Source organism: Melozone crissalis, unplaced genomic scaffold, assembly GCF_028551555.1.
Source record: "Melozone crissalis strain CALT ecotype California unplaced genomic scaffold, PUWL_Pcris_2 ptg000034l_1, whole genome shotgun sequence".
Classification (NCBI taxonomy): Eukaryota; Metazoa; Chordata; class Aves; order Passeriformes; family Passerellidae; genus Melozone; species Melozone crissalis.
In genome coordinates this window covers 20,189,344-20,261,432 of record NW_026535812.1, presented here as the reverse complement: position 1 = coordinate 20,261,432, position 72,089 = coordinate 20,189,344, and the positions used below count along the sequence as shown (strand labels likewise).

Sequence of the window (72,089 nt, the reverse complement as noted above, 5' to 3'; positions counted from 1 at the left end):
GTGCTCCTCTAAACTCCTCACAGCCTGCTCAATAGCTGCTGCTCTCGTTTACATAAACACTGGAAGTTTGCTTGTGCTGGTGCTGTGTCCCAGTTGCAGCTTCTCAGTTGAAAAATTAAAGGCGGGAGGAAAGAAGATTCTCTTCTCCCTCTCAGAGGCCCATCCATGGGGACATCAGTTCCTACAGAGGCTGCTGTGTTTTGTCAGACCCTAAAAAGGGCCACATGCGTGGCCCTGTGTCACCTGTACATGAGGCTCATGGCTCAGAGTAGTGCTTAATCTGATTTTCATTTTTTTGCTCTAACCCTTTTGAGGAAAGTGCTGAGAGAGGGGATCAGATCTCTCTGTTTTTTATCAGTGACAAGCTCAGATTCAGGCATATTTGAAAAATGAAGATTCTGCTTCCTTTATTGTATCTGTTTAGAACAGCAAAGAGAAATTATGTTCCACTGATGTTCAGTGTCTCTAATTGTAATTAAATTTCTGACAGTGATCAGCTGAATTTGTACTCATAACTAAAGAAAAAAGTTTGCTATTTCAGCTGCCTGTTTTTCATGAAGTTGACTGAATTGGCATTTAGAATAAGAGGCATCACAAGGAAAAGGCATCTCTTCTACTTATGGGTAATAAATCTTGATTTCTTTTAAATATTATTTAAATGAGACCCTTCTGGCCATATCCATTCCTGCTCTCATTATAACCAGCAGTTTCAAAAGCTGAGTGAATGACTGTAGTCCCTTGTTTTTATGAGCTGCAGTTAAAAATCCATGAGTTTCTTTATAGAAATGGTGCCTTTTGAAGCTATTCATGAATTGCCTTTTTTTCCCTAGGTTATAGGAACCACTGAATTAATCCAGAAATTCAAAATCCACATCCATTTCTATCATCATTGCTGGGTTTGCTTAAGTTTAATACTTTCCTTGTCAGCTTCTTTTGTCTACTTTAATATAATTTTTATTTACTCTGTAGCAGCAAATACCCAGAACACCTATATTTGATTGAAACTTTACCATCTGTGATCTTCATATGTGTGGAACGTGTCTGGTAAATCCAAGTGTAACACTTTCCTGTTTTGCTCTGGCTGCAGATGGGAATTCCTTTTTGATGAGCAGTTGATTTTCCCAAGGTGCTGTAGGATCATAGCCCTGCAAGGTACCCTTGGTGTCCTCCAAATGTGAGTCCTCAGTGTTCTCCAAATACATACCCCTGACTCAAGGAAGCTTTCCTTGAGATTTTTTTTCCTCCCTTCATTTTAAAGAGAACTGAACAGATTTTACAAAAAGTTTTAGTGGAAATTTCCTCACATTTATCCCAATTACAGCCCAATAGCTATTACTTAAATGGCAAGAAAATTAGATTCCTAGAAAACCTGCTGTGTCTCTTTTTTTTATTTGGGGCTAAAAAAAAATGGCTTTTTTTGCACGTGATGTGTGTGTAGGGTGGGTGGATCTGGGTGTGCAGAGTCTGGAACCAGAATGTGGGAAAATCCCATGCACAGGCACCGGGTTTGACTGCATGTGGGCCAGGATGGGTACAGATACCAGCTCTTCACCCAGCATTTATCTATCCCACACTGTTTCCACTCCTCTTGCATATCAGTGGGTGCAAACTACTACCCTTATGACTGTTGTTATTATATTAACTAAAAGCAGACCAGATCCTAGTGCTTTGTGGTAGAATTCTGTGTCTGGGATTGTCAGCCTGAAGCTGGAGATGGGAATTAGGCTTTTTTAGGCAGGATTGGGAATGATTTTGGAGAATTTAGGAATCTTCTGCTTGTCAGGAGTATGGTTAATTTGATGAGTCAATGGAGATGTATCCAACCCAGCTCCTGCAGAGTTTTGCTTTATTGTCCTTGATAGTATTAAAACTGGATAGTAATTTTGGTGAACTTCTTTGCTATGTAGGTATCTATGTGCTGAGTGGTATTGCTGAAACAAAAGTAAGGAAAATGTAAGGACTTTTGAAAGAATCAAGAGAAGCATTCCAAATATTCTCAGAATATATTAAAAATATAATTAGGAAAGGAAGTTGTAGTTGTCTTCCTCCCAGAAAATACATTGCACTGCAGGAGATTTATAGCAGTCGTTGGGTTCAAAAGTCTGAGATGAATCCTTTCAGGTACCTGTGGATATCTGTAGGAGAAAACCTCCTCACCCTCCATTGAGAGGATGGTGAAAGGACCAGGATGCTGAGATCACAGGCTGTATAATCAGCACCTTCATAATGAGAACCTTTACAGATCCTTTGATGATGCTATAGAATGAACATCCATCATATTGCATACACACATTCTTGGGGAGAGAAGGGAGTCTGAGAAGGAAAAAAAGTACAAGTTTTAATTTAAAAACCACAAATTTTGCATTTTAAGAGCTCTAGTTGATTTTCAAGTGTTCTGTGGAATTTGACATATGATGTTATTAGGTTAGCACAATTATCCTGGAACCACTTACGGACAGCACTGACAAATGCAGCTCTTGGGAGTGTGATTATGAGAAGACACTCAATGTTTCTCAAGTGTTGTCTTTAGTAGTACTTGAGCAATTGACTTTGCAGAGTAATGAGACATCATCTCCAGACTATCAAGATTTAGCCAAGTAATTATTTCTTGAGCTCTAGTTCTGTACAAATATTTAGAGGCTTTTGCAGTGCAGTCACATTTGAATTTTAAGGGATGTTCCATGACTGTAGCTGCACAGGGATGGGTTTATTTACGTGGGATTTTTCAGGCAGATGTTGGAGCACTTCAGCAGGCAGATGTGATGTTTGTTTGGTTGAAGTGCCAAGCTGGCCAGGAGCCCTGTGGCTGCAGCAGAGCTGTTTTGAGTTCAGGATAATTCACTCTGCCTTCCACAGGCTTTGGGAGCTGGGGCTCAGTGCCCTGCTCAGGGGGCTCAGCTCTGGAGCTGGCTGGGAATGTGGGGAGTTTACACCACACGCCATGTGGGCTTACCCTGTATCTCCTTCTCTTCCCCATGGCCTAATCCAAATCCCAGTGGAGTGAAAAGGTGATTCCCCATTTCTTTCATTGGTCTTTCAATCAGAACCTGGTAGAAGAAGAAATTCGCCAGGACTAGGGTGTCCAGGCATTCACACAACTGAGCTTAGGATGTTTGTCCTTACTGTGTCACATTTCTCTGATGTTTCCTTCCTTGATATAAGATTTTATGTTTCCCATCATTACAGCAACTACAATTACCACTTCATTTCAAGTATTTTGCCCATGACTAGTTTTAATCTGTTTTAAGCTGCTTACCTACCAATGCCTAATAAATTCTGAATGTGCAGTCAGTTTTTACCAAATCTAAAATGGCAGAAGTTATCTCAGAATCACTGAGTCTATAAAACTTGTAATAATAATAACAATAATAATAATAATAATAATAATAATAATAATAATAATAATAAGTAGTAGTAGTAGTAGTAGTAGTAGTAGAATTAATAGTAGTAGTAGTAGTAGTATTATTAATAATAATAATAATAATAATAATAATAATAATAAGCCAAGGCAGGTGGGAAACAGAATATGTAAACTTGGTGTTTATATGTGACAGAACAGGGGCAATAGGATCTTAGATTCCTGTGACTGAAGAGTCAATATAAAATTCCCATTAAAAAAAAGAGAACTGATGAGGATTTATTCAACATGGAGTAAGCCAAAAGCAGAGACTGTTACTTTTGCTTTACAAAAGTCCCTTAATTTGTACATTATCAAGATTTGAGACTGACTTTTGCAGGACATTAATATGGAATAGGGTGCAACTTGGGCTGTTTGCCTTATTTAATACATTTGCTGAAATATCTACATATTTCAGTACAAATTCTGCTGATAACTTTAGTAACTATGTAGATAATGAAAAGTGTGTTAGGGCCATGGACAGTCAAAAAAATTATGTCCAAACTTCTCGAAGGTTCACCTTGTATTATTCTACCCATCTTGTTTAATGGCTGAGGCTGATGGGGCTAAACAACATGATTATTTTGCTTTAAGCACTTAATTTTGAAAATTTTGTTGATAAGAAAGCAAGACATAATTGAAATCATAACAACCTGGACTAAGGAGCTCTGACCTGACACTCAGGCAGAGTTGGAGTTGGTGAAATCCCCAGCAGGGCACCCCTGGTCCAGCAGCACAAGGCTGCAGCTCATCACACCAAGCCATGGTGAGCTCAGCAATCTCAGCCTAACTCAGAAAAGCCCTGCAAGGGATATCCCAGTGCTAACCACAGGAGTCAACCACTGCTCTGAATCAAGAGCAGTGTGACAAACTCTTGCCTGGAGTTAATGTTTATGGCTGGTTTTATAAGCTGCTGGAAAGCAGGACGTATTGCTACACCCTGAAATATAATGGTGCCTCTGACTGGTGCTATAATAAACTGCAGAGCCTCCTCCCAACCTTTTGGATTAAGTAATAAAAGAAAATGATTAAGAGTGAAATCCCATCATTTATCTTTTGTTGAATAAAACACTTTTTTTTTTCCATCCCAGCTCGCTCACAGCGACAGCCATGAAAATGAATGATTTGGCTTCACCCGAAATGATGGATAATCCTGCTGGAAGAGCATGACAATGATAGACAGACATCTTCTGAAGGAGAAGGTAATAGAAAAGACTGACACTTTGATAGGCACCATGATGAACAAGGCCTGGGGGGGCGGTGAGTTAATAGGTTAATAGAAGTGCTCCAGCTCTTCCAGCCCCTTCTATCTCTGTGCTCCTTTTAGAGCTTTTTGGGCAGCAAAATAACATTGGGAACACTGGGAGGAGAGATGCATTTTGTAATTCACCAATGTGCTTTTTTGTGTATTGCTTAATGCTGTGGTGAAATTAGAATTAAACTGCTTCCTTAAGTGAGGTGTAGGGAAGGCCCACCCTGCCCAAACCTCATCAGAGCTTTGCTTTCACCTCTTCCATCTCTCAGACTCTGCTTGCAGGTAATACAATGTCCTGAGGGTACTGCACATGTTGAGTTTAGTCACCTGGGAAATGGATTGTTGGAGCCCTGCTGAAGTTGATGGTGGGCCACATTCTGACATGAACTAAACCAGAATTTAGCCCAAGCAGTTTTATTGATGTCAACAATATATGTGCCTGGTTTCTTGGTCACCTACAAACAGAAATATTTGAATGTCAGGAAAATAAAGAAGTAAGATTTATTCAGATTATTTTTAATTTCTCATAGCTTTCTTATTTATTTCCATTTTTGTCTTTCATAAAACTGTAATTTTTTTCTGATAACACAAAATAACATTTATCAATGTGTATTTCATTACTTTTTTACTTTTTTTTTTCCTTATTAATGTCTGTTTAAAGAGGTTAAGACTTTGCAAACTCCACCACCTTGGCTAGCAATTAAGCTAACATATGTTTTACAAGCGTTTTATGTCTTTTGCATTATGGAATATTTTGGTTTGAGCTAAGAGTTTCTTACTCAGTTTTTGCAACCAACTACAAGAACAGGTCTTGACATGAATGGCTTGTACAATTTTACAGTTAGATTATCAATATAAGTCAGGCTAACATGAGAAGAGTAACATAAGTGAGTAATGAGGTAAATAAACAGAAGAAATATAGTGTCAATAAGGAAGCTTTACAACTAAAGGAATTTAAGCCAATATATTTCTGAGCAAGAGAACGTGATGCACAGTTGGCAAAGTCTCTCTGAGACTATAATGAAGAGTCATAATGAAATACTTGTCTCTGTTACTACTAAGAAATAATATATGGCTCACTCTGTGGGCTGGTGGAGGACAGATCAGCTCCCTGACATGCTGCATTAACTGGGACATACAAAATCCTTCTCTGTATTTATCTTTTCCCCTGCTTATTTATTTTTAATGCTCCTGGACATGGATTTTCAACATGTCTGCCTGCAGATGGCACATTTCTGTATAACCTTAAAAGGATTCATGTAATCCAAATAAGCTTGGGGGGTGTATTCTGTAAGCACATGACAAATGCCTTTATTGGTAGACTTGTAGTCTGGCTTCAGGACACAGCTGACATAAAATATACAGTACATGTTGAAAAGAACCTTTTAATTAGTATAGCTAAGCTTTTTATTTGACTGCAGATATGTTTAACTCATCTACCAGTTTTTATTGACTTTCTTATTTAAGTGTTTTCATTAGGTGTATCTATTAGTTTCTTTTCATGTACAGGGGCATTTCTGTTTCTGTAGGATGTGTTATGCTGTTATTTGAAACAGTGCAGAGTGACTACATCAGGTGTAACCCCAGGTTTAGTGAAGACCAAGCTGGTTTACATCACTCTCAGGTATTACTTGGCTTTCTATACATGACTGCAGGCTGCTAAGCAGGAGCACTGTGTGCAATTTCATATGATGGAACAAGATCTTTCAGAATTACAAATCCCATTACCCTGCTGGCCTCTGGCCTGACCCCGCTACACCAAGCCACAGGTTATAGGAATGTTAAAACTAGGTCAGAACATGTCAGAGCAGAATAATTCACAGCACAAAGTGTGTCCTGCTGCAGAGAGTGTGAGGGCACACTACAGACCAGAAAGGGTGGCTAAATTGATCTCTGTGCTTTTGAAAGTTATTCTGGTCCCAGACAGTGAGGATGAAGCACACAGCAGATTATGAGGTTGAATCTGTTTTATTTCTTCTCACAGGATATTGCATAATTTTTACTCTGCTATTATTATAAATTAATCAGAAGTGCCTGTGGATGGTACCACAATTAAAGCTTCTGCTCCACGGAGTTTACACAAATAGAACAGAGGACACAACAACAGTGCGTGCTCCATAAAGAGAGCACACAACAAAGTGCCAGACAGGTACAATGATTACAAAAGAGGTGATCCAGGACTGAACCTCATGGGTATCATCCCCGAACCTCATGGGTATCAACCCTGCCTCATTTTCTCTCTAGCAATGAGCTGGTTAATTCTGTCTTTCATTTATAGAACTTAAAAATGTTCATTTCAAGGGGCTATGCAAGCTTGTGTTATATTATATTAACTAATGATCCATGAAAAAGACAAGTCATCCATCTTTCTGGAGCAAGTCACTCCATGCTTTTGTACCTTAGCCTTCCCATCTGTAGAATCTAAAGAATGACTCTGAGTTTCCTCTGTAAAATGCCTGAAAGATGCAGAGGAGGAGGAGGAGGATGCCACACTTCTGCAGTGTCAGCACGGATGCCCTGGTACACAACTCACTGCTGTAGTACATGGGAGATGAAGAAAAATTTGATTTCAGCTTGCTGCCCTTTCAGCATGTGCAGGCAGTGACAGTCCTGGCAGGGCCATCACAATCCCTGTCTCACTGGCAAGGGATGGAAATGGAGGGGCTGAACCAGCTCTGGGATTTACTGCTGACAGAAATGTGGAGCTCCGATGTACTTCTGGCTTCATGCAGATCCTCAGGGCTGTGGTGCATTACATGGACACTTCAACTGCAGACTGATTTAGAGCTTATGTTTTTTGTGCTATTTTTAGCCTAAGAGGTTCATGACTGAGCCTTGTATCTATAAAGACAATTCAAGTAATAACAGTAATGAGCTGTAGATATCTGTGTTTTAACAGCATACTGGCTGCACAACCCATTGGTACTTGAAAACAGAAATGCTTTTGAAATAAAACCCACTACACCTTTAGTCCAGCACAATTCCCAGATCACAGATTGTCCATCTCTTTCATTTTTAGTATGCCCTCAATGTCAATTACCTTTTTAGTTTACTGCTTTTCCCCCAGAAAAACAGAGTTGACATTAAGCTGTGTTCTAAAAGAACAAGCTGATCTGAATGCTAAATTAATACATATCTATGCATGCACATATATCTGTTTTCACTGCGAGGCACATATTTCAAATGTATCAAAAGATTTTGTCATTTACGTATGAAAATTAATTCATAAATCTTTTTTGTATTTACAGCAGCCCTGGCAGAGTTTATCAAAAATGAGCTGCCTTACAGAACTATCAATGGATTAATAAAAAGAATCTGATCTAATATTCATGACACAGGAGACAAATGTAAACGGTCAGGCAACTTCATCTTTTTATTCTTGGAGAAATGTTGTTTTTTTCATAACTTTTCCTTGTAGGTTTTGTTTTCTCATTTCATAACTGCTTTTACAAAAGAACTGTGCCATCAATTTTGCTAGACTGCATTATTCATGTGGAGGTAATACACACCAAATTCAATGCACAAAGGAAAGAAATACAAAAGAACATTCTATATTATTATTCATATAAACCCAAGAAAACTTCCAAAATCATGCTGTCCTATTATATTTATGACCCAATAATATTCTTTAGCTGTGTAGTTCTTAATGTCCAAACACATCTTGCTGCCCTGTTGCTCAGAGGAAATCTTGGTATCTATTTGTTTATCCTGATTACCTTTACAACTTGATTTTGCTCTGAGACCCAGGCAGCCAATAAGTAATTTGGGGAAAGGATCATTCTTACACTCAGGTCTGTGACCTGAGCTGCTGATTGCAATGGAAGCTATTAGCCTATTCCAGAGGAATGGAAAAATGAAATCTTTTGTTATGATTGCACTCATGCTGGACTCTCCAGACACTTTTTGAAGGCCATTTTTGTGCTGATGGTATTAACTTTGGGGTGATCCTGGAATGAGATTTCCTTAGGTTCTCCTAGAAGCAGGCCTGCCTGATCCAAGGGGTCTGCTCAGATTCCTGCTCTTATTTACCTGTCAGCCTGCTCCTTTCCTGCCGGACCTGGCTTAGGGGGAACTCAGCAGTGCTGGGCTAATGATTGGGCTCAATGATCTTAAAGGCCTTGCCCAACCTTCACCTTTCTTTTCCTGACCTTCCTTAATTATATTTCTGAGAAACCTCCCAGTCTCACCTAGCTGGGTGCTTGGGAATTTATTGAAATCTTTGTTTGACTACTGCATAATTCACAGGAAGGTGCTCAATAATTTCTGGGCCACATTCTCTTCTGGTGGAAAAGGGTGTGGATGTCAGGCAGGCAGCTCTCCTACCCCAGAGTGGCCATCTCAGAGTCACTGCTGCTCTTGGACTATGGGAGATGCAGCATTCAGCTTTTTGGTCTGCTCAGGTGGTGTTGCCTTGCATTCAAAAGCAATTAGAGTCCTCAATATTGCACACATACCATTTACTTGCTTTCTAATTTAGTACTATGCTGAGGACAAATTACTTTCCAACAGAAAATGTCAATGGTTCCATAGCAACCAGAGGTACCTGAGAGCTTTCCTTTCATGTTAAATCCCATTATAAGAGCATCAAGCCTGGTGCTTTATGCCTCATGTTGGTGTGAGAGAGTGGCTGCTGCATCCAAGCAGCAGAGCCAGTCCCTGGAATCTGCTCCTTGCACGTGCTGGAACCAAAATCTAAGAGGCCACCATCTTGTTCTGTCAGAGGTTGGGTGCTTTATTTTAATTGACTTCAACAGACAGAAGGTTGTTTTAAATGGGTTTCATCATCAGATCTTTTATTTTGTGGAATGGCTTGATTTCGTGCTCAGAAAGTGTGAAATGAGAAGTTACTGAAAAAAAAATCAGTCAATATTAACAACCTTTCAGCTGCTTTCCTACTGAAACCAAATGGTAACCAAAGCTGCAGTCTGACCCAACACAGACTATTGGAGAGGCAAAAATAATCTGGTTTTTGTTTCTTATGGTTGTCAAATGCGTTGTGCCCTGTAGACTGTTTTTGCCATGAACTGAGCAAAGACTATCTGCATGGGTTTTAAACTGGGATTCTCCTGGGGAAAAGCCAGCTCCTGCTTGAGCAGCCTTACCCTGGGGCTGTGCACTGGTGCAGAAGGCAGGGAAAGCAGAAAGAGATGGGAAACCATTGCACTGTGAGATGGTGACAGGTGATTCCTTTTGTTCCTGCAGTACCTGGGATGCACAATGACACGAGGTTATATCTGCCTCAGCTATTGCCTCAAGATAAACATTAATTTTCAGTGATTTCTCCAGTTTTATAGTTCACTCTCCAACTGCTGTGTGCAGGTTGCTTGGCCTCATTAGGCCCAGCACTATGTGAGTTTGTATTTTTCTCCCCAGAAAAAGGAGTGCATTTGGAGACTTGTCCCTGAGCAGGTGCTGAAGTTCAACTCAGCACCCAAATGATCTGCAAATATGCAAGCAGCAAAAACATAGGAGCTTGCAAATGCTTTATATTGGTGGTATACATACTTTTTTCTCAGCTCTTAATACAAATTAACTGTTTAGTTAGGATTTTATTGACTGGCTCTTACAGTACTGAGGAAGTTTTGGGGTCAATTTAATGAAAAAAAAAAGGGACTGACTTCTGGCTTTGCTTCTTTGGTCAAAAATGAGTTATGGTCTCAATAAATCAGAACATAAAGTAAGAAATTTGTCTTTGTTGAGCTTTGTATGTGGAAAGAAATGAGCTTCAGCTGATGTGGGATTTGGTAAAATTAAATATGCCTGCTGGGAAAAACTGTTATTGGATATTATAAGAAAAGATTGATTTCAAAAAGCTCAGACTGTTGTATGAACAATCACTGAAATCAGTATTTTTATACAGCAAAGGTATAAAAATTCCAATGAAACAATGAGTCACAGTTTCTTCATAGAAACAGGATTCCAAAATACCTTGAGAAGAATGAGGCAGGTGCCCCAGGGTTGGCATAGTGATGAGCTTTCCTCTTGCTGTACACTTGAACAAATGAACAAACTAAATGTGCACATTGCTCAGCATGGCTACACCTTCTGTTGCCTTTTCTGCCACCTTTTTCAGTGCTTTTTTTGTGAACATGATTTTATTATCCTAAATGAAAAGCATATTTCATACCATATCTGGACTCTTCCTAAAACTTTAATTTCCTTACCTTCAGCTTTACACAGCTTATAAAAGATAATTGGGCTGCACTTGGGCAGACCCTGTGCACTTGGATGTGCAGAAAATTATTTTCCCCAAATAAAGCACCTCAGAGTAGACAGGCTGTGTTGTCATGTTGTTTGAACTTTGATTGTGTTCTGGATAATCCTGAAGTGATCCCTAATTTTTTTTTTGTTTATCTGAGTCAGATTTGGGGGTTACTCATTTACTTTCACTTAATTGTGTTGTTGGCCATGTGAGGGATAAAACCAAGCATTTAAGTCTTTGACTGGCAGCTGTGCTTAGCTAGAAGTGCAGTTATAGGTTGTAAAAGTAGACTAAGGGTCTTTTAAAAATGTTTTATATGTCGTGTTTGTATGTCACACATCACTTCATTTTTTATAAGCTCAGAATTATACTTGTGGACTGTGACTCATAATCCATAAGAAATATATATAGGTATTTAAGATTTCTAACAGAAATGAAGCATGACAGTTGCAGAACTAAAGCTGATTCTCGTAAGAATAATAAATCCATAGAAATCATAGAAACACAGATCATTGCACAGATAGAGACCAATATAACAAACCAATAAGCATAAGGATGCCCAAGGAGAAAAGTGATTATGAAAAATAACAAAGAACTTACGCTATTCCTAATCCGTAAGAATGAGAACAAAAGGAAGAAAGTATGAAAATTGACTTGAATATTGGTACTTTGGCAGAAAAAATAGTTCCCCCAGGCAGCTGTCCATCTGGTGCCCAGTTTGTGTCACACAAACCAAGGTCATCTTAACAAATGTGTAACATATTCATGGCTAACAAGATTTGTAACCTGCATTGTTTGTTATGTTTATTTGATTGACCGTATTCCATTAAAATTAAGCTGTGATTTCATAAGCTTCAGAATTTGTTCTGCTTCTACAAATTCCCCACCTTCCCACCCAGTAATTTTGTATTTTAACTTTTTATGGCAGGAAAAGCTGAAGTGTTCATGTTTCTAAAAAGTCTTAGGAAATGGTAATTAATTGTGTGACCACCTTCAAAGTCTGCATTAGGCTGCTGGGGAGCAGGGTATTTATTTGGTCATCCCTTCAGCTTTTGGGATATTAGAAAAATACCATTATAATCATAATATCAAATGCAAAACCAAGGCTCTGTCATAGCCATAATGTGTTCAACTGAGTTATCTTTCTCCTCCTCCCTTTCTAGATCACTCCAAGATATGATTTGTTGAAAATGTATGCATGCTTTTCAGGTAAGGAGGCAATGCTTTTTCCCAGTACTATGGGAAAAAAATTGTAACGTGTGGATTGCTTATACAGCTTGCTCTGCAGGTTAGTCTATTGGGCTCTAAATCTGACCTATTATTTTTGCTTCCTTCAGTACATTGGCTTGCATTTAATGCCTCATCTCTTTTCCCTCATGATTTCAATGGCAAAATTTGCTCAGTTTTCATTATGGTAAAAATTCCTTTAAGGTTATGGATAAAAACAGAATTTAAAGTAGTGTGGTGATATTAAAGTCTCTAACCATTACAGATGAATAGCAGAATGTTGGGAATGTTCCTGCTATCTGTGCTGCAGGAAAGAAAAAAAAAAGAAAAGGATATGTACAAAGTGGAGGTTTGGAGGGCAGAGAAAATGCTTTCCAGTGGGAGATTTCTGTTGAGCTTATAAAAAAAGAAAGTTAAGCCTGTATAAACACCTTTCTGTGAAGAAAACATGAAATACTACAGGATTCTTTAATCTACCAAAGAAACATATAGCAAGAACCAGTAGCTGGGAGCTAAAGCAAAACAATTTCAAATTAGAAATAAAGCACTGCTGTTTTCTCTCTGTTTCACAGAGATGGTAATTAAACTTTGGGGCAGGCTAAGTTGCAGTAGAAAATGGTAGGCGCCATCTCTGGGGACTTTCAAACACAGTCTATATACTTTCTGAAAGTTATTTTTTGCCTGAACACAAGTAATGCAGGGCTCAATATCAGAGGTAATTGGATGGAATATAAGCATCTGAAACAAAAACTCAGTGTAGATGAACTAATCTCTTCTCGTGGCCTTAAATGTATGAAAATATAGATTACATTACTGCAATGTGTTTGTTTCCTACACCTAATTGGTTTTCTTTCAAGGCTCAAAAATCTTTAGTCACTGCAGCTTGCATCACTAACCTTTAAGAATTCAAAACAATGCTCTTTACTTTGCTGAATTGTCACATACTATATGTCTCTGAATCCATCTGAATGTGCAATTTCCAACTCCTGATTAGCACCAGGAGCCCAGTCAAGGATGACAGAACAGTGTTGATCTCTACTGCAATTACAACAGTCAAAAGCTGCATAAGGGCCATCCTACAGCTTAAGTCTTTTCAGAAAAAACTGCTTGAAAACCTGTTATATCACAGGGCTTATTGATGGGAATAGGGTGATTGACAGGAAATTTTCAAAAACCCAAACCTTTCTAAGATGAATTACAGCACAAATACGTAACCCACAGAGAATGGAGTGACTTCAGTGTCAATTCCTGTGGACAAATTCCCCACAATCACTGGGTAGAAAGTGCCACCAGACACTTGCAATAGTTCCGATCCCAGAGCAAGATGCTTTCCTGTTTCCAAGGACACAGTGATTTAAATGTTCCCTATTCTCCCTGAGCAAGTCAGAAATTGCACTGGGTTGGATGTGCGACAGTGAGTGCTCAGACAAATTGGTGGGGTGGGGTTAAACCATAAACTGTGTCCAAAATGCCCTATCAAGGAACTCAGAGGATTATTTTCTGAGGAGTGTCAGCTACTGTTGCAGTGCTGATTTAATACAAAAATGTGTGCAACTACTCTGCCCTAATCCCCATTCTTCCTTCTTATGCCTTGTTGAGTTTTCCTCCAGCAGCTCTTCCTACCAGAATGTGATTCCACTCTTTCAAACACTTTATTGCTTGATTCACTTTGTCTCATAAAGTATTTATCTTCTTCCTATTTCTGATTGCCACTGATGTCCTTTCTCCTGGAAGATATATTCATCTATTCATATATTCACTATTTTTTCAGATTTTATTTATATCAGGTCGGTAGAAAAATATAATAAATTGCTGTGACTCAGGAGTTCTCAGAGGAATAAATTGTCCAAGACTTTTAATAAAACTATACTGTCTTCTAAGCCAGGGTCTTTGTAAACAAAGGCATTACACCAGAATAAAACTTTCCTAAGCTCTGATGCCAGGTCTTGAGGATGCCATGCTTTGGTTACTCCAAACTTGAATATGAATAGATCATTGGCAATTGGCTTTTCCCAAACCCTGTCTGTAAGGAAGTTTTCATGGTCAGTGCTGCTATCAGCCCTAACTCCATGCACTCCTGATCCAGATTTTGTCCCACTCAGGACAAAGTGAAGAAGGAACTCCCACAGAAATGCCAGTGGTGCTTTACTTTCCCCAAAACACTTTCCCCTTGAAAAGCAGAGCTGTAAAAAAAAAAATTTAAAAAATAAATCAATCAATCCTGACTAATCTAAACCTTCAATCCCAAATCAGTCCACTTTGTGGGTGTGACCTGGCAGCTGGTGGGACTCCTGAAGTTCAGAGCAAGTGTCCCAGCTATTTTACATGTTTTAAGTAGGGAATAGATAGTTCACCTGAGAGTGCAGCTAATGCTAATTTTTTTTAAACTCTTCATTAATTTGAATTCTAACTCACACATGTTGTTGTCAATTGAATGCATTATCTCCTTTTCCCACCACATGCTATTATATAGGTACTTCTTGGGTAAGAAATTGTCTCTATTAGCATTTCTGTCATGCAGAACAAGCGTACTGTCAGTGTTGGCAGCTCTTTTTTACTACAGGTCTCAAATGTGAATTGAATTTTATATAAATTTCATGCTGTGACTTAAATTATCTCCCTTGAAGAATGACTACCTGTAACACTCCTTTTAGTGGAGAGTCCTCAAAGAATCCCAACTATGGGACTTGGTAGTGGAGTTAAAAATCAAGAAGGGGATTTTAGGTGAAAGAACATTTTATCCAAAGCATTTGTCACAGTAATTTCAGCTGTTTCCATCATAAGGAGGAGGTCTAGCTATGATTTTTTAGAGTTCCAGGTATTTCTGATGTTCTATATTACTAAATATCAGTTCCCAGGTGTGAAACTTGGCACTAAGTTGTTAAGTCCTTCTGCTTTTGAAAGCTGCTTCAAAATATCCTTCAAATGTAAGGAAGGATAATTTTGGAAATCCAATCAGCAACACATATGGTGTGCTGACTGTATTTTTTATATCTCATATGCCTGCAGAAGACATGGGAGAAGCCCAGGAGAATCTTACATGGATTGTTAGTGCTGCCCAGGATTTCCCTCACAGAGAATTGGTGGCGTCACCCTTTAATAGTTTTGTTCCCCGAAATCCCTCTTTTGAAAATTAACAAAGGCAAATAACTTCAGTCTCCTCCTTCCTGTAGAGGAGAGAAACTGGAAAAGCAGTTGCAGGTGAGTGCACTAGGAAATTATATGATAGGAGCACTTTGCAAAACGTTTTTTAAAAAGCTTTTATCATGTTAACTGGTACAGCACCCAGCACAGAGTTGCAATCATGTTCCCTGTTAAAGAGAATTGACTTAATTCATTTTCATGTTGTGACCTGCAACAGTTTAATTTACCTGAGAGCATTCTTCCTGTCAATACAGGCTGGATGGAAACATGATAACTTCAGGTTATGTTAAGTGTCTGATTTGTGATGCAGTTTACCTCTGCAATGACTGCACTGTTCAAATTAATTAATACCAGATCATTATCTTTAGATGGCAGGCAGATGTTGAGGTTATGGTGTTTGTGAACCCTAAGCCTGTCTTTTTTTTCTGTACAGATAACCAGCAGTTGCTATATAAATTGGAGAGCCAAGGTCTAGGCCTTCTGGCAGTCAATTGGTTTTGTAATTATCTTAGTAATAGTTCTCAATTATTATTCAGTAAAGGTCATCTTTTCTCTGCTAATGGGTCACGGCACCCCCTCGGGATGCAGAGATGGGCCAGTTCTCCTTTTTATCATGTAAATGACTTGCCATCTGTGTGCCACCCAGGTTCATCCAAGGCAGTTCTGAAAACACTGACTATTAATATCAAAGCTGCAGATTCTGGCAGGATTGTAGAATTGGTTTAAAATATTTTTAAAGATGGGCTGTATTTCCTGAAATTTTCAAGACTCTATTAAATGCCGTGGACAGCTTAGTGGCAATTGTCTTCAAGTAATACAATGATTAAAAATGCAAACTTTTATTGTAACTAGTGGCATTTTTAGTTAACAAATCCTGATACCCTTTTTTCCAGCCCATGCCTGCCTTCCTTTGTGTCCCATTGTATTTACTTCTGCTATGTGATTGCCTGGGGGAAGTTAAATTACCAACTATAGTTATTACAGTTGCACAAAACTTCTTTATTCCCTTCTCTAGATCATGTTTACATTGCAGGCTGTGCTGAAAGTGAATAAAATGAAAAAGTCATCATTTGTTTCTACTCTATTGTAATAGCCATGCTGTAATTGGTGCTGTTTCATATAAAATTACCATATAAATTGTGCCATCCAAAGCTGCAACAGAAAGAGCAAGAGTATTTACAATAAATGGCAAATCCCTGTTAATTATTGATAGCCTAATAAACACACCATTATAATTCAGTCTTATTATTCATTATTAATAAAAACTCTTATTTACTATTCATTGTGTAAGGATCAATTATGATTAACTGTTCTAAAAATGAATGGTCCACATGCATGTTTCTATTTTCAGGGCCTTTTCCATTGAGGGAAAGGCTTTCTGTATTGAAATGCTCTGTCCAACAGGACAGAACATGGCTGTACCCAAACAGCTCTACAGGCACCAGCGTCCTGCTCCTGGTGTCTGTGAGAAGCTGCTATGAGCTCTGTCAGAGGCAGTTAAGGATTTTGTTTCTTTGGAGGTCATCACTTGGCCCAAAGGTGGTTGACTTTTGACCTAGGATGTTCTTGGCCTCCTGGGCACACAGAAGTTTACCTTTAATAGTAATGAAGCTTTGCTTCATTAAAGTAAAGTAAAGCTTTGCTTTACTGCTTAGTAATGTCAGGGGCCTCTTTTTAAAATAAACTCTGCCAAAATTTCATTGAGGCATCATCATAAATCTTGGTGGTTTCAAAGCTTAATTTTGCTGGAGGAAGAGGCTGAATTCCAGGCATTAGAGTGACAATGTGTCCTTGTGTGGATCTGCAGAGTGACCGTCAGCTATTGTGTGAATGAAGATTTCTCCAGAAATGATCAATTTATTGAGCCTTTGCCCTTATAATACTTTTCATGTAGATCCAACCAGCCCAGTCTTCCTAGACTGCATCGCCAGACTCAAGACTTTTACCTTCTGGTGTTGGTGGTGTCACTGCTGGCTGTAGGAAGGACAGGACTAGAAGTATTCACAGCCAACACTGCCAACTCCCTTTTCCTACCAGGCTTATGATTTTCTGACATCTCTTCCAAGCATAACTCAATTGGCAATTGCCACTAAGAAATAGCACTAGAGAATATTGATTTCTTGCAATGCAGACCAAATGCTTTCCTTCTTTGTTTCAGTTTTTATGCTTCTGACCAGACTTTGGCTGATATTTTGTTTTGTCCCTTATTTCAGGTTTTTGATGCACAGGTAACTTCGCTGTATCTACTGTTAGATGTTAAATGCTGCAAATCCCATCTGAGATGCACTGAGACAAGAAATCGCTGCCCACCAGTGCTCCTGGGATGTGCCACACATGGAAGTGCCTTGAAGTTTTCACAGGACATGAATATGGGGCAGGGGGATGATGGCTGCATGCCAAGGTGAGTCTTTCCTTCAGATCTGACTGGATTTCACGCTGATTTATCAGTGTACTGTCTGCAGGCAGCATTCTTGAGTTATCCAGAGTTTCTTGGCACAAAGGAGTTTCTGCATATGCAGTTTTTGTTTGACAAGGGTTCTCCACTGTCTTTTCCCAATTGCCCACTTCAGAATCCAAAATATCTGTAAAATGCTCTGTATTTTTCCATGATGTGCCAGTTCTCACCAGCTGTGATTTTCCAATAGAGTGATGCACTATAAGGCAGCCAACTGACTTGTAAAAGGATATGAGTTTGTGTGCCAAGGAGAGTTTAGCATAATGTTTCAACTGCAAATATAAAACACAGTTTCAAAGTCAGAAGAGAAGAAATTCAAAAGTATATAAATATGATATGTATAAATATTTTTTATTTTGTTTCAAATTTTGTCTTACTCTGCTGTGTATATGGCATCTGAGACACACTGAACATTTTTAGCACATAAGAAGTAATTCACTTAGTTTATGGACACAAAGCAGTGTATAAACCATGTAGCTCAATAAATGCTTTGTTTCCAATTCTTATGTGCATGACACATCTGGAATTATTCCAGAAATTCATATCAAGGTGAGTCCTGCCAGCAGAATGAAGTTACAACAGAAGCCTTGGGTAACTTGTGGCACCTTTACCAGCAGTGCAGGGGGAATGTGCTTTAGCACCACGCCTGTGCCTCGTGTTCACACCTCTCCATAAGGCCATACCAAAGTCCCACTGCTTAACCACTGCCCCCATTGCCCAGGGGAGCTGTCTCACAGGCTGGGCTGCACAAGTCACACCCTCCTATTGAGGTGTTGACACATCTTAAATAAGAGCAGAATTTGCTCTCTCTTTAACTGGTCAGTGGCCCTTTGCACGGTGTTCTTGGGCAGCTCTCCCAGCTCCTCCTGAGGTAATTAAATATTGATCTTGCCCCTTTTGCAGATGAAAATGCTCATGCCGTGTTTCAAGAAAGGATCACTTTTTCATGGTGTCATGGTTCAACCCCAGCCAGCAATTCAGTTTCACAGATCTGCTGCTCCCCAGCGGGGCTGAGGAGAGAACCAGAAAAGTGACAGGCAGAGAACACATGGGTTGAGATAAAGACACTTCAGTAGGGAAATAATAGCACACAGTGCAAAGCAAAGCATGGAATTAATTCCCCACTTCCCATGTCCAGCCAGGTGTGCAGCCATCCCCAAAAAGCCAGATTCCATCACCCCATCAGAGATGGGACACCCTTGGGTCACTTGGGGTCAGCTGTCCCAGCTGTGCCCTCTCCCACATCCCTGTGCCCCCAGCCCCCTTGCTGCTGGAGGGGATGAGCAGCAGAAAAGGCCCTGCCAGTGTAAGTTCTGCTCAGCCATAGCTGAAACATCCCTGTGCTATCAGCACTTTCCAAACACAGCCCCATGTTAGCTCTATGAGGAAAATTATCTCTATCCCAGGCAAAAGCAGCACACTCTGTTACTCTAGTTGATATAATTTTCTAATTAAGGTATAATTAATGTATAATGCAGTAGAAATACTAGGTGGGAGTGAAATTGTGACCATCTACTGTTATTGAAAGTGTTCTATGAGCCCCATTATGCCATTGTACAATTATGCTCTAAATGTCAGTGATGTGAGGAGCACAAACAAGAAGTCGCTGTTATTAGACATGCTTTTATTATGCAGCCTAACTGAGAGCAATATTGTGTTTAAGAATAAGCAGGGAAGTAAAATATGAGGGATTTTGATCACAGAGAAATCAGTTTTACCATGTGCTGTAAATATTACTGAGGCAGCAGCATGCCTACTTTTCAGAAGCCAGAAAAGGAACAAAACAAAGGCAGGAATATCATGAATTGTAATTTGCTGCAAATGCAAACTATTCAACGTATTTAGTATTTTTTTCATTTTTTCTTTGTTTTGTTTTGTTTTCAAGTACGGTAATATACATATTTTGATCACTTTGCTGGAACCTCAAAACATGGAAATACAGCACCAGTGAGACTTGAAAGCTCCATCAAATGCCTGCTGAAAAGTGTCTGTTGCTGGCACAACTGCAAGAGCTTTTGCTATTTTTTCAACCAACATTTGCAGCATTTCCCACCTAGTGCAGAAAATGGTGGCTGCTTGCATAAACATATATTTAAGTCTTAAAAGAGCCAACTTTGAAGTTAGTCCAAGTGTTGGTGTTTACAGAGGAGTGTGTCAGGAGCCTGTTCATTAGCTCTCTGTGGAAAATCTGCCCTTGAATTCAGCAAAACAAGAGTTAAACTTTCATTCCTCTTGCAGCTGAAATACAGCTCTGGTGCAGTGCACTCCTGCACCATCCTCCACCTTGCCTTCTGTGTATGGTATAATTATCAGATTCATTATAATAACTCTTGCATGTAAGTATTGTACTTACCCGAGGGCAGCCTGGGAGATTTTACATTTGCAAGCTCCATTTTGTTCTTCTGTAATAAAACTCTGCACTGAACATAGGGTGGCACCAGGCAAACATCAAAATGTTTAATATTTAGTAGATAAAGGATGAAGACTATGATATACTCTTGCAGAGAAATGAAGACTGGTAGATTGAAGGCAGCTACATTATTAAGCCAAATACATAATTATTTAGCAATCTAATGACTAGATATTCAATTAATATTTTCTTATATATCAGATTAAACAATAATTAAATTGGTCTTCATAACAGGGAATTGAGACAAAGGTTTTTCTTTAATTTTACATTCCCACTTAAAGTTTTCATTTAAGCAGATTTTGATAACCTGGGAATGCAGAACTGTGCAATCTGGGGGAAAATAGCAGCACCAAGGAAGTTATATTTTAGGTTTTTACAACACAGATATGTTCAATAACCAGGTCAGCTTTCCTAGGAGAAAAGAAAGCAAATAAACCCAGCCTCCCACCCAAACTTAATTTGATGCAGATGAATGAAACGTCAGCAGACTTTTGGCCCTTAATGGAAAGGGGAACAATGAAAGGCAGGTTTTTTTGTTGAGAGATAATTTTTTGTTGTTTTACACTTCTGAGATTTGAATCCTGCCTGAAAAAAATTGGAACTCAAATATAGGTCTTTGTTTTTAAAATTTTGTTTTTCATTTATATGAACACAGGAAGCTTGGGAATATCTCATTTTATTGCTTTTGTGATTATAGAAAAGAAAAATCTGTAACTTTATGTGCTGTATTCCTGTGACATATACTTGATTAATAGCAGCAGAAGATCATTATCCAGGCTAAATTTTAACCCATTCTCAGTGCAGTCCTTTGGGCCTGTCTCACTGGGGATTCCCCTATAATGTATAACATTCATTTGGGTCTAAACCTCTGCTTTTAATGGTGTTGTCTTCCTGAACCATGGGCTGTAGAGTGCTGAATACCAAACATTGTTCAGTACACCCTGATGTGAAATATTTCCCTTTCTGGTAGCTGTGCCACATAGTAGGTGATCAGAAAACACATGGATGAGGTGCTTAGCAAATGGTTCAGTGGTGGCTTGGTCCTGTAAGGTTGATAACTGCTCTTGATGACCTCAGAGGTCTTTTCCAAGCTTAATGATTCAGTGATTCTTATCTGGAACCTGCACATGCCCCTTCCCAGGAAACTGAGTACAAAACCTGTGCTTTTCCAGCCCCTGGGTGCCTGTGTCTCCTCTTGTCCCTCTGTTCTCAGCTAAAGTGGCTTTCCCTGGGTGAGCTGCCAAGGCAGTGTGGTCCCCATGCTGCTGCCCTCTGGATGGCAGCTCTGCTCCCACCTCAGAGCAGGGGCAGCCACCCCTGTGGGTCCCAGGTTTTGGGGGAAACCAGGGAGGTCACAGAGAATGTGGAGTCAGAGGCAGGTGAAAGCTGAGGGGAAGAACTGCAATGGCAAGGGCTGTGCTAGAGGGGACCAGGAGCTGGAGGGAGTGGAAAAGCACAGAGGGGTTGTTTTATTCTGAAAGCCCAGTTACTGCATGTACAGAAGGTATCACAACCCTGGGTTGTGCTTTGGTGTATTTTCTAATCTCCATAGTGGCAAGGAATCAAACTAATCCCCGTTAGTGCTGGTAGTGTGGAAGTGCCTCCAGCAGCCAGTGCAAGGCACTGAGGATGGAAACAGCAAAAAGCCTTAAAATGCTTCTCTAACCCTGAAATGAGCTCATCCACTGCCCCAAGCCTTTCTAGGGAGGCAGGTACCCCCAGCACTTGGCACCTTGGATGCCATGGCTGGCTGCACTCGCTGGGGGAGCTTCATAACACTGACAAATGGCCTGGGGGGTTCCTTAACCGAGAGCAAGAATGATAGCAGAGCTAATGTACACTGTCCAACACTCTGTGCTGTATTTTGGGGTTTTTAGTGGTGTAGCCAAAGTGTGAAAATGGATGCAAGGCTTTTAAAGCTTCCCAATAAAGAGAAAACATTGTTTGAAGCCATGGAAGCTGCATATCCACTGGCACAGCAGCTAATGCAGTTTGGTTCTCCAGTAGTGCCCTCAAGTACCTTTAGATATTCATATATAAAATGTAAGTACATAACCTGCTGTAAAAAGCTACAGCAGTGCCCTTGGCAAGCTTCCCTGGCCTGTGGAGGGTAATTAAATGTGGAACACAAACACAGCTCCAAAATTGACCTCAGTATATGTCCAGCTTTTTCTCATACAAATGCTGTGAGATTTATGCATGCTAATAAGAGTATTTGTTGTATCTTGATGGAGAATTTTGACTTTGTAACCTAATCAGAGCTCACCAGGCAAAAAAGAAAAAAAGAAAAAAAATGAAGATACTTTTTCCCATCAATTCCAAGAAGGATTTAGGTCCACACGCAGCCCTGCCAGCCTCCAATTCCAGACTGCTGCTGGAGGTGAGTAAACCAGAAGGATCAGCGTGTTCTGGATGGAAATGTGTCTACAGCAAAGGCCAGCTTGGAAACACAGCTTTGTGTTTCAGCCAAAAATCAGACAGAAATGGTCACAGCTGAAATGTTACATCAGGCCCTGGTAACTGCTCACAGCAAACCACACAACTGCTTAGGAAGGCATGACTTCAAATCTGTTCTTTTCAGGTAAAATTGTGAATGCTCCTGTGTCATTCTCATGAGTGCCATGGTTCCCACAAATACCATATATACAGAGGGAAAAAAAAGAAACATCTGCCTTTTTAATATGCTTTCAAAATGTCTTGAGATAATTTTGTGATTGGGGGTTTTTAGGCATTCACCTATGCTTTTAATGCAATTATGAGATTTATGCTGTTAGATCACGCTCTTTGTCTGTCCATACCAAATGGCTAATACTAAGCTAGTCAGAAATGTTTATTAGAAATGGCTTGTGCTAGAATTATGAGTTCTCTTTTTTTTTTTTTTTTTCTGGAATTATAGAAGTTCTGATAAAAACTTTAGAGCAGCTAGATTGCTGCTGTCCAGGAGGACTTTACTGAGAAGATTATTGAGAAGAGGAAAACCAGATCCAACAAATAATCAACTCAGGTCTGGAGAAATGAGATTCAAGTAGCATTTCTGCAGACAGAGTTTTGGCACATAGGCAGAGAAAGAAAATACAATTATAAATTACAAAAATTGCTGGCTAAGAAAATGAGCAATTTGATACAGATTTAATGTTTAAAAATTGAGGTGCAATATTTGTAGTTAAACATTTATATAAATGAAAGCTGTGTGTATATTTCTGTACAAATGATGAAGGTGACCTTGATTTAGTTTATTAAAAAAAAAAGGAACATTTAAATATGTAAATGATAGATGAGCTAAGTTTAGGGAGGGTTATCATAAATGTCTGCTATCTTTGAACATGAACATATGCTCACTATGCTAATTCTGTAGCATCCTTAGATCAAATGCTGGCATATTTCAGTGTTGTGCATTGCTTTAAATTTTGACTTCAGATTTCATAATTTTCTTTATTTTAAGGTTATATTAAGGGGCTTTTTTGTTCCAGTCACCATGCCAAATTAAGAAGGACCATCTGGAGAAAGAAATTTTCCTGTGTTCCTCTGTTAGCCTTGAGAAGTTGCATCTTGCTGGACACTGCACTGAAACCAGTTCAGAAGAATATTAGACCAGAACCTGATAACTCCATAATTCATAAGTAAATTTAATGTCTTACAAAGGATAAACTTTATTGAAATTTTCCTTAAAAATGCATGCCTTTGAAATTGCTAAGATCAGAGCCCCATATTTTTAAACAGACTGGTGGCTCAAGTTTTCTGGTGTCTGTATGTACTTGAAGTTTTGTTTTAAGAGATGATATTTGTCACAAAAGAAAACCATGATTTCATGTATGGAAAGAAATTCCTCAGTTCCTAATTGTCCAAGAAACATTCCTGTGGGTTTATTCCTGAAAACTTATAGAAATAGACTTTTTGATACAATGAGAGGATGAAGTTTGACTGCTGTTTTATAAATCTCATTACCATTTTTAGGTTTTTTCTTTAAGCTGAAGATGGTAGAAGTTTATATGTTCATTTCAAACATGGCCCACAAAATATTTTCCTATTAATTTAAGCTCTTCCATCTCTGTTTTGTGCCCCCCAAGAGCTTTTTTGTTAAGGTGTAGATATGTTCCTAAAATAATGAAAGTGCCATTCTCACCTTTTTATTCATTTAGGTGCCCAGGAAGGGAACTGCAAAGGCATTTAGCTAAAAGCATCTTTTTAGTATAAAGAGATAACATTAACACAAGGATCTCTGCAGATCATTAGTTTGGTTCTTCTCTAATGTGTTCTCCCATGAATTTTGTTTACCAGAATACAGGTGAGATAAAGGGCAGACACATCTGGGGAGTGGGGAGACAACTGGAAGTTTGCACTTGTTGCTCACCTCTCTCTCTTGGCACTGGGCTGATCCACAGAGTGAGTATTCATTAAATCCTTTTCTCCAAGGTGAGGAACAGCCCTCTCTGTGTCCTGTATGGCTGAATCCCAGCAGAGGAGAGCAGGTCACTTAGTTTAAGTGACATTGTAAAACCGCTGCCTTGTGTCTGAAGAATAAAAACCACAGGAGGTTCTACATGTTGTAGCACAAATCCTGAAATTCTTTATTTTTTACAGAATAGACAGCTGGGGTATTTTTTGCCTCATCCACACTCTGTTCCCACATGGCTCTTGGAATGTTCCACAAAACCTCCAATGATACATTGTGGGAACTGGTAAAAAACCTGGAACAATGTTGTGAAAAGATATCAAAATATTTCACTTCAGAAGAAATGTTCTGCTGCTTCGTGCTTTTTCAGATGATGGTATTTTGACCTTTTGGAAAAAAAGGTCTGAAATATTTGCTCTTTGAATGAAATGACAAATAGAGATTTGATGTGTATAAGTATCCATTGCTTTCCTAGGTAAGCTGTCCTGCTGGCTGCCTATCTGTGATAAACTCCTTTGAATTTGAGTTTTTTAGGATTAGCTTCTAGCCATTGCATGAAATTAAACAATATTCAACCCTTTATACCAACCATAAAAATGAACATTAGTCTGTAGATTTTACAAGAGGAGTTTGCAAAGTCAGTCAGGCTACTGGTTATTGTGGCAATGTTTCAGATCTTAAAGCATTTACAATAATTTTGGTGTCCGAGACAATGACTATCAGGAGTTATGGTGAAGTGTGGCCTTTTAGAGCAGTCTTGCCACCAACCCATGTGCAAATGAAATAAAAAAAATAAGCCTCAGCATTTCCAATTAAGAATCTCAACTCTGGTGTTCTGTTGTCCTCTGAAACAATTTGGCAAAGCCTCTCTAGCACAGGGTTGGGTTTTTTCAGTCAACTTAGAGCCAGCCAATGTTCTTGGACTCAGGTTGTACTCCAGTCTTGGGTGTTTTAAGGATGTAAAGAAAGCAGAGGGAAATTTCAGGGAAATGGCTTGGCATTTTTCCATTGTTGCTAATAGGATTAGAAAAGTGATGAATTGTCACTGGAGGTTTTGATATCTCCTAATAAAGAAGACAATCTGCAAGCAATACTTGCAACCAGCTGTTGCTATTTATGGTGCAATTCTGTTTGGCAGGCAGAGTTTCTTTGATTTCCAGCGCTCAGAACCTTCATTACCTTTTTTTCCAGGCTCAGCCATCGAGGTTTGCCATCCTGCCTGGATCCAGCAGCTGCAGGAGCCACAAAGTTGGGATGGATGTCCACTTTTAATAAGAAGGAAAAAAACAAAGCAGGAAGGAGGACTGTCACAGGTTTTTAGTCTCAAACACTTTTTAAACTGATCAAGCTATTTGGGTAAGTGACACCTGTCCAGGTGATTGTCCCCAAGCTGAGGGTCAGTCTGTGATGAGAGGGTTCAGTTGTGTTATTTTATTGTCTCTGAATACAGTGTACACAACTTTGCCCCTGGTTTACTCATGATGTAACACTTACATAATTAACTAAATAATGTGCCTCTATGTCCAAAATTTTTAAAATTTCTCACAAAACCAGAATTTAATGAGATTGTAATGATTTTCGTAAAGATATCATTACGATATCATATAAAGATATGATGAGAAGGAGATTTATACCTTTTCACTGTCTGTGAGAAAGAAGTAAACTAATGTACATGTACTTGGACAAAACCTTTTGAATTACATCTTTCTTGCTTAAAATAGCAAAAATCTAGCACACTAAATCCCTGACATTTATGAAAATAAGCATAGTATATTGAATTTTCTTGACCCAATGCCACTGTGGGACATGTTTCAAAATGTTCAAAGCATTTCATCACAAAAATTTTTAAGACATTCCAAATTTTATTTTAATTTTAAGCTAACTAGGTAATAGTGTTTGCAGAGAAAAGATTTCCTATGAAATAATTATTTTGAGGTTTTAATAATAAAGATAGGTTATTTCATATATTACTTCACAGCAGTCTGAGGCTGGGAAATTTCCTTCCATTTATTCCTTATTTTTAAAAAGTGATGTGAATGTGATGATATTCAAAAAGTCAGAGAATTTCTTCTAATAACAGAGTGTGTTATTATTAAGTAGAAGTGTCAAGAAAATAGGTTTTCTCAAAAAAACCCAAAACTAAACAGTAAATAAAGGACATTTAAAAACATTTGTCTGTGGACAATGAAGTGGTTTTGGTGTTTAAACTGCACTGACAGTCCTTGTCCAAATAACAAAGGGTGAATGTTTAGACATCACCTAACCTATTGAAATAAATTGGAAGTACCATATAAAGAAAGAAGAGTTGACATTTTATGTTGCTAACACTCCCTTAACACCAGAGAGTGTGTCCTGATATGAATCAATCCTTTGATAAAGACAGAACACAAAAAATTCAAAAAGCAACTCAGATTAACAGAATTATTTAAAGACATTTATAGCCCATTTTCACTGCCACATTGTGCCAGAAGAGCAAAGCAGCAGAAGTGATATATAGATCATTGATTTTTATCCCTTTCAGAGCAGCCCTTCTTAGTATTTTTAATGAAACATTAAATGATTGTAATGTAAACTGTAACAGAATGGCACAGTTTTATACTTTCTTAATTGGATGCTAATATCCATGTCAGTATTTGCATGAAAAATGGTGTACTAAGCCAAAATATCAAGGTTTTTAAAACTCATAATCATTCTTCTGCTGATACCATCTGTCAGCTTAATCTTCACCTCCCAGAATTCAACGAAGAGGGTGCCTTCAGGGGAAGGAAAAGAGAAAAAAAACTACAGTTATGAAAGTGCAGTAAATTGAGTTTAAACCATGGACCTGAAATCCCATTTGATTATATAGGGATCATTAGTTATTAATTGTCAAAGTTGGAAAATTATTAGGAATTGCTGTTGGGACACTGTCAGTCATCATCCCTGGAGGAGCTCTGGGAACCCCTGGGGAAGGGATGGAGAGGGGATGGAGAAGGAAGGGATGGAGATGGAAGGGATGGAGATGGGATGGCGAAGGGAGGGATATGGGATGGGGATGGGATGCAGAGCAGTGCAGATGCATGGCTGGCACAGCAAACCCCTGAGGAGGAGTCTGTACATTTAACATTTCAGATCTGTACATTTAACTGGCTCCCCACATTTCATACGAATTTTCTGAATTATTTGTCCTATGTTTGCTTATCTTTGATTCCAGAATGACTTGAAGAGATCCTACTGAGCAAATTTCCCAGAACCAGAGTCCTCAGACTGACATTCTGGTAAGTTAATAGCAGAAGACTCTTTCAGAATACTTTAAAAAATGGGATCCCTATTTTTCTTTTCTCTTTCTTCCTCTCCACTCTTTATTCAGAAGAAATTGCAGATTACCACAGGGAGGGAAGTGTCTCAGATATTTCCTTGTAAGTTGTTTTAAACCTCAAGTAGTTTATCCTACTTCCATTTATTAATACAAGACAGAGTCTAAAGCACACAGAGACACAACACATATTCATTTAGCAGTGGCAGGTTAACCAGGCTTTCTAAAGAATATTAGACTCTGTTCAGTCAGTGCCATTCTCCAGCTCTTTCTTTGGTCCATTGTGGGGAATCTGAATGAGGAATTTATGTCCCCTATCAGATAATAATCAGTCATTCTGATGAGAGAGAATTTCCATAATTTGTCTGCCAAGGTGAAATTCCACACAGGGCAGAGAAGCAGCCAGAGGCAGGGAATCCACTTCAGCTGGCACGAGTCTATTGATGCTTCAGACAACACAAAGGCTCCAGGTTGCTCCTTCCAAAGAGACTTTTTTACTGCAGGACATGGAATCACCTCCCTTCTGCAGAAGTTAATTGTGGTTACACCAAAGGCCAAATTAATTTCATCATCAAAGTTGGGTCAATAAGGACCTATGTACTACTTCAAATAATAAAATCCCTAATAAGGAGAGGAATTATTTGCCCTCCCTTTGAAGCATTTCTCTTGGGAAATGAAATGGAGAAGGGCAGAAAATGACACCACCATCTATTTTATAAATTCTCAGTGTCTTTTCACATTCATAAACCTTTAAGCCAGAGCTTCTTGGCTTTTCATGTTTTTTCAAAGGTGACTTGAAACTGTTTTTTGTGAGCATGCTCATCTTACTTTTGAGTTTCACCTACACATTTCTCTAGAAGTCCACTTTAACGCAGAACTTGGCAGGTAATTTAGCACTTATTTATTGAAACATGTGCATGAGCCTTAAAACCACCAGACAGTTGCAGCACAAACATCTGTCTTTTCAAAAGATAACACCCTGTCAAAATGGCCCAGAGCAAAATCCCTTGCCTTGGTTTGAAGTAGAAGCAGCAGCAGCAGCTACAGTAGTTAGAGAGCAAGTATTTTTGGAAAGATGACAGCTGGGTTGTCAGACATTAATGCTGAATTACACAATGCTTGTATGCTACAGCAGAGATGTAATAAGCAATTATTCTTGCATTATCATATATGGGGCTGCCAAAGTAGTGTCTGAGAGGCAAGATAAAGGGCCCGAGGTCTGCACTGGTTCCATTGATGCTGGGGGGTTTCCATCAAATGGAGTTAAGTCTATTTTCAGTCTTGTCATCTGAGGAAGTATCAGCTTAAACATCTGTCATGGCAAAGAGATATCAGCAAATGGCATCTCCAAGGCAGAATTATCCCCAGCATGAGAGAAGCAGGCGAGCTGGTTACTGTAACTGCTGCTGATCAGAATTTAGCTTCTTCATCAGCAGATTTAGTACAGAGAGTAAAATCATATTTACTTAATCTTCAGCATTGGAACTCTCGACAAATTTCATTGTATTTCACATATGTCATTTTTACACAGCACTGTTAAAAAGATCACTGCAGTCTTCAAAGAAAGTAAGAGGTCTCTGGGTAGTATTTATTTAGATCTTTTCTCATCTGGAAAGAGAAAATAAAAGAACTCCAGTCAGGGAGAAGGATGAGCAAACATATTGAATAGCTCCTTTGTCAAAGAAAACAGCCAAGCAAGCCTAGGGCTGGAAAACAAATAACTGGGGGTGATATGGCACAGGTCTGTGCAATTATAAATAAAGAAATTAGGAGAAAGGAATTGCTCTCTGTTTCTCAAAATAGAAGAACAAAAGGACAGCAAATGGGCTGTTGGTGTTACAGGATCCAAACAATCACAAGGTCATTTTCCAACATCCAGTTTAATTATCCGTTTAGTTAGACTAGTTAAACAACTAGTCAAATTCATGGCTATGAGCCAGAAATATATTTGAGGTTAAAACTCCAGCAGCAGAATTGATGGGAGGAAAAAACTCCATTGAGGACTTAGAAGTTGTAATTTCTGCCTCAGTTGCAAAGTCTTATCCTTTGTAATTTCTCCCTTGGTGTGCACTGCTGGAGAGTGGCTGATGGCCCAAAGCAGACCTGACGTGGATCTTCTCATGCTCTAAATCACAAGGCTGGAAATTTAACTCTTTCCAATTGTCAGGAACCCACTGAAGTCAGGTGACCCATGCAGATTTATTCTGAGACCCTCAAGGTATTTGTAACTATCAGAAAAAAGGAAGGACTTAGAAAAACAAAGAATATAACCAGAAAAGTTTTAAGAAAAGTTATTCAAAAGTCTTTTCATTACCTTATTATGCCAATTATTAGAAATTATATTTGAAATAATTGTGTGGTTTTCCAAGAAGCATCATTCAACAGCTGCTCCATCTCATCTCCTGGCAAAGTTGGTAAGCACAGTTCTCCAGACATGACATTACTAAACCAAGGCAGAGTGTTATTTTCAGTCAGATTCCTCAAAAACAATTTTTAGCCTCATCTCACACTTCTGGTTTCTTAGATTTCAGCTCAGAGAGGACATGAAAATAGTTGAATCCAACACAATTAAATAAATTTACAGTCAAGTCATGTTAAGAAAGCTCAGTGTGTTTCCTCTTCCACTTGGGACCATGCAACACCCAACTGCCCAGCTGTTTTTGGGAAGAATGACAGGCTTCAAGCACAATGGCAACTAAGCAGAAGCATTACTTAGACTATCAACTGATATGTCATCTGAAGTCAGTTTTATGTGGTATAGATAGATTCAGTAATTATGTCACTGAGAGTCACTAAATATCGATTCTCATATTAAACAGGATCTGCTTCCCCTTTCATTTTGGAGAGACCAAAACCTGTGAGATTCTGCTCCACATCCACTTTTCCAAGCTGAGAGAGAACTCTGTGCATGGGTGTCTGTCCAGCTGTGGAATTCTGGTTGTGGATAGAATTCTGATACCTCTGTTCCAGCACACCTGTGTTCCAGCTGGGCTCTGGCTTCATCCTTCCTCTGACTGACCCACAGCTGGGCTGGCAGCTGCCCAAGGACAGGCAGCAGTGCCAAATACACATTTAAGGGAGCCTCTAATGAATCCCCACTGAAATTCCATCAACTGTGCAAAGTACATTGATTAAATGTACTTGCCACACAGGTAAATGTTTTCTGGGGTGTGCATTTGTTGGTAAGAAAAATTGACTAGCAGGGTACCTGAAATTCATTCACAGCATCTATTCATAGCACATAGACACATTCTGCAATTATAGTCACTATTAAGAAAAATCAACAAAAGGCTACAGCATTATCTGAGCTTCTCCAGCAATTTCCTCTCACAAATTAGGCATGCCTTCCTTTTTCTTTTGTTGTCCAAGGAAGTATTATTTGTATAATGTTCCACTGTGCTTTAAATAGTTTTCCAGAGCATTTCTCAGATGAATTAAAGTTACCTGCTATTGAACTACTGTTATTCCTTTGTTGCCTCAGATTCTCAGTTTCAGATGTGCCAGGGTTAAAAAAAGTCCTCCCTAACTCTCACAAAGCCCTCCAGGGAGTCCCTGTCACATTTAATCTTTCCCTGTCTCCCTGTTTCTCAGGGTGGCTTCTGAATAACAGCAGTTTTGTCTATTTTATTTGCTCTTTCTCTTACACACACCCAGTTGAAGAAAAGTAATTGAAACTATGGCATCTCACCTTGCAGTATCTGTGTAGTTTGAACCGAGGTGTGTCTAGAGATCAAATTTCTGCTTATCAAGTGCATAAATGTGATCCAAAGCCTGGAGACATCACTGAACTCTGCAGGAGTTCACTTGCTGAGCAGGTGTTCATGGCCCACCACAGGAAGAGAGATTTGGGGTAGAAATAGCTTTTCACCTCTACAAACTGAGGAGCTTTTTGCTGCAATTTGCACCTCTGGACCTCCCAGTGACACCCAGGTTGCTCTGAATGAGTCTGGCAGCCGGGGCTGAGCACAGCAGTGAGCCATCAAACAGCTCAGTGTCTCCTGCCTGGCTTTTGCTGTGAAACACAAACTGGTGATGCTGCAGGAGCTCTGTGTTTGCTACACTTGAGCCACAGTGCCTGCATCTCTTTCCATGCCATGGTGCACACACTTCTGACTCACCACCAGAAAATTCTTCCCATTTCCTACACAACTGACCATTTGCTTTCAATTATGCAATTTATTTTTTTTTTTTAAGTAGAAGCTTGATTTTATTTTTATGTTAGTTTATACAAATAAAACAATCACCAATGTTAAGCAACCTCCTTTAGAAATGAAGCAGAAATGGGCTGGTCAGGCCTCATCAGACAAACAGTCTTCTGTTGAGATAAACCACCCTATTTCCCAGAAATTGAAGTCTCATGGAAATCATCCCTGCATCTGGAAACAGCCAGGATTCACTAAGCATCTAGTCTGCCTTCCACAAAGGGGGAATCTTTGCATCAACAATTGTCTAATTTGAGGGTTTTTTTATAAAACTGCTATGTTGGATGGAACAATTTTGGACCTTGAATATTGTCAAAGAATTCTATTCCCTAAACATCTCCAGTGCAGAGCTGCTCTTGTTTGCAATAGTGTGTGCTTACATCCTCTCCTTGCTTTTCTATTGACAGAGACATTTAAAACCTTAAAGCTGATTTTTTTAAAATTAAATACATGTTAGGCTTCTGAAAGTCTCATCTAGGGACTTATGCTTTAAGTTCATTCTCAAAACCTCAGTCTTATTAAACTATAGTGATATTGGGATATTAAAACATTAATTTGGTGATGATTTTTACTACTCCCATTTTCTTTCAGAACCTAACAAATTATCATTTTTTTATTATGGTCTTGTGGAAACCTATTCTTGGTGTGAATGATAAGACAGGTGTTTGTCATTTTGAAGACTGGTAAAGGTGTTTTAAGGCAGTACTTAGCAGCATAAATTAAGTGTTCTCTAATAATCTACCTGAAATGTTCAAGAATATTTTCCATGCAATTATGAAAACAGACTACGGAAATTATACACATTCTCAGGACTGGATTACATTTTTATATTTTATCACAGAGCAGTCAATTTCTGGCTACTTCTTACAGGACCTAACCCCATTTGCTGGCTCTTTCCAGAGGCAGGACTTTGGTACAAATGACACAGACAGGTAAATTACAGAGGCATCAGTGCTCCAAGCAGATCTTTGGATGTTTGTCCCAAGGCTTGGGATCACTTTGTGGTGGGAGGTTAGTAGCTTCAGAGGAGGAAAATAAAAGAATCATAGTGAAACACCAGCCAGAAATGGTACTTCAGGGATGGAAATAATCCCATGCTCCACCTCTGACGGCTGCACTTTACATTTTCTGCAGTACATTTTCTTCTGCTTTTGCCCGGCTCATTTTGTGTTTTACTGTATCCAGTGAAACAGGTTGGAGTGCTTCACTCACAAAATCACAATGAAGCAGCCACACAACCTTGCTGTCAAATACATTTTGTTAATTTTCCCTTCATTTGATCTCTCCTATTTGCACCATGTTTCACAGTTCTTTGTATTCCTGTTCTAAGTATTTCCTCTGCAAACCTGGCCTTAAAATATCTGCTGGCTGCTTTCCCTGCCTTATGTTTTAGCCAAGCTACATCTCAATTACCTTAAATTTCTTTTTTATCTTATGTAAATGCTTACAATTCTTTGGCTAGGTTTTTTGTGGGGTGTGTTAATGCTGTGCTTTGCCACTCCTCTCCCCACCAGGGCCCTCTCTCCCATCAGCAATGGATTTGTGGCACTGAGATGTCCAAGGGCAGCTGCTGGATCACACCCTGAGGATTCCTGCTGAGATTCTCTTGTGGAAGAGCTGGCACAGACAGGAAGGAAAGCTGTTTTTAAGGTATGCTAAGATAAAAGTGAGCAGCAGCAGCTCTGTGAGAAACTCCAGGGTTGCTCTTGCTGCCCTAGGACAGTTGACTGTACACAGATTTTGTCTGGATGCCCATTTTTATTTTAGGCATTCCTTAGAATTGGGTCTCTTTTTTAGAAGAGATAATTTCTTGTTAAAGTTGGTCTTTGATCTCCAAGTGGAGGTTTGGGAACAAGTACAATTTAAAATATTTCTTAACAGCAGAAATTATAATAGTAGTTGTGTTGCCTTTTTTAAAGTAAGTTTTGTCTTTGCTAGTGAATATCTGCAATTTGTGCTATTGTTCCTCAGATGAAAGTGTGGGGTTCTTTTACAATGAAAAATTCTACTATCATAGAATTGGAGAGCTCTTTGGGTAAATAAACCTCCTTTAAGCTCTTTAGCCTTTCACTTGGATCATTTATCCACTATAGATCTAATAAATGAGATGAAACCCATACAATGTTTTATTCTTTAAACTGACAATGTGGCCAACATAACAAAGCTGGCCTTTTTCCTTCTTTCACATTCATTTTGTGGCAGGTGTGGTGGCCAAATGACACTGCCACAAACCACTGTCCTGATGTAATAAGGGCAATGAGGCAATGACCTGGCTTTCTTTCTCCAGCTGTAAATTTTTAGAAGGTTTGGGAAGATTTATCTTCTCAGTGGGGCTATGAATTTTCATTTCCATTAAAATTCATTCCAAAAAATGACCACAAGTCACTTTTAAACACAGAAGTTTTGGGTTTGTTTTTTTTTTAACTGCATAACTGCAGCTGTTTTCTGCCTGAGAACCAGGGTTAGCATATGGTGTGAAATATTGCTACATGCATTTCAGAAAGTCAAAAGCCCAAATATTGTTTCTGTGCAGCAGAAGTGATGGGGTTCTTGAGAATATGAGTGGTGAGCAGTTACTCAGATTAATACCAGGATGTCTGCAGTCCACTAAAGAGCATTGGCAATCACTCAGACCCCTGAGCACTGCACAGGGAGGACTTTCAAAGCAGAAAATGATCAGATATTTTGCTGAAAATACATAAAATTTCTGTGAATAAATGAAGCTCAGTCCTGCTTGGTATACTCAGAATCTAACTAACAAAGAAGATTAAATGTGAGTGGGAGATGCATGACTTGAGATCTAATCAGTGGAAACACACACAAGAAAATGAAGGAGAAACTGGTGAAATGTGTAAAAAGGGATTGGGAAGTGGGTTTGAGCTCTGAGCATGTTGCTGGACTCTCTGTGTGCAGTGTGGCACTCACTGCTCTGCCTCAGCAAAGGGGTGGGTGGCAAACTCAGGACTGAAACCCTGTACCTGGACACACCTGAGGGAGCCACTTTGGCCTTTTGTAATCAGGATTTGTTCCGAGGGCTGCAGAAGGAGGAAAGGGTCCAAACCCACATTCCTCAATCAGCCCAGGTGCAATTAAGTGGCCTTTCTGCATTTGCAGTTCCCTGTGCCTCAATAGATAGTAGTTAATAGTTTTAATTATCTGCAACCAGATAATTAATTCTGATGGGCATCTTGATAGGAACAACTTGTCATGGCACAAGGCTTCATAAAGCTGACAGTGGCTCTCTAGGCAGCAACTGCTTTTGATGGAAGATCTCCAAACTGCTTAAGGTATGTTTCAAATATTAAAATAGAAATGGTTGCTTTGTTTCCTGGCTGGCTCCAGCTTGAGCATTAGGTCACATCAAAGTCAAAGTGCATTTTTAAAGATCAGGGCTAGCTGGGGTGCTGAGCCTTGAGGGATGGTGTGGGAAAAGGGAGATCAGGACTAAATTGGCTTCTCTTGAAGCTGCTGGAAAGAGAAAGGCAAGCAGGAATGACTAGGGAGTGGCAATGATAAAGTTCCATAGTTACTTTACAGTGTATCTCAGTCAGAAACAGAAACAAAAATACCTCACTGATACTAAACAGATAATCCAGCTTCCACCCCTGGATTATTATTTAAAAAATAGTAATAAGAAATATAATAATAAAAAATAAGTACAAATTAATATTATCACAATGTCTAGTTAGACTTCAGACCATTATTGGCATTGTGTCAAATTTTGAGATTATTGTCGATTATTGTCCTTAATTGACCATGATTTCTTTCATCCAACAGTTTGGCAAATGACACAATGGCAAGTCTTGGATAATTAAATAAATATCTATAAATTAATACCAAGTATTTCTCCATTCCACTGTTCCAAATGACCTTTAAAAACACATTTTCAAGGGAATTATAACTTTCTTTGTGTTATGAGTAATGCAATATTAAGCATATACCTCAGCTCTTGAATTGTGGCTTTATCTTTGATGTTAGTGATCAAATACTCATTGCCTTGATTATTCAAATAATTAGATATTTTATAATTTTCTTGAAAAGCTCAGAAGTAAAGAGCCAAACCCCTTGAAGGGCTGTTCAATATTTAGTTTACTGTCAGCAGAAGAATCATTGGGCAGGAGGATACTGCAACAGAGGGAAAAAAATATTTGTTTCAGGAAGTCTCAGATTTTCATAATGGGTGCTTTACAACCTTTGCTGTGTTGCTTCTTGCAAAAAAACCCCCAAAAACTCAAAAACCAAAACCTGGAGTCCAGACCCACACCTGAGGATACCTATCACAACTGCAGGAGCATTAAAGGAAACAGAGCCATCTCTTACCCAGCTCAAGGCTCTGCTCAAGCATCCATTCTGCTCTGACTTAAGTGGTGTTTAAAGACAATAACATGAGGAAAATCTGCATTTCACCCTTGCAGAAGAGGTGATGCAAAGCTTCTATTTTTATGCACAAAAATAGAATTAAAGATCATATATAATTAGAACTGGATATGTAAATTCCTCAGGGTTTTTTTAAGAACATCAAATAATGCCACCAATGAAATTCCAAATGTTTTTAAGGTTATAATTTACCAGTGGCATGAAAAGAAAAAATAGTATTTAGATCTTTGTTATGCTTAATCATTTCAAGCTTTCTGACTGCTGTGAGGATGTCGGGGAACATTAGAATAAAATCAGCTCGATGCTCATGCATAATGTGCAAGAAGTTTTTTGTTTGCTATAATTTCTACTCTTTCATACTAATTGTCATCAGCAGAGGATGCAGGCTGTAGTTGTCTTGCTAAATATAAATATAGCTACAGTATTTTTTGTTCAATTTATGCATTTATCTCACCCTGGATGTATACAGCATGTAAAATGTATCTCTCAAGAAAGATAAAGAGAGTATTTCAGTGTGTGTGCACTGTAGAAATGAGAGATGCAGAATGTATGAGTGCTTTTTATTTTTATTGAGAAACAAAATATGAGAGTGATTGCCATCCCTTTCTGCCACAGATTTTGGTTATGGCTCCATGCTCCAGATGCTTATGGAAGTGTGCAGAAATATATTCTCAAAAAATGTCAGACATGGTTTGACTTAAATATTAATTCTTTTAAAATTTCAATCATTTTAATTGTTATCTATTAAAAAAATGAGTTCAAAAATGCTTCATAATAAAACACTGTTATACCTATATATCACTCTAACTAACACTTTATGTACATAAGTTCACAATGAGATTAAATGTTTGATTTCATCATCCTGAACTACCCCATTGCAATGAATAATATAAAGAGTTACAAACACAATGTGTGGGTTTTTTTAACTTAAGTGTTTGAGGTGCTTTTATGAACATATGAACAGTTAAGTAATTTCTGAAGAAAAATATGTACTTATCCAAAATCAAGCACTGCATTTTCAGGAAGGTTTTCTTTTTCCTTTATACTGGATCAGAAAGATTGCAGCTGTTACAAAGTAGTCAAGGGGAAAAAGGATTACTGGGGGCATTAAAAGCAGGCAAATGTTTTAATTTTCATTTTGGTTTTGCTACCCTTTAAACTAAGAGATGACTTCAGTGTTTGCTTTCCTTCAAGAATGCAAGATTTTACAGAGAAGCTTGCAGTAATGAATATGAGCAAGAAACAGAGATGCAGAAATATTCTGCTTGAAACAGACAATTAAACATGTAACTGTTCAAATGGGGAGATGTGAGTTAGCAGAATCCTAAGCAGAAATTCTATATATTTTTGTATTACTTCACACAACAAGATGTAACCTTTATAGTTCTCCAAGTGTTTAGAAAGCTGGATGCACAGTTCTAGAACAGACTTTGTCCTAGAGAAACTGCTGAGCACAGCTTTTATATTGTTGTATTAATGCATTTTATTTACTGTGAAATGTTCACATTATTGAATCCTATTTTTCTCACAGCTGGTCATACTATGGAAAACAAACCATCCAGTTTAAATAAATAAAACAATACCATTGTACTGGTAAGTCAGAAGATAGCAATTCTGTGTAATGGAAATGCAAATACAAATGCAATTTTTATTTCATGGATAAATGGAACTTGCAAAAAGGTGGTGCAATGTTTTTCCCTTCTTTTGTTCATCTCATCATTAGGTCACACACTAACCCATCCTTCATTCACATATTCCATATGTTTTGGTGCACTTCAAAAGGGTTTGTGAACATTTCTCTTCTGATCTAGTAGCTTGGTGAGCAGAGGTTGAGGGATTGAATTACCCAAGGTCTTCAAAAGTTATTTCACAGACACATCCTCTTCACTGAAGATTACTTGAGATAATAGCTGTTTGCCTCTGGGTCTCCTTTTCCTGTTGCAGAGTATTCTCAGCACAATGTCCTTTTAGGCAGCTCTCAGCACTCCAAACAATAAGCTACTTACTCTGTCCTCCCTCTATTTTTGCACTCATTAATTTAAGAACAAATGTAAAAACAGTCTTAAATTGCCAATAAACATTCTTATTGCCATATTCTTTTACGTGGTCTAAAAGATGGTGAATATTTTACTGATGTTGTTTCTTTTTTGTTGTTGTTGTTATTTTTTTTCCCTACAAACACAATGAAGTTTAGAAAGGTCTGGCTTTATGAGAGTCAGAGGATTGCAAAGTTAAAGGTGGGTAGAGAGAGAATATAATTAGTGAGGGGCAGGAACTGAAGGCTCTGCTGGGCAGATTCTCAGAACAGCAATGCAATGCAGAATGAGGAAGTGAAAGCCTGGGTTTATTGTTTTTCACATTAATCCTCCTCTAGTACTTGTAATATGTGCACTGTCGTTGAGGAGAGGGGGCTGTGCACAGAACATTCCCCACCTCGTCTGCAGCTCTGAGACGTGGGAGCCTCACTCAGAGAGCAGCTGCTTTTCTTGGGGCTTATCCAAGGCAACTGGAGTTGTGAAGCTTTTGAGGATCACCTTTCACATTAAATCTGTTTTCTTCAGGAAATAAATTCTCACTTCAGCGTGGCCTGTGCTATATAAGTATACAAATCAAGAAGTGTTTCTGATTGAAAGGGCATAAAGAGATTGCTCCAGGCTACTAATACCATCCTTGTGTGAAACAAAGAGAGATAACCAAGAGAGGGTTCAAAAGTGATAATACACACACAAAAATGTGCTATGTTTTCCAAAACAGCACACCTTCATCTCCACTAGCTCAGATTCTTTATGTTTTAGTGACACTTACAAAAGTTCCTGCTAAAAGATGTAAAAGCAGGATTCAGTACCTGTGTTAAAGCTGCAGTATTGGAAAATAAGCTGATGAAGAGCTCAAAGATCTGGATGAGAATGGAAGAATGTTTTTGTTTCAATACAAAATTAATGCTGCAATATAAGAAAAAAATTCAAACTATCTTCTAACCAAGGTCTTTTATGCTCCTATCCTCAATATCTTTGAATCTGAACCTCATTTTGTCTTCTAGCTACGTCTGATTCAATTCCCCTCTAAAGGACAGAAAAACTTTCCATTCATTTCAGTGTGGGCTAAGTGAGGTGTCATGGACAAGGTGAAACAGATAAATGAGCATTTACAGAATCAGATATGAGCATTCCTGAGTCACAAAGGGATGATATGGTAATATATAGTACCCAATGGAAATGCTGAGCACCTGGAGAATGATTTTCATGAGGATGTGTCTTACCTTCCAGTTGGGATTGTCCCCTCTGAGGTCATAATTCAGTAAATACAGCCACACCTGCCTTACACAAACTCCCCCTCAGCAAGAGTGATGAAATAGCACCACCCAAAGTGGGGTACCTGAGTCTGTGCTGGCTTCTGCACTGCAGAATAAAGCCTGAACCATTTCTACATCCTCTTGACCCAGGAGAATATCTACATATCTGAAAGATTATTTTAAAATTCAATTTGTCCTCTATATTCTATAAAGGTATTTCTTTAATTCAGCATGGTAGAACCAACTATGTAATAAGACATTTCTCCTTTCATACTTTTTAAATAATGCTTTCCTGAGCTATAGGTAAAAAGGTCATGATCTGCAGGAGATAAGGGTAGCAGATTGTCCAGTAATATGGATCATTTTTCTTGCCTGTCTGGAATTTTTATTGCAGTGCTAGATCCTCCACAGAGCAAAGAAAATGACAGGGAAAGCATTGACAGCCTTCTCCAGTGCCTGCTGAGGTCCTTAGCCTTTAAATATTTCAGGCAGCATCTCTGATTCAGAATGAAAATGGACAAATGAAAACATGAACTGAGTTCTTCAGGATGGGAGTTGCGGGAAGAGCCAGAGATGAGATTTATCAGGGTATGGAATGGGTTTCTAGTGGAAAGTTATGGCAAATTAGCCTGAATATAGTACTCAGATATATGGCAGGAAGCAATTCCAGAGAGTTATGGCAATAAGCAAAGTAGCCTGCAGGTCTTTTTCATCTGGACAGTTTGGGAATGAGTCTGTGATTGGTTTCCCTCACGGCACAGTCTGCAGCTGGTAAGCAAGGAGAGGAAAAAAGTCAATATTTTTTTTTTTAAAGTGTTCCCATTATTTTGCTCTTTGGCCAATACTCATTACTGTGTAAGAAGTTTCCCACTTACTCCACAGCACCTTGGAAACAATTTTGATTGTAGAAACAACCAATAGTCTCTTGGAAGTGGTGGCAGGAAAGTAGGGCAGAATCAGGAGGGAAAGACCAAAACTGCTCATCTCATCACTCCCCCCCGCCCCTTTTATAAGAGCACTCAGCTCAAGAGGACTTTTTTTTCAGGCCATGTTCAATCTGCTGCAGTTTCAAAAGTCTCAAGTGACAGGGAATATTTTCTCACCATTTACTGGGAAGTTGGAGTGTGTCAGCTCCTACTAATAAATATCTGGTTTGATGGTGACATTTACAAGTCTCCTGCTCCACTGAGCTCAGCGCACAAGTTAACAGCTCACATCCCAAAGTCAGTTCCTTAATTATCTTGTCCTTCCCCCGAAGATTTGTCAGGAATTCCTCTGATGATGCCCCAGACAGATGTGGTACACCAGTAAAGCAGCTTTTGCCTTCAACAGGACTTTCTGGGTTCCTGAGGACGCCTGACATGGCAGGAGGAAGTGACTCAGGTATTTTCCAGTGCTTTTTCCTCCAACCCCCACAAGGTTTTCTTAAAAATGCATTTGCTTGACTGCTATTCAACTTTTTCATCCCACATTCAACAGAGAGAAAGAAAGAAAGAAGCAAAATCTTCCCTTGAACAATGTTCTGTATTATTGAAGGCAGTTTGGGGAAAAGATCTTGTATCTAGGACAGGGTAGAATATAAATTAACATGGAAAGGACCAGAGGAAGTTTAACACAGTGTATGGAATCCAGGATTTTTTTCATAATGTAATTCTTGTTTCTTAAAGAGACATGGATTCTGTCTCCTTCACAGATTTTCCACTGAAAACTTTTTAGTAGCAGTCACAAGACAGGGAGAGAAGAGACCAGAAGATCCTGTGGCTCTTTAATTGTACCTATTCTTCTGTCTCCTTCATGAAATATTATAGGGAACAAATAGATATAAATTTCACACTTGTGGAATGACGCCTTCTTTATATGCAGAAATTAATTATAAATCCTTCCAAAGTAAATCCTTATGATCTCATCAAATTACTGCATTAAAAATCATCATAAAAATATCTTTCCATGTGAGACTCTCAAATATATGAAATGTAAATTAACTCTCAGAAAAGCAGCCTGAATGAATGCATTAAGCCTATTCTGTGGGTGGTTATACAGACACTTTGAACATTTTTTGTTCATATCTTCAATCGCCTAAAGTGGCACAACAGTAAAACCCTCAAGCCCTCCATCTTATTTGCTGCAATCATGGCACAGAAATCAGACAGGAGACTTTGGAACAAAAATACTCAGGGATTTCATTAAAATATTTTATTCCTGAGCACCTGAAGTAAAAGAAAAAAACATCCACAAAAGACTCAATATGTTATTTGGCCAAATAACTTTTAGAGGATAGATGCAGAAAGGAGCATCTTTATTTACCCTGAGAATCCAGCACACATAAAATCAAGGTGAAAAAATATCTACTAACACAAATCCACAATAGTACCAAAGTGTCTGAAAATGCACTTTCCTGGAAGATTTAATACTTTATCTAAAGGTAGGCAGGTATATCAGATAGAGGCCTGTCAGTGTTTTCATTAGCTTAAATGATGGAAGATGTACTCATTTAAATTTACAGTGTACATTAAACCATCAAGGGTGACAGCATTCTTGAAGCCAGAATGAAGATTCAAAATGATCTTGATAAATTGGAAAGATGGTCAAGATTCAAGGAGATGACATTGGGCAAGTGGCAATGTCCGGCTCAGGATCACAGGAGAAGAACAGAGCTGAAGTGCCTGTGAACAGTGCAGGGCTGTGCACATCTCATCTTGCTCCTTGGTAACCCCACTGGAACATACAAAACATGGGAGGTTTTATTATTTGGTGCTGGGCACTGATAAAAGTCTCATCCAGAGAACATCACTCAGGACTAAAGTATCCTGAGGGAAAAAAAACAAACTGAAAACCTAAACAAAAAACTGTAGATAAATTGGCAGGAGTTGAGAAGCATCAAGAACAACAGGAGTTTTAACAAACTTCTCTGCATAAAGACAGAATAAGTTGCATCTTTCATTTGTTCTTTTGTTTCCAAAAAAGAGAGAGAGAAGACAACAAGAGATGGGAATAATTACAATTTTGATAGTAAGAGTACATTTTTAATCTATACTCCATAAAATATCTAAATATGCAACTGAGGACAAACCAACCCCAAAAGGCTGAAGACTGTAAACAGTTTTTTTTTTTGATTAGCAGATATATAAAATGAGTTTAAAACCAAACAGCCACAAGTGCAAGATGAAAACCGATGCTCAAGACTTTGTTCTGTACCTTTTTTTTACTTCTGAGAAACACTATGGCACTTGTGCAGAGCAACACAGAGGGAAAACAGTGGAGCTGACATTAAACATACATTAGTCTCCACTTCAAATTTCAAAAAAAAATTATCTACATTATTCACCAGGTTTGACACTTGCCTCAATAGTAAAACAAAGACTATTATTTCCTTTTTGTGACTCAACCTACAAAACCTCTCTCATTACTGAGGACAAGACACCAGAATTAAAATTGCATCCACCCTCAAACAAGCAGCTCCACAAAATTCTCTCCAGCTGTTCTTTCCCACACTTCTGGCACACAGTGCAGGCTAAGAGCTTCTAGATGCTGAATCCCATGTAATGCTGTTAACAGCAATAAATATCTCTGCTGACATATTTTAAGGAGTTTTCAGTTAATAGTTAATAAAGGCAAGCAGTAAGTATTAGATTTGAAAAAAAATGCTTGAGCTAACATTCCAAGGTGGGGTTTTTTTTTCATTTTTCAAACATGTCTGATTTGTATATTTAACAGTGGCATTGACTAAAGACTGGAGAACTTGTATGTATGCTCAGTGGAGGAAATGTAAATGGTATTCATTTTTAGATCTAAGCAAATTAAAGCACATAATTCCTATGGGCTCTCATAATTAGATATTTAAGGTGGATTTTGGAGCAAAATGTTAAGCACAGAGCTGCTTTAGTAGCTGTCATAACCACTAAATGCTAAGGCAAAAGGTATTCAAAGGACACAGATAGCATTTAGGAATTTTGGTCTCAATGAAAAGCTTTGGAATTGATAACCTAAGCACTGTTCCTCTGGAAATATCCCTTCCTTCTGGTGGAATTTTTGAAAACCCTTTCCTGGGTGTCTCAGTTGGTTTATACAGTGCCTGTTTGGGCTGAGCAACACCAAGTTCTTTGTTAATTAATCTTTTCAAACACATCTTTTAAACACAGAATGAGTATTTGCAGCCTTGGTTTTGCTGAGCATTATTCCAAGCAAGTGACATGCTGTTGGTATGAAAAGGCAAGACTGAGAAGCTGTTTTCCAGAAAATAAGAAAATTCTGAAGATGGAAGAGAATATCAGGGAGTGACTCTGGCTAGGATCACAGATTTTTGTCTATAAAAATTAAATAATGGGAAGTTATGGGGTAAGGTCAAAGAATGAATGACTACATGGCAAAAGAGAATAAAAACACAGGACACATTCAGCTACCTTCTGAAATATCCTTCTTGCTTCTTCTGCCCAGGAAAAAGCTATAGTTTAACCAGAAATTAAACTTCTGTCACTTACATGCCTCTTGCCACAAGTCCAAGCAATATTTACCTGCACATGCTGATATTTTATTCTGCCTGAGCCATTCATTACCTTCATTAGCAGGACACTGCCAGAAGTACTAAAATGCAAGATATTCCGCCTATTATTCAGCTGTCTTCCTCAGAGTGAGGGTCTGTGTGTTATTTAATGTCTGATCCCAGTCCCTGGTGCAGCCTGGCCCATGCTGCTATCTCAGCTGCTGGGGGTCAGTGATGGCATTTCCTGAATTTCTGCCCAGTTTGGATGTGGATGAAAATTTTCCACAAATCAAGCACTGGAAATCCCTTAAAGAACTAGAAATGCCTCTTCTGAGCTTTCCTTGCCTACATTTATCCTCTTTCCTTCTCTTATTTCTATTCCTTTTGCTTTTCTGTTGTCTCTCACAGCCACAGAGCTGGATGATCTCCCATGGCAGGCACAGGCTCTGAGCAAAGCATGCTGAATATTGCAGTGCCTCTATTGAAATGACTCCTAGTAACCAGAAAAATACACCTAAAGAATGTCATTGAAGCATCTGTCGTTCCTCCCTGGATCACTGTAGAGTAAAGCTGACCATAATACTGGGCTCCTTCACAGCAATATTTGTGGGGAAGGCACATATTAAAAAGAAAAGCAGATATTTTGAAATGAAAACACAATAAACATTAAAACAATCAAAGAAACAATAAACTATTTTCTCACAAAAACAGTTTGGGGAACAAATTTCTTGGAAGCCTCCCTGTGTTAGTCAAGCTTTTCCTGAAAGGAGGCTTTGAACAAGGTACAACAATCCTGCTTCATTTCAAAGTTTTCTGTATAGAACACACATCACTTGGTCTTGTTAAAGGGTCTAATTCAGCAAGAAAGAAAGTGAGGCCAAGAGGAATGGTAAACAACTCCTTTCACACCAGGTACTGAAATAGAGAATAGATTCTGCTGTTGAAGTAGATAACAATTCCCCCCATGAGTTGTACCCAAATATTTTTGCCTTGAACAAGAGACCACTGGAAGGAGAGCATTTTTGGAAGCAATTACAGAATATTGCAGTTACTCACTCTTCCAACTCCAGCTTTACCTGCTCCCTGCAGGTTTCCTGTTTACTCAAGGCCTCTGAGGACTCGCATTTCTCTTGTCAGCAGGAGTTAAAGACACTTAAGAAGAACAGAAAATCTCAACCTTTGCAAGCCAACCTCATCTGCCTCTCAACCAAAGCTTGCCCAGACCTTTTGGCCTAAATCCCAGTGCAGCACCTCTAGCATGGAAAATCATGCCAGGCAAAGAGAAATCCTTCCTATCAGCACCCTAGAAATCCTTACCCTTATTGAACCAGATGTCCTTAAAAGAGCTTTGTTCCCCAAATAGCCTACTCCATCTCAGATAGGAACTCCGAACATTTGGGAAGTGCAGTAGGCTGTTCTTTGGAAGGTTGTATCCCACAAACTTGTTTTTCTTGAATCTTGCCTGAAAATCCCATGTCACCATTCAAGAATCTTTCTGTGGAGCTGATCACATTAAATTCTTCCCAAAACTTCTGCTGTTCCCTTCCTCTTGCTCCTATTCTTTAGCTGTCACTTGCTGTCTCTCTTGTTCCTGGCTTTGTGGCAACCATGCCTCAGTGACCTCCTGGGGTTTTCTTGGCCATGTATATCACTGTCATTTAGTTCTGGCTTTTGAAGTCCATACCTTAGATTTCATAAAAACTCAGAGCAGCCAGTGTTTTGGGAGCAGAGCTCACTGGATAGGGTTTGGGTCTTCAAAGACCTGGGTTCCTCCCATCTCCAGACCAGGCCCACTCAGCAGCTGTGGATAAGTAATATCTTCACATATTTGGCATTAATTTTCAAACTTTTTTTAAATTAACATCATTCATTCCCATGTGCTTGTATAGAACCTGCTATAACATGGCTCTGATTTCACTTGAGTTTCCTGATGTATGAAGGAATAACTACATTTCAGAGGGGAGACAAAGGCTGAAATCAGTAGAACAACTGGCAGTTCTCATTAGACAATGATAAAATGGAATCTCATATTATGCACTTATTTCTTAACTAGTTCTTTCTTTAAGGCCTAGTCAAAAATTATCTCCTATTGTAGTGCACAGAGGAAATCTAGCAAATAACCCCAGTTTTTTGAAACTAGAGGAAGCAGGAAGCATTAAAAAAAGAAGTGATGTATGTTGAGACAAGGAACCAAGTTCATTTGCTTATTCTTGGAAGAGTGCAATGATGTTCTTCCAGTTTTAGAGATTATTTACTTTCTGAAATATGTTTTAGAGAGTGTATTATGGTTATATTCACAATTGGCCTCAGAGAGGGACATGTACTTGGAGCTTGTTCAGAGTAATTTAATCAATCTTATACAAAAAAGCAACAGCCAACCATTATGGCCCAAGTCAATACTAAAATGATTTCCCAAAACTCATTTCAAAGTCACTTCCAGGAATCAACTGGTAGCTTCAAAACACTGAGGCTCAACGATAAATTTAATTTTCTCTAAAGTCTGTAATTGAGCGTTTTTAAAATAAAAATTATGGTTTGCTGCCATGTCCTTTAATCAAATGCTGTGCTTTGGGTGGCATGTCATTGTGTTCCTGGTAACTCCTCATTTTTTAACGTCAATCAATATATTTGGTATGGTTGGTAGGTACCACCTCATAGTGACAAGAAATACTAACACAGCTCATTTTGTAGAAAACAAACACATGGCATATATTTAATCTGCCTGCCTGCCTACCAGATGGAGAAAAGAAGGGCCAAGACATTGATGGAGTAACTGTTTAATCACATCAGTTTGGTGGCTTATTTATTAACACAAACAAGTCCACTTGCACCTTTGGGAACCCACCATGTTTTCTCTCAGCTCCTGAAGGTTCATGGTGGTTAATACTCTATTTACAGATGAGACAGGTACGTGATATGATCATGACATAACAAGGAAATAACATCTTTGTGACTGCTGCCTCACCTGGATACCTGTATCATAACTACTTGAGAGCTAAACTGTTCCACTTCATGCACTGAGGATGCCTCTGATTAATTTAAAAATTAAAAAACAGAAACAAATTTTTTTTTGTCTGTTTTCCTAATTTTCCTGGGGTTCATATAGACAAAAAAAAAATAGAATCATATGGAAATATCAATATAAATATGCTACCAAAAATAAGCTGCAAATTTTAAAAAAACCAATTACCTTTAGATCTACTTACCCAAACACCTGATGCATTTTCTATTGCATAGCCTTTTAATAAACTTGGTTTTCAATAAAAATGATAATTTAAGCAGAATTTGGGGGGCTGGTGGAGAAAGCAGCAGGTGAGGTTCTGTGGGCTTTGCTTTGCAGGCAGGAGGACCTGACCATCATCGTTGCTGCTTCTGGCCTAAAATCCAAGAGCCAATGAATCACAGTGATGGTGCTGCTGCCAAGTCAATTAGCATCACATAACCCAGGAGAAAGAATTAATTATCACATATTCACCTTCTGCCTTGACATCTGTGGAACTTTCTATTGGGTCATTTGCCTGTGCTGGACTCTTTGGGTGTGTCACCCAAATCACTTCATCTGGATTCAGAAATCTACTTAGATCTACTTAGAAACAAAGCCTTTGGCTCTCTTAAATTTCTTAATTTGGATACTTTGGCTGAAATAGACTCAGGGTATGTAAGGATTTGACACCAAATTTTCCCTTCCATAGCTATGGATTTGTGGGGCAGGAGGTTACTGGGACCAAGGGAGCAGCTCCAGAACCAAATTCCAACCTCCAGAAAGAAAGAAATTATCCAGTGCTCTAATCCCGTGATCTTGATAAAGGCAAATGATAATGACTTTTACTATACACAGAGCCACAAAATTTTTTCTCTTTAAAATAAGCTTTTTTTTTTTTTTGTTCTTTATGCATTTTGTACAAAACTCCCTATGGTGAGCTCACGCAAAGTGAGGAGCAAGCAGGATGTGCAAGGGTTCTGTCCCCTCTCAGATTCAATAAACGGATCTGTAACAGATGGCTAATCACAAAGATAACTGTTAACCAATCCTAGTAATGCTCAGCTCTTCCAGAGACATCATGGAGGGGAATTCTGGCACACTGTGTTCCAGCACTGCCACTGAAGTGAGCCAAACATGCTCTGCCCTAGGCTGGTGCAGAGATTGGAAAAACAGAATATCTGCTGTCCTGGTGGCTTATTTTGATTCTCTCTGACTGCAACCCTTTATCAGCCATGGAGCTTTATTCAGGAGCAGCAAGGGCTGATTAATTGGATTTTCTTGGCAGGTAACCTTTTTTACTCTGCCAATTAGTCCAGAAGAAAAAAAAGGGCTACTGATCTCCTGTGAGAAGAAACACCCAAGTGATCAAAGACTGGATTCCCTCTCCCACCACTCCTGGCAGTGACTGTGTACGATGCATATGTGGGCACACTGCTCATGCACCATAAATGGGCACATTATTGGGTTTTTCATTCATCTGGAAGTTAAGTGTGAGTGATGGAGGTCCTGGATACTCATAAATATGAAACAGATGCCAAATATAATCAAATTTAGCCTGAAAAATTCTTGCTGAAGAAAGGAAACTTGTGTGGTAAAGGGATACAAAAATCTTAAAAGTGTGTGCTGTGATGGGCAGGCCAGTGCTTTTCTCTGTCCTCTCTGGCCAATTAGTCTTAAACGCTTCCCAGCAGCTCCCTGTGTTCCACAAGAGTGTTTCCCCTCTCCTTCCCCTTCTTTTCCAGCTCCCACAGCTTCTGATCTATTTACAGAGAGTGAAGTACAGATGGGCACCCTCTTAGGCAGATAGGAATGCTGACTGTGGGCTGCATCTTCCTGGAGGAGCAGAGCAGCCCTTGGATGGCTGCACAGAAGGTGTGGTGTCACACACTGTGTGTGGCAGGAGCTGAGGGCTACTGGGGCTGGATCACACTCCCAGGAACATCCACATCTCCCCAGATGGTTCTCCCCAGATGGATGTGGGTGGCTCACATCCCTCTTACCCTTCCCAGTAAATCCCCCCTTCAGTCAGTGACTTCTGCATCAGGAAGAGTTGGGGTTGTTTTGAGGGAGCCAAGGCACTTTTGAAGTAAAGGCAGAGATTCTTACTCTCCACGTTCCTGAGCTCTGGAACAGGGTCAGCCATAGGTGTCTCCCTTTCAGCCCTGCATGGCACAGCTGATAAATAGGAATCCTTCTCCCCACCAGGAGGCTGTTCATTGACGTGCTGCCTGCCCCAGGGAGCAAATCTGAGCCATCCAATTTGTCCACCTCACTCACTGCACAGGGAAACCTGTGCCCTGATACAGTTTTGTGCTCATTCCTGACAGCTGGGCTCACAAAGGCAGGAGCTGCAGAGAATAAACCAGTGACTGGCTCTGGCTGAGCCCAACATCAAGGAGAGGAGCTGTGCATTGGATTCTCCCTGGCTGATCTTCAGCTAATGTAAATCAACTTGATTCTGCTGGCATCAGTGGAAATGAGCTGATTCAGGCCATTTATAGTTTCTTCTTGTTTACTTACTGCATCCTAATGACTGCCAGGCACAAAAACACCTGACTGAGGACATTAGACACAAAGGCTCTATACCCTTAATGCTTTGTTCAGTTAAAACTAACAAAGACGAGGACTTTACCTTCTGATGAGAAAGCCAGGCCCCTGAACACTTAGCACTAATAAGGTGCTTTTCAGTTTCTAAGTGCTTTACAAACATTAATTAATTATTCCTTTCAACAACACTTGGTTATTTTCAGTTACTAGAGTGCATGTTTACCTAGTTAGCTCCATTGGTGCACAGCACATTGTTGGCAGCAGGCAGAAGCATAAATTGATCTATAACCACATGCTGTAATTTGCAGCAGATTTGCTTCACCAAACACCATCAGTGCAGCTCCAGAAGCAGCTTGGAGGAGTGACCACTCCTCCCTGTGTCCTATGGTGGGGATAACCTTTACCTTCCCTGCTACACTGAGCAGAAACAGAGAATCTGTTCGCTGCACAATTTAACTAATTCCATGGAAACATATGTCAAACGGGAGCTTCACACAGCTGCAAGAAAGTAGCAACAAATGTTGTATGTGTCACAAAGAAATGCCCATTACACTACAGAAATGACACAGAGAATAGGCAGATTGCTGGTTAGTGAGGTTGCCAGGGTGAGGCAGCAGAATTTCCTGCCTGCAACAGTTATTAAAGATACAAAATACTCCTCATCTCTATCAGAAAGCTGACAACAGCTAAAGAAAAAAAAAATAATCTAACCCAAAAATTAGCCAACCAACCAACTAACCAAAAAAAGGAAGCATGACATACTACCCTACCCTAACCCTAACATGGCCAAGTTCCACTGGAGAGGAAGATGACCAGAAGGCAGGAGCTGGAGTCTCACATCTTCATCTCAAAATTACGGTGGTGAAACAGCAGAACAGGCTGCCCAGAGAGGTGGTGGTGGTTGCCCCATCCCTGGATAAATCAGCTTGGACAGGGCTCTAAGCAGCCTGATGTAGGGGAAGGTGCTCCTGCTCATTGCAGCGAGCTGAACTAGAAGACCTTGAAAGGTCCTTCCACCCCAAACCATTCTATGATTCCACAATTCTCTGAATCAATAATTCAGTGACCCCTGCTCTGTTCAGGTCACACCAAAGATGTGACCCACATCTTGGCTTTCTAGAAGAGTAACCTTAGCAACTTGAGGTCTCATTTATTTTCCTGTCCCTGTTTCTCTCTCCCCTTTACACCACATGCAAAAGGAAAGAAATGCTTTCTGCCAAAGTGCTGTCTGGACCAGTGTGTTTCCACTGGAAATGAGGATTTCAGTGATCTGTGACAGATAATTTTAACTATTACCATGGGCAATACCTCTGCAATAGAAAACAAGGTCTTGGGAAATTAAGAGATCACTTTAAGAGATCACTTTTTGATTAGACACACCCATAATTTCTCCAGGGAACAGACTTCTGACAAAAAATGCTGAAAATATCAAGCTGCTCATAACTATCAGAAACCAGGCACAACCTTCTGCTGTGTCTCCTGCCCAGGTCCTAGTTAGTGAGGGGCTGGTACATGGTGGCAGAGCACCAAATGCTGCATGCACCCAAATCTCATTTCATGGAGCATCCAGAGCACACTGCCTGCTGCCAGCACTAAGGGGGCTCCAGCTGTTTCCTTTGGCTTTCTTCAAACTCTCTCTGCTCGGGGCAATCAGGGACATGGCTTAGCATCATGTACACCACAGGAATCAAAATTGCAGAGTCAGGAACTAAATCTCTCAGTATCAATAACCTGCACCCCAGGAGGGATAAGGAACACCAAATTGTAAAGCTCTGAGACCTACAGCCTAATTAATGAGCCTTCTTTCACCTTGTTCATATTTGAAGTGTTTTGTCTGCAGGTGGAGCTGTGCTGGCACACACTGGAATGTACTGTAGGTCTCTAAACAGAAAGATGTATTGGCAAATAGACTTTTTTGCCTGTATACCTGTATCCATACCTGGGCTTTTGCAAACGCTGCTGTTTTCTCACAGCTCTGCTCAGCAAATCTTGCAGCTGCATGAAAGGCCTGAGTCTGGTTACTGAGCATTATATTCAACATGGATGTTTACAGCTCTCAGCATCTCTCCTGAAAGAATCTCACTGTAAGTAATATACAAGTATTTACTGGAACCAAGAAGAAAAAAATTCAGTCTATTTTCAGTCTGAATAGCTTAAACTGGGCTCTGGGATTCTTTGATGCTTTGGCTGGGAAGAAAACAAAATCCCCTCCTGCTGATGAGTTCTAATTCGCCTCCATCTATGCTGGGTACAAAGAAATGGTGAGGTAATCAAACACACTTCTGTGTCTGCTCTGCAAGTACACCCAGCCCTCATTTGAGAAAATGGCACATTGCACACTGATGCAAATAAAAGATTTGGGATTGTATTCACTCATCCCAAAACAAATGCAAAAATAATTTCTTTCCTGAAGTGTTGAGTGACAAGAAAGTCATTTTAGTTAATGAAATACAAACATCTCTATCTATGGAAATACAACATAATTTTAACCTTTAAAATGTTCTCCTTCTGATATATAATTATATTCCTACTTCTGACTTCAGGGGGTTGCATGCAGTCACAATTTTTCTTCATGTTAGCATATAGTGCAGAAAACAAAATGTGTCATGTTCTAAAGGATATCTTTTCATTGCTTATGGACACATACATATCAATATAATTTTGCATTGATTCTCTGTAAAATACTTACATCTTAAAAGTACAATGATTACTGTAATACCACACATGACTACAAGATAAATGTGAAGTACCACAAATGTAGACTAGGTAGCTTTTTGCAGCAAATATGTTGAGAAAGACACAAAGGTTACCAACCAGTGTAGAAGGTGTATAAAAGCCTTCCTCCAAGGGAGGAACACACCAGGGCAGTAGATCATCTCTTCTAGTAACTATTCCCCATTGCTAACCAGAACTAGAACTTCTAGAGCAAGGTGCCAGATCTCTATGGTAAATGTGGAATTAGATGGGTACAGTCAAAAAATCTTTCCAATATTCATCAGGAAAATACGTGGCTCATGCTGTGAAATGAAACATGAGGGAGTTTTATTGCTTTCTGAAATCAGGATTAACAGCCCCTAGTCCCAAACTCATTTTAAATGCTTCACCTATGGATGTTCTCTTTATTCTAAATATCCCCAAGTTTCAGACTTTTGTTATGCTTTTGGTCCCTGCCACACTCTGGGCAACACAAAACACCAACTAATTTAACACATATCAAAATTATTTTTCTCCACCTTTGAGTTCACTGAGTATTACCTACCCCCACATGAGAAATGCAGCCAATTAATACAGTCTCCATAGCAATGACTTGTACAAAAGCATCCAAGCCCAACAGCAATTTTCAACAATGTAAACCTGTGATTTCTTTATGACATGGAAAATTTCTTTCACCTTTTTATTCCTATGTAGGAGCCAAGAGATAACTTCTACTTGCCTCTTATGATTTTTGTAGGAAAACAGAGCAGGAAAGAGGAACATAAGAAACATGTTCACTCTTGCACTTCTCCAAATGTGGGTGTTGGATGTGTTTGTAACATAACTCGTTGCAGCCGATTGGCACCAAGCCCTGACACGCTCCCTGTCTAATAAAATGTGTTTCTCTTGATACCAAATTCTAATCAGGGCAACTTGCTTGATATATTCTAAATGTAAAATATGTTAAACATCCTAGACATTGAATATGTGAAAAGGATCATTATTCACGGGCACCTAATCAAAGCTTTGTTTCGTGTCATTATCTGTTTGGTTTTACACGATTCCTGCTTGCTTGAGTGAAAATGTCTGGTGTTGGAAATTGTCACATTTCTCTCAGAGAAGCAAGGCAAGGAGCAGTGCTGCATTCAGAAAAGCCTAGGCACAAATACTTGCTTGCTTGTTTGTTTTTTCTTTTGGAGAATTCTGCGCTGTTTGCTAGGTTGTAAATTATTGATTTATTTGGTGATTTACTTTGCAGCAAATTGAAGTCATATGCAAGCTAAATACAGTTTTACTTAAGTTAATTATGATGATGGGAACTATAAAACTTCAGAAATAGACAATTGCATTTACTTGACATGTGCACTATAAACCAAAAGATATCTCTCTTCCACTCCTACTATAGAGTAAATGTAACTTAAACTACATTTATTTCATTAATAGCTGCAACATCTGTGCCTGTAAAAGTTTTTAGGTGCTATGAAAATAATGGCATGGAAATATTTTAGGCTCTCTTGGTTTCCCTGTAGGGAGAGATCACCCCCACAATGATGTGGCCACAGAGAGTCTAAACCAACAAGTGGGGATGGGGACACCATGACCTCCCCACCTTTTTTCACTGAAAGCCAAAGTATAATTAGTATTTTCCATGTGAAACACTCACTGAATTACCTTTCTTTTTCTGTACTTGTTGGGGCCACAGATGTTCCTCAGAAAAACAGATTTGGAAGGTATGAACATCTGGATGGAAGAACTGGAAGCTTGGCATGAACTGGTAACAGCGTGGAGCGTGGGCTGCAGCGCACAGAGGTCTCACCTGAACCTCACTGGAGACACAGGCAGTGCCTGGAGTTTCAGAGAGAAAGGAGTTTGACTTTTGGTATGGATTTTCTGGAAATACAAATACACCACAGCAGGTGTACAACTGTACAAGTGACTGTTGCCAAGTGACTACACACAGAGCAGGATGCAGACAATCTGAAGGGATGTCCAAGTTCTGTCCCAAGGCACAACAGATTTTGGGGTGCTGGCTACCAATTGAGGAATGTAACAGCTCATGTTTAAGCTGACCAGGCAGGATACTTATGGCAGTATAAATCTGAAAATCCCAATCCAGCTGTCTCTACTCTGTCCTGTGAAATCCATGCTGCTGTGGGTGTCCTGCCTGCTCAGATTCCAGGTGCAAACACCTGTACTGTGGAACAAATGATATTCCGAAGCTCTCATCAGGGCATGGAGCAGGAATGGGCTCCTATCAGTGAGAGCCAGAATCCCAGAACACACAGCATCCCCTTCCCACACTGCAGACCAGCCTCACAGGAGAAGTCTGGGTGCCTTGAGAGTCTCTCTCCAGGATTCTGGACTCTCTCTGTGAAACTGAGCACCTGAAAGCCCTGACTGATCTGAAAGGAGATCCACCCAGAGCCCTTGCTTAATGAAATCAGTATTCCAGTCAGCTCCATCACTAGAAAAAGCAGCTGCAGTATGCAGGGAACATATTCTGTTTTCCCAGCTCCATGTGCTAGCATTTTGCAAATGAAATTTTCTCTGACTTTTAGGCTATATGAAATCTTGAAATTAAAATGAAATATAATTGTCAGGGAATGGAAAGTACTACTTTTTGGCCAGCTCTATTTGTACATATAAAACAACCTAGATGTCCCAAAGTGTCTTTCATGCCATCTTGAATTATATCCATTTTTTTTTTTTTATTGAGATCTCCAAAGCCAGCTGCTTAGGGGTTTTCAATGCCCAAAATCCCACTCATTATTTCATTTGACACTCAGATCCCTTGAGCAGCACTGAAAAATTACTAAACCTTAATATCTGAGCGAGACTTCCAAACAACAACTACAATGAAGAAACTGGTCTTGGCACTAAAAACCAATGAATATGTAAGACAAATTGTATCTGGAGAGAGCAAACACATTAAAACAGCCTACCAGTAGCATCTTTCAAAAGATATCTAATGTAAGCTGCATACTCTTCAATAGCTCAAGGGGCTTATAGTCAATAAATTTAACAGGTTGCAAAAAAAAAGTCAAAGCTAAAGTACAGTATGTGAATGGAAGCTGGAGTGCACTCTTCTTTTCAACCTTAGGACAGAGTTAATAAAGGGGAAATGACAAGATACATAAAAAGGAATACACAGGATTTGACAGAGTATGTTTTTTTCTTTTAACTTCAAGGCAAACTACCAGACTATTTTGGTTTACAGATAAATCAAACAAAGAACTTTTATCAGTTTGCATAAAAGTCTCATTTTCAGCACTGGAAAGATTAGGCTTCAGAGCCTTGTTCTGTATGTGTATGAGGGGGATTACAAGGGAAGTGGTGAAAGTAATGACCTTGCCAGGGATTAGCTTCCACAATTGTATGGTAAAATAGTTGTGCTTTCTATGCTTATGGATTAAGATATTCATTGACAGTTTCTGCAAACTAGTGAAATTCACAGATATTTTCAGTAATAGGGTGGTGACAGTAGCAGTATCTGACAGCCTGACATTACCCATGGTGTTGTGATGCTCAGTCCAGGGAACTGGACCCTCAGCCTTGCCAGATTTGTTTGCAGTGGCTCAGTGCTTGTGTGACAAAAAGGGTTTCCTTTTGGAATTCCCTTTATTTTACAGTTGTATGGTTATGCTAAATGCAAATGTATTGGACCCATTTGGTCCTTTTTGCTTTTCAAGAGCGACACCTGACTACTCCCAGCTGACCTAAGAGCACTTAGGGGTGGCCTTTTACTGAGCTACCCCACACACTGACAGCTACACTTGGTTAAGCTGTCAGAAAACTGAAGTACCTGGACCATTCCCACTGAGATTCTCTTTCTTCAATGTTTCTTATTTTTTTTTAAAAAAAAATTATTTTCTGTTTCTAAAAAACTCTTAGGAAGAAGACAGGAACTACACATGTGGGGCAATCAAGACAAGCCCAGTCTCTGCTCTGACTAAATGGTGACTCTTTAGATTGAAAGCTGCTGCTTTGAGGAAGGCAGAGCAGAAAATGCTGTGCAGGTTCTTGAAGCCCAAACCAATATATCAGTACAGCAAACAACAGGCAGAAAGCCCCTCTGAGCAGCTCAATGTTTCTGAAGACTCTCCAGCTAGCCTAATCTTCCCAAGGAAGTTGAAAATAAATTCACCAGAAATGACCAGCTACTTGTCTCTGTGCCTATAAAATGTAAAACATTTTCTGTTTGTCCTGATTCTATCATTTAACTTTGCATATATATTGGAACCTATTTATCAGGCAGGATAGTGAAAGAAGAGGTTCACTTTGTTTACTTACTCACAGTAATCTCTATGGTAAAATAACTGCATGGAGGAGTAAAGACAATTTTGTTCATGAGAGAAACATTCCCATGAGGGACAGCACAGCATAAACTTGGTAAGTTTGCCTCAAGCAGTCCCAGCTCACTGTGGTTGGGTTCTCCATACATAGCGAAGCACAGTCTTATGGCAAAGAAATGAAGGCTTATACCAGCCTACACATATTTTCTTGCACTAGCAGAATTATTTAATATAAAATTATGTTCAGCAGAGAAAGATTTCAAAGTCCTAGTCTCTGACTACCTAAATCATTTCTCCTACAAATGCAACATGTCAAGATTTTTCTTGGATAATATTGTCTGTCAAGTCTGTTAAGCTGGGTGAAATAGTGCCTGGGCTTCTGCTCTTATTTCATGACAATGGAAAGTGAGATAAGCAGAGGGAAAAAAGAACTGGACCTGGGTGGAGGTTTTTTGGAAGTATAGCACAAAAATAGTTTTAGATAGGTCCATGTAAGGTAGACACCAAAAGTGATGATTAAGTCTTCATAATCATAGTGATGGGTATTTGTAGTCCCAGTGTGCAATCTCATGGATTATCCCTGGACAGCAGAGTGTCCCTGCAGTGTAACAGGGGTGTAGCCAAACTTTATGTAAAGCAGTCACACTGGCAATGGCAGCAGTCTGCCTTCAGAAGCACAGAGCACACAGTTCAAGCTGTAAAATTCATTCAGAAAACTGGAAAAAAACCAAGGAGGTTAACCTCTGCTGAACTCAGTGTTGCTTGAAATGGTTTAAAAATGAGGCTCTGTTTGCCCAGAAGTTTTGTAGTGGTTGAGAGACAAAAACTCTGAGCTTCAGCTTGGACTGTGCATGCCAATAATTGGCAAAAAATGAGATGTCTAGCCCTGGTCAAGGGAGAGGTTCTGGGACTTGCACAGGGGATGAATGATGAGCTCTCAATATGGAAGTGTTGGGAACTAATCACCCAGGGAACATCACAGACTAATCAGAAAGTCCAATAGAAATAGACATCTTTCAATGAACATAAAACAATTCCTTTCATGCAGCTGAGCTGAGAAATCTTTATCTCATGTAGGTAATGAAAAATACACATCCACTGTGATAGATGTAGTTCTGCATATAGTTAGAAATTCACTTTTTCTTATAATTACCTTTTCTGTCTGTTCATTCTTCATTTCTTTAACGTAGTCATCCAGTGGACATTTTCATGAAGACAACCTTAAGAGCAGAGATCTCACTGTTTTCTAAAGAGAAAACAAAAAGCTTTTAAGTGCTATATTTACCATACTAAATCCCCAGGTGGTTACATCCACAACCTAATTGCACTGGCTGATTTTAGCAGGCAAAAGCAAAAGGCAAAGATACTCTGTATATCCACAAATTGGGAAATAGATAGGAGGATGCTGTGCTTCCAGAAGGCATTATAAAAGGGGGAAAGATTAAATGCTTTTTCTTTTCTTTTCTGATATTTAAAAGACATAGAGGAAACACTTCTTTTTCTTTTAGTGCACTTTTACCAAGGGGTTTTTCTTCCAATGGTTTTGGATCTGTGAGAGCTGCTTTTAAAATCATGGTGACAATTTCATATTCTAGAAGGAATCTGAACATGTTATCACATGTTCCAAAATATATCAACTTGCATATTACTTAACATTAAATTAAACCTGTCACATTACACTTGTAAAGCAAGAAATTTTAAAAACTCTGCATTCTTTTATATGAACTCTTTTACTTATCTAATCTATCTAATTCAGTAAATAAACACTGCTTAATATATGGTCATAATAGTTTCTTTATGCCATACCAATCACAATTTCTAATTATAGTTGGGCAAACAGCATTTGAAGTACATGCAATCTGTCTTTGTTTTTTCTGACCTTTCCCTTTCAGTGACCTAAAAAAAAAGTCAATTATTAAACCAAATTATTTAAAAGGTAGTATTCAGTTAGACAGAAAACTACCTCTCAGACAAATGGTATCATATATAGTAAGCCAGATTAGATGGAGACAGGATATTTAAAACGAGGTAATAAAAATCATTTTAGAATCAATAAGGTCAGGAAAGACCTCCTAGATCATTGAGTTCATTGAATTTTTATCTTTCTGAAGAAATATATAAATGTTAAGTTAATGGCAGAAGTACAAACAAACTTGCCTTGTCTTTTCTTATAAAGTGGATTCCAGTGTCTGTAAACATAAATTCAGAGCATGAGCTCAATTCCAGTGGCCAGAGCAGCAGCAGTGATGAGCTACAGGAAGACAAAGCTGCCAACGTAGGCAGAGTCCCACTTTGGTGGGGAATTCTGAGCAGTCTCTTGAGCTATTTATGCATCTGACATCTGAGAAAAGTACTGGAACAAACCTCCTGCCTCCCAAGCCCATCACCAACATGACAGCCTGGCCAGACCCTGAGCAAGCAGCAATTGCTTGAAGGGCTGTAGCACACAGCTGCCCCCTCACTGAGGGCCCAAGACAAGCATTTTTATCTCCTGGAGCCCAAAGGTGTTCAGCACGATGGCACGGAGACGGCTTTACAGGTGAGCACTGTCTCACAAGTGACTGGATCCAGACCTGCTCTCAGTGAGCTGCCCACAGGGCTGTAAGTCTGCGTCACCCTCTCTCCATCAAACCCACACACACTGAGGAGGCCAGAAAATCCACTCAGCCTAGGAAGCTTGTCTCATCAGCCCACAAGAATTTAAGTTCTGCAGGTCAAATCTTTATTCTAAATTGGCTTAAAGTACCTTTGAAAGTATAAAATTATGAGAGAGCTCAGCATCATCATTACCATTAGCAGCCACCCCTGAAAATGCTCCAGAAACGATGCCGAGTGTTCCCTGGAAGGAAGTCAGAGAGATATTGCAATTACCAACTATGTTATATCATTTAAGTATATATTTAGCTTAATTGTGGTAAAACTTGATAGTATTCTGTTGATTTCATAATTACTAGAAAAACTGCAAAATAAAACACATGTCTAGGGGGACTGGGAATTTGATGTGGTTTATAATCAACAACATTGTTCACAATGACAGATCTGAGTATACAGAAATTATTTCACATTGCAGCACTGGTGCTAACACTTGCTTTTCCACTTGCTTTTCATTACCATTGCAAAGCAGTTTTCCTAGACAGTGCTTATTTTAGTCATGGCAGAAACTAATGAATTTTTCAGACTTGTGTCTGGGTTTTATTATACTCCTATACAATCTTTTATTATACTCCTACAAAATCCGGTTTTTATGTATTGTACTATCAAAGAGTGGGCTGAGTATGCCCTTACTTCCCTCTGAATCTTTTTTACAACTTTATAATTCAGAAATTTAAACTTCTCTTGACCCATTATGAACCACTCACCCCCGAGTCTGACCTTTCTTCTCCCTCTGGGTCATTGTGAAAATTATTGGAACTCCAGGGGCACCCAAAGCATCTATTCTTTGGCCCTGTTGTACTAAACAATGTAAAAACAAGGCTGTAAACAGTCCCACTCTCAAGAGCCTGCAGCCTGGCATGTTTACAGGACAGATTTTAGCAAAGTAAAGAAATGGCTGAGCTAATTCCTTTTAAGCTAACATTGGTATCTCTAGTCTGTACTAGAATGTAAGCACAATCTATGTTGGTAAAACAAAGGAGCTAAGTAAGTGATGGGAAAAGGGAAACTCATAATTCCTCCCTGCACACAGCTGACATGAGCATGGGTATTCACAGTAAGAGACCTAGCAAAGACCAGGGATTTTGTGTGAGCAGCTGTCAGTTTGAACATCATTTTACCCTTTCTCAAAATTTGTCCTTTGAACAGACATGAACACCACTGGGGTGATTCCCAGCCCTGTTAGACCAGAGCTGCTGGGGAGCCTCTCCATGAGGTGAATCCTGTGGCTGCCCTGGTGCACAGGGAGGAATCCAGCATGTATTGATTGGCTTTGTGCTGTTGTGTAGAGGAATCTAAAGACATACAGAAATGCGAGAGGGAAACTGGTTGGTTGATACAGCCAGGCTCCTGCAGCCAACAGACTCTAAACCCTACTCCCTATTTCTTCTGCTGCTTTCACTCAGTTCATTTTGCTCCATGGATCGATTTCCTTATTGGAAAAAAGACTCAGAAAGGTCCTTCTTACCTCTGTCTTCCTGTTGTACCCTGCAGGGTCTGTGGAGGGAACGATATTGTGGATGTGAAATGTGTGATTGCTTTTGTGGACACAGGGGTCTCCTGTTACTGATTAGGTGGAGCCAGCTCTTCCCCTACATCATGAATGCTGAGCAGGCAGATCCCAACACAAAAGTTGCCTGATATGAAGCTGTGGAGAGGGCAGACTTAAGAGAAATACTTTCTGTATGCTCTAAATTTGCTTTTTCTCCCTTGTAGAGATAAGGCTTGATTGAGCACCACTTAATGTAGAGCAGAAGAAGGAAAGATATTGTAGAAAGGTAGACATTGTGGTGAAGAAGAACTCTAGAAAATTAAGTGCAATTGAAACAGTAAGAACAGTAGAAAATCAAGACTTTCACATGAGTTAAACAATGGGGTTTTTCCCTCTTATCATCTGTTGCTTCAGACAAGTACTCCTTACCTACTCCATGCTCCTCTCACAGCCTCACACATCCAAGGTCCTGGCTGGCTTTTTTAGTAACACTACAATAGGAGCAATGGAAAGGCAATAATGCTGGTATTTGATGTTGCAAACAGCAAATTCAGTTAAAGCATTTATTAAACTTGAGGGTGGATAGCCCTCCCAACTGAGAGCCCCCCAGTGATTGTTTGAGACATGGCCTGTGTATTTCAGAATACCAGAGGAAAAGCCAGCCATGGGAGTAGTTCCCTGGTGAAAGATGGCCACTGCTATAATTGATCCAGATCTGCTTCAGAGCAGGTTTAGATTTCCAGCAGTGCTCCTGATCACTCCAAACAGACAGGGATGTAGCTGAGGAGCACAGTGAGATTCACCAGCTGTAGCTTCAGGTTGAAATCTGCCAAATACCTAATAAACATGCATAAACCTACTGTGCAGCTTGTGCAAGCTCTGGGGAGAAGAGCAGAAATCATGTGGAGAAGGACATAAAGGAACATCAAGCAACCCCATAAGAAGCCAAATTTTACTTTCAGTGTTTGTGGCAGTGATCTTCATGTGAAGATCAGTGTTGCACTAATTCACTAATTCATCATTCATAAAGAATGATGAGCACCTTACTACAGGCTAAGGTAATGTAACAACACAGACAACATTGCAGACCTCAGCTAATTTCAAATTATATAAAAATGTTGTCATCTACATGCTTTAAAATCATACTTCAAGCAGCTTAATAGAAAATTATAGCCTGCTTTTTAGAAGCATAACCTATAATTTATTTTTCATTAACTGCTCAAGTTCAATTTTGATACTGTAAAGCTAAATGCATTTTTTAAGCTTTTACTTTCATCAATCATTGGATTTCTTTTTCTGACACGTGGCATATCTTATTCAATGGTATTGGCTGTTCTGTTTTTAAATAATATTCTGTTTTGTAGAATACCAGGAGGATTGTATTTAGACATCTTTAAAAAATGTAGTGACAGCAATTTCAATCAAAAACTGAGAGAAAAAAATACAATGAATAACAGCAACTGAAATAAGTTAGAAACAAGGAAGGAAAAAGCAGTATTGGAATACTTTGGTTTCATTCCTACTGAAGTTTGTGATGTTGTGGAAGACTTATGAGAGCCTTGTATACAAGTTAATACTGCAGTAGATCGCCATTGCCATCTCCTGGTAAATAAACCATATAACTGTATTCTAGATATTTTTCTAAACAGTCATATATTGTACAACTGTTGAGAGATTACACCATAAATAGGCAATAAAGGATTTAGGGTATTTATTGTGAGACTATCATTGCATTTTTATTCTTTGCTCACGTAAGACCTTTATAAAGAACTGCATTACAGTTGATAAATGGTGGTAGTTGTTCCAATGCACTCTTTATGCTGAAAAGAAATACTGCTAGTTATGACTCTGTAAATTAAGGTGAGACAATGGGTTTTGTTGTGATTGAAACAAATAGCAGAGCTGCTTAAGGAAAACTTCCCACAACCAAAACAAATATCCACTCAAAGAGGAGGTGTTGGTCCCCAGTGCGCTGGGATAGAACTGTGACACAGCAGCTAACAAAAAAATGTTCGCCAGCACCAAGCCATGGCACCCAGAGACAGCAGGGACAACAGCGAGCTGTCATTTCACTTTCTGGTATTTCTAATCCTTTTATTTTCTTACCTCTGTCATCATCCTTCCTGCTGTCCTTTCCCATTGTGTCACTGTCATATTTTCTGAAAAATCCCTTCAGCAGGATGTCTTCTTCCTGGGAAGCTGTGAAGCCTCAGAGAAAAATGAAAACAATAGTTATCTGATTCATTTCTCCTGTGTTTTGCTGCTTTGGAATGTGGATTGGAGATTGTTTATCCAACAGGTGCATGTTTGATTGGTTTCATGTGATTTGCTTTTACGTAATGACCAATCACAGCCAGCTGTGTCAGGACTCTGGAGACAGTCACAGGTTTTTCCTTAGTATCTTGTTAAGCCTTCTGTAAGTATCCTTACTCTATTCTTTAGTATAGCTCTAGTATAGCATTCTTTAATGTAATATAATATCATAAAATAATAAATTAGCCTTCTAAGAACATGGAGTCAGATTCATAATTTCCTTCCTGCCACGGGGTACCCCAAAATACCACACCATTGCACTCCCTGTCTGCCACAGCCGCTGGTTGCATGTGTCTGTGCAGGTCCCTGTGTTTGTCCTCCTGACACAGCACATCCTGTCCTGCAGAAAGGGGAGCAGCAGGAGCAGCCCCTGCCAGCAGAGCTCTGTGTGTCACACCAGAGCCAGCAGGCTCTCACCTTCTCCATCACATGGGGAAGGAGAATGAGATGTGTGTACAACTCATTACCCTTCGGAGCAGAGAGCAGCGCTCGATGTGATGCTGAGCCTTGATAAATCATCCTTTCAATCAAATCAGTAAACAGAGGGAAATGCTGTCTAACTGGCAATAAATTTCAGGCAAGTTCAGCAAGGAGTGACAGATCAGTCAAAAGGCTGTGCCTGGCTCTGTTTGTGTATTGCTTTTGCATTGCTTCTTTCTGCATCAGGGAAAGTGAATTCCCTCCCTTGGAGCTGCGTTGGCTGCCAGCATTGCCAATTAATGTGACAGGGAACAACCCCTGCAACAAGTGTCTGCTTTTTGCCATGCAAGCAAAAGAAATGTTTGCAGTATTCAGGAAGAAACTAGGGCTGAAGGCTTTCTGCCTACACCTTCTGAATCCAGAGCTGCATCATGAAAAGCATCTGCTTAAGAGCAGCCTTTGCAGCAGTGACAATTCAATTTGAATCTTCCAGCTCAGCACTCACACAGCCAGGACTGTGGTGATGGGGTCAGTCACAAACACTGGGAAAAAGGAGGACAAATGCAGGCAAGTGCAATGGCATTTTAGAGCTGCCATAGTGTCAGAAGGAGTAAAGATTAACTGCAGCTCAGCAAGAGCTGTGGAAAGTTGCTGGCTGTGGCTATTTGGAAGGAAAAGAGCTTTGGAACAAAAGTGAGAACAGTGTCTTGAGGGACTTCTATTTCTCATCAAACCATTTCCCTCATGAGGGGACACAGAGCTGGTCTTGGACTCACAAAGGCATTTAGAAACCAGAGTCTATGGCAGGTTACACTTAATGATCATAATAGCTATTAAAGCCAAAAGGGACCGGAAAACACAAGCTTAATTATTTGACTTTCCCAAGGGATCCAGAATCAACACACAACACTAATAGTATCTCCAGTCATTGTTATTAGATTATGCCTAGAAACTTTTCCCTGAAGCAACACTGTAATTATGTATTTATTAATTTATCTTTATTTGCTTTAGCTTCTCCAGTCATTAGAAAAATGCATGCTTTCCACTGCAAAGAAATTAAAAACAAAGTCATTTCATTGAGGAAATGGGTAAAAACAGCTGAACACTAAAACAGAGTAGAACTCAAGAATTCATAGCTTTCTTTGGAATTTACAAGAAAAAAACCCCACCTGCATTAGGGAAAAGTAGAAGGCAGATGAAAATTAGAAGCTGAGATACATTTCCCTTTCTACAGAGAGTGCCAGTCAGATCTGCAGCAGATATTAAATCAAGGAGCTGTTCATTCTAAGAGCTTCTGTCTATTCAAGGAAATCTGGCTTTCAAACAAGATAGAACAAAAATGAGACAGCAATGCCATTCCCAATGCTCTCTCCATACCAGGTACCAGGTTTCCATAAGAACATGGCAGATAGTGCTTCTGATGCCTCCCATGCCCTCCAGGATCCAGAGATGAAAGTCAGAGTGCAGGATCTTCGCATTCATTCCTCAATCTACTCCTTCCTAAGAAAAATTATTTTACAATATCCATCAGACACTAACAAACATCCCAGGCAGGGATAGCATGAGTTGGCAAACTTTAGACACAAACCATGAAGGTTCAGTGACTCTAAGGCTATCCAGGCATCAAGAAATGAGAGATACTCTATGATCTTTTTGTAATGGTTTTAAGCTCTCAATATCAAGAGATAGAAAAAAATTTTATGCAAGTTTTTTGCACAACATAAGTGAAGGTTGCAAGACTGAACTCCCCCTTTCTCTTGAGAGTGCATTTTCAATAAATGTGCTTAAAATATTTTCCTTCATGAAAAAGAGGGAGCAGTAAGAGGGGACAGGAACAAAGCAATATTTGAAAGATTTGATGAAACACAGCTCATTGCTGGCTGTCCATCTTATCTTCCTGTGCCACATTTTTGAGGATTGGGAGTTTACAAATAGCACTGCATCTTTTCCTTAGCACGCATGGGTGAGAAGACAAAGAGTCAAGCTTATACATTCCAAAAGAAGAACTATTTTTAGGATAGAGGTACATTCAAGTCAGAGGTACATTCACGAAATGCAGAAAAATTTGTCTTCCTAGAACTGAGTATACTATTCTAACAGGACCTATATAGCAGGATTACACTCCATGGCTTACAAGAGTATTGATCTGTGTGTACTCCTCAGTGGTGTTACATTCATTTTAGCATTGATCTCTCTTTCATTACACCACTGCATCATGCACTCTCAGTGTCATCTCAGTGCTCCTCTAAAATCTGACTGTCTTCTGCTGCTGTCAAGATGTACAGATGCATTGTGCAGCGTCCAATTCAAAATATCAGTTTCAAAGTCTTATTCTCATGCAGTCACTCCCCACCTTTTAAAATAATACTAAGGACCTACCATCCTTTAATCCTCCAAAACAAGTTAAACACAGAATAAAGAAGACATTGGCAAGTGCTTTTTCTTCAGAGATTTTTTTACTCTGTGCATTGTTTGTGTTACCTTTCAAAGAAGCTTGAAAATACCATTTCTTTTCCTCACAGCTCCTTTCTATTCCATTTGGAAAACATTGATTTTCCTTCCCCTTGTGATTCTTATGCAGCACAAGTAAACATGGCTCTGTTTAATATATGTCCAAGTCTGTGCAATGCCATCAAATTCACTGTAGCTCTGGGAGAGAAACCAGTCACTTTGTTGCCTTCTAGCTTTGCTCCAATGCAAAACACCACAATTCTTGTACAATGTCCAGAGAGGTTACTGGTTTTGTTAATTTGCTTATGCATGCTTTATTCTTCAAAGCACATGACTGGGCACCAGGAACTCATAATTTCTGACGTCAGTTTGAATAACAGTCACAATTACAGAGAGACAAGGATACGTGGATCAAAACTCATGGCACAAAATGTGCAAATACATGAGCAAAAAGCCTTTTTTCCTAATGGATTACGAAAATAATATACATGATCTTGAGCATATCACTTAAGCTTCTGCACCATGCTTTGATTACTGCACCCCTGGTGTAAGCTAGAGATGAGTCTGTTGTCTTCAGGCTGGTAAAGATGAGGACAAAAACCTTAGAAAACCTACTACAACTCTCTGCAGGAATTGTCTCCTCACCTGCTGAGTGTGCCTTCAAGATCTTGTGCTGTTTTACCAGCTCCCACCATATTCTGTTATTCTGGGCAAAAATATCTTATCTTGCAGCTATCTAATTATGCCAGTCTGGGGAGCAAGTGCACAGCATCTCAACATTGGTACCTTGGCTATTCCATGATAACAACCCTCATCTTCACTGTGTGATGTCTGTGTCCTACCCTTCACACCTCTGAAACTGGTATCCTATTTGCCTGTCTGAGTGGAGAAAAAACACTTTGTTCTTCCCTTGCATGTAGGTTGCAACAGATGAGAACAAGCTGGGAAAAACACCTGTTGTCTTAATCTTCATGATTTCCCAGTTTTTCCTCCATAAAGTCCCCTTTTCTGCCTTCACACAGCTCCTGCTTTCTCTTGTCAGTATTTCACTGTCAACCTATGTTCTTGTAGCCGTTTTCCTACATTAACAGTAATGCCATATTTTATTGCTGCAAGTATAACCCTCAGCACTTTAGCTCCTGCACCACAGACCCCAATCCAGTGTTTAAAGATGGGAATCCTTCCAAGAACATCCTTAGGCACTGGCACTGGATCAGACGCTCTGTGCAAGGACGGATTTCTCATATCCCTAAGTTAACTTCTGAAAGAAAAGGCTCTATCCAGCGGGAGAGTTACTTACCAATGTAATATTTTATGCATTGAGCTCCAGAGTGTTGCAAGATGACTTTAAGTATCACAGCAGACAGAGTAATTTCACATAATGAGCTAGTTCTTTAAACTGTTACCTCACTTAACACTGAACCAATTAATCAGGACAAGCGAAAAAAAAGTACTGCTTGTGCACTGCTGTACCACAATGCATTACTGCTCCCAGCCCAAAGTCCTTTTCTCACAAAGATTACATCTCAAGAACCCAGAGCGCTTTTACTTGCTTGCACTGCCCTTTTCTAATTGCTCACAATAGGAGCTGACAGGCAAGCAGTCAGGGAGACATTGTTTCCACAGAAATTGCATATAAAAGATTCAGCAGCTGTGTAAATACATAATTTTTAGGAAGTGGACCTTCCTTTAGAAGTATGGAGGTGTAACACTGTTCTGAAATTATAATAACTGCAAAAACACGGTTTCAGCTTCACCAGTCACTGCTGTGGCCATGGGCTGGCCAGAAGAAACATTGTCCTGAGCAAAACAAAACAGGCTGGATCCAAAACTACTGCTTGTTAATACAATCAGTGGCATTGGAGGGATTCATTCAATATTTTGTTATTTATTTTATATATATTTTGTTATGGTATTTATTGAAAAACCATGCTGTGTAGGGACTAAGTCTTGTTCTGGCTGGTGTGGTCAGCATTCAGATACCAGGGCTGTGAATGTCAACCTTATGTCAACCAACTTATTCCTTTCTTTTGAAGAGAAAAGCATCCTTTTCTCCATGTTGTATCATAAAGATGGTGTAACTGGGGAGGAGGAAAAGAAGGAGGATGTCATTTCACAGATGATTCAGTTACAGTCATTCTTCTCTCCCCACTTATTTCACAGAATATCTGACAATCAAGAAAGGTGCAATTATCTAAAGTGAGGAAACTGCAATATTAACAGAAATGGCATTTTACTGCAGTGATTAAGCATGGGATTTCAAGGGCTTATTTGTCAATGTGTTGCTTACATGTTACAGGCAATCTCTGAAAATCAGTCGAGTTGTACTACTGAGAATGACAGTGATTAATGAGATCCTGCCTCTGAGGGAGATATTGCAGGTGAAAAGAAACAAAAGTAGAACAGACAAGTGGCAAGGGCCAATGAGACAAACTCTTAATTGTAACCACCATGAACTAACTGACAGGGGGTTATAGGGCTGTGTGAAATGCAGAAAATTGTTTGGGGAATTTATATCCTTTTGTTTTGGAACCAAGAAAGAAAGTGGCCAGTTTATACGGTTACCATAGTAATGTAAACTGTTATTTTAAATACTCAAATATAGTGAAGGTATTTCTAGTGCTGGGGCAAATTGCATAGCCAGGGCTCTAAGCAGCAGTGTATTGTTCCAAGAGGTCTTTCCTTGCTCACTGCCCTTTGAAATTTTTAGGAAGCTTGCTGAAAAAATGTAACCACTTCTTTTTCTTTAGCCCACAGCTTGTCTCTGTTTATGTCTCAACTTTTCTGCACTCCTTTCACTTTTTAGTCTTCCTCCATTTTACTTTTACTACCTCTTGTCCTCCAGCTTAATCCATGGATATTTTACTCCCTTGGCTCCACTATTCTCTTTCAGATTCATGAAGTAAACTTTGCCTTTACTTTCACAGCCCCCTGCACCCTGACATCAGAATGACTTTCAAAAAGCAATTCATTAGCAGATCTCATAATAATAACTCTCAGTCAAGAATGACTAATTGTAAAGGACTGCCTGATGGACACAGCAACCCCCTGCACATCCAGAATCAGTGGCTGGTGCAATGAAATCCCAACCCTGTGTTTAGATATGTGACACTCTAACAGACATTTAAATAACATTAATTTACTAATTTCCTAATCTTCCACTCCAGCATTCAGTCAGATAAGGTTCTGACAGAAGGTAGGCACATGCAGATGAAAGGATGAGGGAAATGGGGGCAGTAAAGGCAGAATGAAATGTAAAGTAAACCTTTCATAACTTCCAAAGTGCCCTCCCTCAAAGGCAAATTGCTGCTGGCTGCTCTGCCCTCCACACTGTCCCAGGCAGTTAAACTTTTAGACATCACTATTGCAGCCACACAATTTTTAGTTGGCCAGAACTATTTCAGATTGTGGGAGATTATCCTATGTCCATTAGGTCTGAGATGATTATTCAATAGATGAAAGCTGAGAAATACTTAGATTACCAAGAAAAGCCAAACAGCACTGCAGAAAAATGTGGAATAATCTAAAGGCTGCAGGCACCAGAAGCAAAGGGAAAGATCCTTCCTTTTCCCAAAAAACCAGGAGTCTGGTCTTTCCTTACTCAGTTGGTTATATATGTGCAAATGAGAAGTCAAATTATCGGAATTTCCTAGTTACATAACTAATTTTAAAAAGGAAGCATTTAATCCCATGATAACTGCATCCCATCCCTTTGTTTCTCGCCCCTGCCCACCCACTTGGAGTGGCGCAGCATAGCTCAAAATTCAGCTGTGTGCTGAGACAGCACATCAGGGACAGGCACACACCCACACTGGCATGGTCAGAGCACCAAGTGCTCAGAGTCTTCACCTCCTGTGCTGCAGGGAGCAGGGCTGGTTTGGGAAAGGGATTGAAACCAAACAAGGACAATGTTACAGTGCCCACTGCTCCTGCCATTTTTAATGTTCTGCTGTCATTTTCGTTATAAACTTATATTTCTTGGGTTTATCATTCAGTCGTTAAAAAAATTGCTGAGAGCTAAATATTAGCAAGCATCTCTGCTTACCAAAAAAAATGAAGAATTTCCAGAGTGCAGGGAGAGAGAGAGAGTCTCAGATTCTGCTTATTTCAGTGGGAAAGCGATTCCAGCATGAACAGGGCTCTACTAACATGGAGCTTTTGCCAGAAACTCTGTATAATATGGCACAAGGCTGTGACCACACTCTAAAGCCACAAGCACATGGCACTTCAGTGGAATCCATGGGACTAATTCATAATTTCAGACTTCTCCTCAGATGTCAGACAGGATCCTTACTCTCTGCCTTACATCTGTTCTGAAGCACAAAAAGAATTTGTGGAATTATTTTGAGTATATCTCACTGCTGCTACCTGAAATAGACCCCCTAGTTGTTTGATGCTGCCATGTGGGCAGGCAGGCATATTCAGCTCTGGAATCCTGATGTTCCTTAGCAGCCCTGGAATATTCAGCTCTGGAATCCTGATGTTCCTTAGCAGCCCTGGAATATTCAGCTCTGGAATCCTGATGTTCTTTAGCAGCCCTGGCAGAGCCCAAGGCAGCATCCAGGAAAACCAAAAGGGCTCCAAGCTTTCCTGTGTCAGCTCCCTGTGACAGTTCCTACCTCCACTCAGAGCAGCTCTGGGATGGGGTGTTCCATATGAACTGAGAGGTGAGGAATGAGCAGCAATAGCAAAGGGCTGAGTGCTCTCATATGAAAGCATCAAGCATTGTTAGAAAGTTGGAGACAGATGGAATGGCCTCCACTATTTTTACCCCTCCCACTCTTTTTTTTAACTCTAAAAATCAGTTAGAAAATGTAGTCATATATATATATACACATATATATATGTACATATATGTGTATATATATGTGTATATATATATATGGCAAATATATATAAATATATATGTCACCGGTGTGACCTTCCTGTGACATCCACACTGTACTGCAATAAAAATGGTAATATGGAAAAGTAATGTTAGGAAAATTAATAGAAAGACAGAATTAAAGAGTATCAGCATCTCACACCTATCCTCTATCATCCCTTACAGCTCAGTGATCTCAGCTGCACGAACAGCTCTCATAAAGTTAACATTCTTAAAACAGAACTATTTCAGATGTTCTATTTTATCTGCTGCTTTTAAATGCAAAGTTATTTGATAAAACAACAAAAGAGGCATTTACTAAGAAAAATATTATTGTTCAAAAATGCAGACTATAATTTCATTCCAGACTCTGTCTCTTTAAAGATCTAAGTGGTGTATACAAGTCTTTGTTGTGTGATGCAGTGGTTACCATGGTAATTTTTTTTTTTAAAGTTTAGTGAAGACGGTGCAGTCAAAAACATAAATAGCCTGAGCCCCTGGCAGGGTAAATTGTACAATGACATTCTAGAATAAATTTACATGGCTTTTTTTTGTTTTGTTTTGTTTCTGAAAGCATAAATTAGAGACTAATAATTCTTTGTGAAGAAAAATACTTCACTTTTCTTAAGACTGCAATTAAATTTGATTATAATTTTTAACTGTACCTGCTCCAGGATGATACTAAATTCTATAGCCCTTCATGTGCCCGTTATCTATGGTTCCTCAAAGACAGTGATCCAAGCTAGTGGGTGTGGGAGAGTTTCCTGGAGTGCTACCTGGTTAGAAGGGTTTTAAGTTTTTCAGGAACACCACCAGAGAGATTTATGTCACACCATCAGAGAGATTTATATTTGCCAAAAAAATCAAAAATGTATCCTGGAATAACTAATTGAGCTGCAGACCTGTGGAGAACTCATATATATATATAAAAATATCTACATGCCAACCTGGAAGCCAGGAAATTCGTTTATACCTTGTTGAGGAAAAGAAAGGCAATATTTCTAAAACTAAAATTGTTTGCCAGAATTGTTTGGTGGCAATACTGTTATACAGGACCTGGGCAAAAACTACAGACAATGTAATATCTTTCCTCCACCATGCAATCAGGAAAGACTCCAAGAACAGGGCAGACTGATGAAATACATCACCTGTGTGCTCCCCTTCCTCCAGGCCTTTGCAGTTCACAGACATCCAGGGCCAGACACAGTTTCAGCAATCTCAGTGGATTCATTTTCCATGAGTTTGTCCTTGA

General features: G+C 39.3%; 1 long non-coding RNA gene across 1 annotated transcript; it reads right to left on the bottom strand.

Annotated features, from left to right (window-relative positions):
* Positions 1–28,859: 28,859 nt before the first annotated feature.
* LOC128941130 (uncharacterized) lies at positions 28,860–59,508 on the bottom strand. The gene is made up of 3 exons (XR_008483336.1): positions 59,436–59,508; positions 57,799–57,891; positions 28,860–29,386 (listed from the first exon to the last, which is right to left on the bottom strand). It is a non-coding gene; the product is annotated as an uncharacterized LOC128941130 (long non-coding RNA).
* Positions 59,509–72,089: the final 12,581 nt, after the last annotated feature.